General features: G+C 37.7%; 2 protein-coding genes and 1 long non-coding RNA gene across 4 annotated transcripts; 1 reads left to right on the top strand and 2 right to left on the bottom strand.

Moving 5' to 3' along the window:
* The first annotated feature begins 2,555 nt into the window (after positions 1-2,555).
* Positions 2,556-6,871, top strand: LOC110708273 (NAC domain-containing protein 86-like). Its single transcript, XM_021886364.1, has 6 exons — positions 2,556-3,044; positions 4,105-4,382; positions 4,814-5,170; positions 5,547-5,963; positions 6,060-6,135; positions 6,220-6,871. Exons 1-6 carry the CDS (start codon positions 2,888-2,890, stop codon positions 6,663-6,665), a joined length of 1,731 nt encoding a protein of 576 aa, XP_021742056.1. The 5' UTR covers positions 2,556-2,887; the 3' UTR covers positions 6,666-6,871.
* A 10,917-nt stretch (positions 6,872-17,788) lies between these two features.
* LOC110708809 (uncharacterized mitochondrial protein AtMg00810-like) lies at positions 17,789-18,423 on the bottom strand. Its single transcript, XM_021887036.1, has 3 exons — positions 18,294-18,423; positions 18,023-18,181; positions 17,789-17,949 (listed from the first exon to the last, which is right to left on the bottom strand). Exons 1-3 carry the CDS (start codon positions 18,421-18,423, stop codon positions 17,789-17,791), a joined length of 450 nt encoding a protein of 149 aa, XP_021742728.1.
* Positions 18,424-50,428: 32,005 nt separating this feature from the next.
* On the bottom strand, positions 50,429-55,015 carry LOC110708272. 2 transcript variants are annotated; one of them, XR_002508679.1, is made up of 6 exons: positions 54,640-55,015; positions 54,445-54,497; positions 52,424-52,530; positions 51,853-52,014; positions 51,261-51,374; positions 50,429-50,799 (listed from the first exon to the last, which is right to left on the bottom strand). It is a non-coding gene; the product is annotated as an uncharacterized LOC110708272 (long non-coding RNA). The 2 variants fall into 2 exon arrangements; XR_002508680.1 differs by having other exon boundaries at positions 50,430-50,706.
* Positions 55,016-57,117: the final 2,102 nt, after the last annotated feature.

Genomic DNA, 57,117 nt, shown 5'->3' with positions numbered 1-57,117 from the left:
TCCTCTCTCGTAAATAATTCATTTCAGCTCTATTCAGTTTAGTTCTATTCAGCTCACTTCAGCCTCAATCAATTTAGTTCAGTTCAGTTGCTTTCAGTAAATCAGAATATACCCTTACTACTAAGGAAATCTAGATCTAACTACATAGTGGACCCTCCATTTTTAAATATTTGATTCATTTTCCTTTTTCGGTCGTTTTTAAATACTTGCTCCATTTCCTTATTTGGAAACCTTTTACAATATTAAATTAATTTCTCTTACATAGTGGACCCACCATGATCATATTTTATTATTTTCATATTCTCTCTCCTCCAATTCTCTCCACTACTTTTACTTTTTATAATTTTTTATTCTTCCACCTACCGCATTACCTCCATATTTTATTAGTTTTTTCAATTTCTCCTAAAACTTCGCGCATGGAGAAATGGAGCAAGTATTTAAAAACGGAGGGAGTATATATGTTGCGGCGGTCCGGCAGTCTCTATAATAGTTTATCAACTAATTGAATTTATATTAGGAAAAATTGAGTTTATAAATCCCAACTTTGGGCGGTTTACAATGAAAAATCTCAACTATGCATTATCCCGTAAATATCCCAACTTTGATACCAATCTTCTTGTAAAGAACCCAGATGACCGTTTACATGAAAACAAGGTTAACTCTTTTTTTTTTTTTTTTTTTAAATAAAATAAAAAAATTTGCCACTTGTCAGAATTTTAGTGGTCCAAAAAATAAAACTAATTGTTTTTTTTAAATCTGATATGATAAAAAAAAAAAATCCAACCCAACCCCCACCCCATCTCGCCGGAAAATCGGCCCCCACTTCCGAAAACTCCTCACCCACTGCTGGAAAACGGCGCCCCTCCCCCACCCTCGAAACCCACCCTTTTCCCTCCCCCACAACCTTGCAAAAACCCTCCCACCCTAAACCCTAAACCGGAAAACACCCCCTCCCAAGACCCCCACCCTGGAAATCGCCCCCTCCCTTCCCCCACCCCTGAAATCGATCCACCGGGAGTGTTCCACGTGGGTGGTGAAGGGGGGTCGATTTCAGGGGTGCGGGAATTGAAGGGAGGGGGGGCGATTTCGAGGGTGGAGGTTTTAAGACGGGGTGTTTTCCGATTTAGGGTGGGAGGGTTCCGCGAGGTTGGGGGAGGGTGGGCGCCGTTTTTCGGCGTCGGGGAGGGGTTTTTCGGGGGTGGGGGGCCAATTTTCCGGCGGGGGTGGGGTAGGGGTAGGGTGTTTTCCGGGAGGGGTAGATTTTTTTTAATTATTTTTTTTTTTTAACCAATTCCGTGTTGACACATGGATTGTAACTTGAAGTAATAAAAGGTTTGGTGACCTGTTGGGATCTTTAAAAGAATATGGGTATCAAAGTTGGGATTTTTAAGGGATTAACGAATAGTTAGGATTTTTCATAGTAAACAGCCCAAAGTTGGGATTTATAAACTCAATTTTTCCTTTATATTATCGTGATCCACCAAGGTAAAATGAACTACTACTCATATATAAAGACAAACAAATTGAAGACTTCGACAAAGGTTTCCACATATATAGGATGAATGAATGATGAATTTCTCTCACAATGTGCAAATTTAAGACTTTAAAGATGAATAAAAACTGAATTTGTACGATGAAGTTTTCTCTATTACGGAGTATATAATTGATTAAATTGAATGGTGGAGGGACTGGTGTCCACCTAAAATTATGTTTCTATTATTTCACATATAAATATCTATATTGACAACTATAGAGATCGAAAGGGAACAAAGTTGTACAATACTTAATCACAATAATTATACTACCTTCAGTTCAAATTACTCGCAAATTTGGGATATTATTTATGAGATATAAAATATTCCAAAGTTGCGAGTAATTTGGAGCGGAGGTAGTACAAATTTAACCTTATCTAATGTGTGTAACCAAAAAAAAAAAAAGGATGGAAAAAAAATGATTTCTAATAAATTTCAACCTAAATAACCAATAACTACTTAAAAACGTAGTAAGGGAATAAATAGATTTTTGCAAATCATGGATCAAATCATATTTGTTTTCATCACTTAGTTTTCAGTTGTCCTAACAATAATCTAAACAAGCTTAAACAATTAAAAGTAACTAATTATATCCCAAAAGAATTAGTGTTAATTAACTACATAATTATGTTACATTTGTGATCGATCATGTGAATGCCTGAATGTTAGATGTCGAAGAAACCCGCCGAAATTCGTTAACCACCAAGGTCTAATATCTCAATGACAGTTAGCGGCAGGTAATGCATGGAATCGAACAATACCACGTGGATTTCCTTTGTCAGATTCCCAAGATAGGACAAAATGAAAGTATAGGATCTTATATTATTTTATTATAATATTAATTACCTCATGTTGTTCATATTTCATAACACACTTACATTATATTAAACCTAATTATATATAAATTCCATACAAAATACTACGTAGGAAAGAAGAAAAATATAATTAGATTAAAGAGCTTCAATTAAACGATAACAGGAATCATAATTAGATGGGAAAAGAGGCAAAGCTAAAATATCAAAATAATAATTTATATATTATTAAAAAATAATTAAAAGAAATAAATATCAAAAAAATTAAAATAAAAAATTTAAAAGAAATAAAAGTAGGGTGGGGGAGACATAGGGGGACCCTTTATCTTTTTGTAATTTCTTTTTGTTTTATTGGTGCTTATATAATTGCCTTGTTAAGTTTCCTTTTTTTATACCAAACCCTACCTTAACATTTTTGGTCTCCTCAAACTTGTTCTTTTTTCTCTTTTGAGTCTTCATCTTCTCTTAGCTTACCACGAGAGAAAAGCAAGCTCAAGAGAAAAAGAAGACGAAGAACAACAACAACAACTCAGTTGATAATATATGGCGCCTGTTGCATTGCCACCCGGTTTTCGGTTTCATCCAACCGATGAAGAATTGGTGGCTTACTATCTTAAGAGGAAGATCAATGGTCGTAAGATTGATCTAGAGGTCATTGCTGAAGTTGATCTCTATAAATGTGAACCTTGGGACTTGCCAAGTACGTCTTTCGTTCTTGCATAACTTAATTAGCTAGATTTTTTTTTAATGTGCATTTTTTAAGTTCAAAATTTTTCATTAACTAATATATTTAAATTATTAAAGGAATAGAAATAATTAGTTTTTGTTTCATTTTTTTCAAGTTTTAGTTGCATGGATGATTAAGTTGTATAAAACTCAATTTATTTCAATTTTTTTTTTCATTCGATAATAGTAGTTTTCTTATTTTAACAACAAATGGATAATCATATTTTTTTTTTATTTAAATCATTTAGAGATAATCATAGTTATGTAACTACTATCAATAAAAAGGTATATATGTGGTAGATATATATACGATGCATGATATATACATGCTAAATTCGTATAATCTTGTATATAAATCGATTTCAAGTTATAATATATATGTTTCTGTTATTCAGTATTTAGGATCCTATTAAATAAATAAAAAAAAAATCTTGGAAACTAAGTCTTGCATGGAAAAATGTGTTTTTAGATAAAGAAAAACTAGTACTTCGCATAATCTATGTCCAATTTATGTCTAAACAAACTTTCTTTTTAATTGTTTTTATACATAAATTAAATTCTAGAATTACATTTATTTACATAAAAATGGATAATAGAGGTAAGATATAACAGAAGAAACTTGAAACTTGTTGGAGGATTAATCGTTTACTAGTCAAAAAGAAATCCTTTGCTTTATAAGGTTTCCTTTCTTTTTAGGGCTTTGCAATAATTGTTCTTTTAATTTCTAGGTTCTACTTACATTATATGCTTTTCCTTTGAAGCACTTCCCTTCAGCTTATTTAATTTTTATTTTTTTTCCATTTCTTTTTGCACAATCAACGTCGGAATGTATCATGAAATTAATCGAATCACGAAAATAGTATTAATGGCTTTTCCAATTTCCAAGAGATTCATTTTCTTTAGCTTGTTTAACGCGTATCAAAGTTTATAATAAGAAAAATCTTGTACTTATAGTTCAAGTATTATTAGTTATTATTTCATGACAATATTAGAGAAAAATAAGATTTAATTTTTATGGAATTTTCATATTGAAGGTAAATCGCTACTACCAAGCAAGGATTTGGAGTGGTATTTCTTTAGCCCTAGGGATCGCAAGTACCCTAATGGCTCGAGGACTAACCGGGCAACAAAGGCGGGTTATTGGAAGGCCACAGGAAAGGATCGAAAGGTGAACTCACAATTACGAGCTGTGGGGATGAAGAAAACATTGGTTTACTATCGAGGAAGAGCACCTCATGGACATCGAACTGGTTGGGTTATGCACGAGTATCGCCTTGATGAGAGGGAGTGTGAAGTTGTTTCTGGTTTACAGGTATGTACCTATATATTCTCAAGATGAACATGATCATATAGTAGTAAATATTCAATGCATTTCATATAATTAAGAGTAGTATGTAATGTCCTAAGATCATAAGGTCATGTAACTTATTTCTATATGTAACATTAATTTGTCATTTTTATGAACAAACTATGGAAAATATATAAGTAAATAGATGATTAATTAAATTAGAAATTAAATGAAGAACATAATAATCTAATCTTGTAACAATTTCATTTATAAATAATGTTTGTTATTCTAAGATTTAATTAATCATTATAAGTTAAACCAACCTAAATGATTTAAAAATTTTAGTCATCTTATATTGAACTTACATTTTTATTTTTCTATAATTAATTATTTTGCCTTATAATATTTTAATCAAATTCTAACTCCCATAATTCTTGTTTTGTTATAAATTCTAGGATGCATATGCACTATGTCGAATATTCAAGAAAACAACACCACCAACACCACCCAAGATTGCACCACAATATGGTTACACCACAAATATGGCTCAAATGTCAAGTGATCAACAATCTTCAAGCATAGATATCTACTCCGAGGGTAGATGCGATGACTTCGAAAGCTCTGCCTACTCGGTTCCTATTGAAAGATCATGTACAACTAATATCTTTGCTCAAGGCCATGCATCATCTTCTACTTCTCATCGCAATATGGGTGATGGACAATGGTTGCAATATCTCAATGATCATGATGATTTTAGCTTCCCTACCCCGGCGTTTCATAATAGCGGATCCCTTTCTTATCCCCCCTCTAAGGTAAATAAGACTTTATTCTCTTCACTTTATTTTTGCTGAATTAATCTTATATTTATATTTAACGAGAAAAAATAAAAACTTATTTTTATATATTACAAGAAAATTTATTGTTGTTGATTCTTTAATTTTTTTTTAAATAAGTATAGCTAGGAGAACATATCATATATTTTAAAATAAAAATCATTTTCCCTTTTTTTTTGTTTTCTCACTTGATATAATATGCATGCAGTCGTCAGAAAACATGAAAATTTTATAGTGGTGAACCATTAAAATATGACTACCATAATGTTTAAAATGATTATGCAGTTTATGATTGACTTATTTTTTCTTATCATGACTTATTGTTCTAATTTGTTGTTCATTTTCAATTTTGAAGGTTGACATTGCAATCAAATGCGCGAGATTGCAACATCGTTTCACCTTGCCTCCTTTAGAAGTAGAGGGATCATCAAATTATGGGGCAACAACCTTCTCTAATATGGGAATGTGTTACAACAATGGCGGTACAAGTACCGGAGGTGATATCCTAGACGAAATACTATCAGTAGCTCAAGCTCAACAAGACCTTATAAGTCACCCCAACACCATGATAGGAGGACAAAGCTACAACAATAACAACTATGGTGATGCAATGAATAATCAGGCGAATTCGATGAGGCCGATAATGGAGAATTCATGGGAGGATAATATGAATACGAGCTTGGTTGGAATGGGAAATGCAGATGAGTTGAAATCAGAAAGGATGGTGGATTTTTCTGATTTGGTTGTTTTTGATGAAAGAAATTCAGAAAAGGTATTTATTATAGAGATTTTTTACACTAATTTGTTGCAAATATTTATTTTTAAAATAATTTTTTCTAATTTTCTCTTGTAATTTGATGTCATGCAGGACACTAGGGGAGAATATGGCATGGTTCCTATAGAAAACACTTCAACATTGTTCCATGGGGAAGATGATATTGAAGGTATTTTATCTCTTCGAATCTTCAATAAATTATTACTTTGACAAATTTTTATTTCTTACAAAATCGTACCATACATGTATGCAGATGAACTTAACAAGAACTTCATAAACGGCAATGATATTGACAACTTCTCAAACACTCCGAATTTTGAAGTGTTTGAGGAGGTTGAGGTGAACCAAAGCCTATATATTTCATCTCAATGGTTAGCTGAAACGCGATTCCACCATGTACAACCTACTAAAACCGTTCAAGTGTACTTGCAACGTGCCATAGGATTGCGCAACAACATGAAAAAAGACGATTTGTTTGAAGAAGTTGACATGAGTAACAAGATTAAATCTTCATTTTTCGACAAATTGGCAGGATTTGCAAGGAATAGTATTGGGAAATCTACACCAAAAATGTTCGCCAAAAATAGGCCTTGTTGCTACGCTAACAAGGTAGAGAGGTTCGCGTCAAGTTGGTTAGCGAATAGGGTTTGGCCTTCACTAACTGTTGTTTTGGCTCTTTGTATGTACCATATGGGCTAACCAAGTTACACCCTCGATCAACAACCTAGACCACTACTAATTTAATTTATTAAGTTTTCAACGTATACATTTTAGATTATTTATTAATGATTCAAGTAAGGTAATAGTCTACCTTTGCTAGGATCTAATTGTAATTTTTCTAAGAGCATTGAGATCAAATGCAGGATAATCTATTTGATTCTTATACAAGTAACATTAAATTAATTATAATCACAATGTCATTGTGTCACTCAAATGTATGTATTAACTATTATGCGAACTATTCATCATTTTGTGTTTTCTATATGGTTTATATTGTTTCATAATCACATATTGTCAACCAAGTAAAATTGGATTTTTTTTTTTCTTTGATCTTTAACACAATGCAGTCATTGGTTGGGTTACATAATCCGTATAAATGTATAAACATCAATAATTTTGTTTGTCTGTGTCAATAATTGTGTTCTTGATGTCTTCAAAAAAATAAACGAATAAATAAATAAAAAATAAAAATAATTGTGTTATTGATGATAATAGTTCATCTTATTCATGTTACAGCTAAGACATTATGTAAAAACTAGAGTGTACCCGTGCAAAATGCACGGGATATATAAGAAAAAATATATTTAAAATATGAAAAGTTGATTTTGATATTGTAATTTAGACTTGAACTGTAATGGTCGATTTTGGACTGGGCGGTTTTGTTGAACCCTAATTAGCTATGTTGTACTGAGTATTAATAATCGTATTAATAATGTGCTGACACCTGTTGTGCTATGCTGAAATATGATATTCTATGTTTTGCTTAGAAGCTCAAAAAACAGGATCTTACTCTTTTATGTCGGTGGCCTGGTAGGCCGTCGTCGAGCCTACCAAAGATAAAGTCCTATCTTGGTCTCACTAGCTAATAGCAAGGGTAAGAAAGGGTCGAACCAAGAGAGGCGTTGAATCAACCACCGATATACTACCGCATAAATAAGCTAAATGAAGTCGAAATTGGTTTGATTTTATGTAACAAGTGCTAGTTCAAGTCAACTAAAGCTAGGGGGAGATTAACAATATTTAGAGAGTTCTAGGGCTTGGGATATACCACTCAATTTCATCACAAATCACAATTAGCAAGTAGCACCCAACTACTCTCTCAAGCTAGAGGGATTACTCGAATTATGAATACAACCTACTCTCGTGGTTACAAAGCATAAAACAAGTATTAAAGCATAATCACGATGACAAAAACATTCCCTTGACTGGAAATTCCTATTCTCATGGTATTTCAAGTCAATTAAGCATAAGGGAGCTAACTCAAGTTCATCTCTTGATCCTTCGTTGAGAAAGCTTAGATAATAGTTCTAGAAATGGCCATATACAAGAACTAAGCAATTAAACCACTTAAGCTCAACTAATTAATACCCAACAATTACCAAATTAACACATGCATCAAGTAATTAGTGACTACATTGAGGGTTTTACCCAAACCCTAGAAAATTAGAATACTCACAATCCATGGAGATCAAAGCAATTAAGGATTTCAAGTAACTCATGAACAAGAATTAACTAAAGATTAAGCTAAATAACAATCTAAGCATACAAGAATTAAGCAAGTTAATTAACAATCAAAGCAATTAAAATGGAAGAGAAGAGTGAGAAAATGTTACTAGAAGCTTCAACTTGAATATCAATGGTGGAACTTGTCTTCTACAATGATTGAGAATGAAATTTCCAAGCTAATAATTATAATCTAACTAATGATTTGAGAATATTTGTGTTTCTACAATTGCAAACTAAGAGGAAGCACTAAAAACTTGGATCCCTGTACAAAATGAGCTTCCAAGGTTATTTATAAAGACCCCCAAATAAAAGGACGGAGAAAACAAGAGTCGGGCACGGCTACAGGTCAGCACGGACGTGCTGAGGTTGGCACGGACGTGCAGCTATACCTGCACGGACGTGCTGAGATTGGCACGGGCGTGCACCTGGGAGGCAGAAGGTACTATTTTAGTCAGGGCATCCTGCACGGACGTGCTGATATTGGCACGGGCGTGCACCTGAGAGGCAGAAGGATCAGTTTTGGCTGAGCAACCTGCACGGACGTGCAGGATCAGGCACGGACATGCTGAATATCCTGCACGGACGTGCTGAGTTCTGCACGGACGTGCCATACATTGCACGTCCGTGCAGACTCTCTAAGGCCTCTATCTTCACTTTTCTTCGGTTTTGCTCCATTGTTTCGGCTTCTAACCACGGTTTATCATCCAAATGCCTCAAATGGTCGTCTTTGAACCTAAAAACCCGACAAAAACACTAACAACCCGTGAAGCAAGGGATACACAAAAGTTGAACAAAAATAGAGTAAAAGTGAACCAAAATGCCAATATACCAAGTAAACAAGGTTCGAAATCACTCTAAAATCGTATCAAATAACAAGTTATCATGGCCATGCAATGCTATTATGGGGTTTACTTTTTTAAAGTTATAGAGGTTACCCGTTCAGTGTTATAGGGGTTACTCGTGTTACTCGGTTAGTGTCATATGGGTTAGTGTCTTGCTCTGGGAGTTACATTCTTTGTTCTGTTGTAAGTAGTTTTTCGCTGAGACTAGTTGCACAAAAACGTGTTGTACATTTTTTTTTGTTTTAGATGATTAAAGAAGTGAAAAAGTTTGGAGGGTAGTCCGTACAAAAATGCATATAATTGAAATGTTGGGGATTTAGAGTACTATAGTGAATTGTTGATAAAGGAATTGTATACTCGTGCTAATGTATGACATATATATATATATACTATTGTACCAAAGTGAAATGTTAGTAGTAGTCCCTTGAAAAAAAACAAAAGAAAAACCAAAAGGAAATAGTGAATGGGTAGTTATTGATTTTTTTTTAAAAAAAAATGATAAAAAAAATAAAAATAAAAATAAAGTAGTGGGATGGATAGTTATTTTTTTTCTTAAAAAAAAATGCATGAGAGTTGAGCATTTGGATTTTGGAGCACTCTCATCAAACGACTCTGTAATTATAATATGTATTGAATAGACTTGTGATTTCATTTTGATGGGAAATGTCCATATAAATTGAGTAACAATTTCAACAAATTTTTATAACTTACCTGGCTGAATTGCGGTCTCTTGCACAATCTGGAAAAAAATGGAGGTCAATTGTTGCCTTCATTCAATTAAAAGTAATTTGAAAAGGGGAAGAATAGAGATGAGAGAAAATCTAATTGGTTGGTATTGAGAGAACACCAGAGAGGCACGTTGGGTAGTCAATGCCGGAATACAAGGTCAAACCTCCATCCTTATTGTTAGATTTCGGGAAAACTCCTCAAACTGGAGTGTGTACCATTGATCAAATATATAGAGTTTACAACGCTAGGCCTAAACACGATAGGAATCCTAGATACGATAAACATACAAAATATACAATAAATATATCCTAATCTGCGACAAATATTATCCTAAATATAATATCTATCACACCCCCGCAGTCGTAGCGGGAGGAGGTCATACGTTAAGACTGGATCGAAACTCCAGAAATAATTCTCACGGGAGGCCTTTAGTGAAAATGTCTGCGAACTGATATCTAGTAGGAACATGGAGAACCCGAACCTGCCCCAATGCAACCTTTTCTCGAACAAAATGAATATCCATCTCCACATGTTTGGTGCGTTGGTGCTGTAATGGGTTGCCAGAAAGGTAGATAGCACTGACATTATCACAATAAACGATGGTAGCCTGCCGTAGAGGACAATGTAGCTCTAGAAAAAGATTACGGAGCCAGCACGCCTCAGAGACAACATTTGCGACGCCTCGACTTAGATAATGTATGTTGACGTTTAGATGACCAAGATACGAGGTTGTCCCCAAGAAAACAAAAGTACCCCGATGTGGAGCGTCTGGTATCGGGACAACCTCCCCAGTCAGCGTTAGTGTAAGTAATCAGTCGATGTGAAACAGTAGGATATAAATGTATACCGTGATCAATGGTACCCCGAACATAACGCAGAATGCGTTTCAATGCCTCATAATGAGGTTCCCGGGGATCATGCATAAATAGACACACCTGTTGTACCGCATAAGAAATATCTGGCCTGGTGAAAGTGAGGTACTGAAGAGCACCCGCTAAACTGCGATACAAAGTAGGATCCCGAAAAGGTGGCCCTGCATCTGCACTAAGTTTGGACTTAGTGTCAACTGGAGTGGCGGCAGGTTTACAGGAGGCCATTCCTGCACGCTCTAAAATCTCCTGTGCGTACTTCTCCTGAGAAAGAAGCATATAAGAAGGTTTTCGGGTTACTGCAATACCCAAAAAATAGCTAAGAGGCCCCAAGTCAGACATGGGAAACTCAGTTTGCAACTGAGAGATGATTCCTGTGCGCAACCTGTCAGATGAGGTAGCTAAGATAATATCATCAACATATAATAGCAAATATGCCATATCATCTCCCTGCCGGAAAGTAAAGAGAGAGTTGTCACTTTTAGCAATGACAAAACCCAATTTAATAAGAAAATTTGCAAAGCGTTGGTACCAAGCTCTAGGAGCTTGTTTCAAACCATAGAGAGCTTTGCGAAGCCGACAAACATGAGTGGGAGCCCTCCGATCAACAAAACCCGGAGGTTGATGCATGTAAACTGTTTCCTGCAAATCACCATGTAAAAAGGCATTTTTGACATCTAGTTGATGAATCGACCACTTTTTAGCCAGAGCTAAGATGAGAACAGTACGAATAGTGGCCGGCTTTACTACCGGACTGAATGTCTCATCACAATCCACACCAATAACCTGCGACCTGCCATCACATAAAAGACGAGATTTGTGCCTTTCAAGGTCACCATTAGACTTGTATTTATGTTTAAAGAGCCACATACAATTAACAATATTCACCCCCGCAGGCTTAGGCACCAATTCCCATGTCCCTGTTTTAATTAAAGCACTATACTCATCATTCATCGCCGCATTCCAATTTTGGTCATTTAAAGCATGCTTATAAGACTTTGGTAAGGGTGATTTATGAGGATGTGGTCCCGAAAGAGGAACGGTAAGGTTACAATATTTCGGATTAGGCTTAAATATTCCCCGTTGACTACGGGTTATAAGAGGCGATGGGGGAGGTGGTCGTGTAGGCTGTATGGGTGGGATGCCACGCATAGGCGGCGGTGTGTAAGTAGGTGGCGAGGGTGGGGCCGTAGGTGAGGCAATGTGTCCACTATTTGGTTGAGGAGTGCGCTGCAAAGGTGAGTTGGGAGGGGAAATGTTGAACTGCTGGGCCGCATATCTAGGGGGGTTATTTGGGCTTGGAGGGGAGCTAGATGGGCCTGGAGTTCATGGGGTTGGGCTGACTGCATTGTGGGTTGGTGTGGCAGTAGGTGTCAGATGGCGAAAAATGGCATGAGTGAGTAGAGGAGACGACTCACTTTCACCCAAAAAATCATATGATTTTAGACTAAATTTTTCCAAGTTTTGATATGGAAAGGTTGACTCATCAAAAGTGACATGTCTAGAAAAAATGATTTTATGAGTGTGAAGGTCTAAACACCTATAGCCACGGTGATTTGGTGGATAACCCAAGAAAATGCAAGGAGCGGACCTAGGAGCTAATTTATTAGGAATGGTGGAGGAGAGATTCGGAAAACAAAGACAACCAAAAACACGAATGTGAGTGTAGGAAGCTATGACTCCAAATAAGGCTTGAGCTGGAGTTATGTTTTTGAGAACCTTAGTGGGTAATATATTAAGAATATAAGTAGCTGTCTCAAGAGCATAATTCCAGTATGAAGGTGGTAAGGAGGCATGAAATAGCATAGTGCGCTTGATATTATTTAGAGTGCGGATCATTCTCTCGGCTTTCCCGTTTTGGGATGAAGTGTGAGGACAAGAGAAGCGAAAGACAATACCGTGATCAATACAAAATTTTTTAAAGGGGTCATTGTCAAATTCGCGACCATGGTCACTTTGAAATGATTTTACGGGTCTTTCAAACTGTGTGTGTACATATTGTTTAAAGTCTAAGAATTTTTTAAAATCTTGAGATTTATAAACAAGAGGAATAGTCCACACATAATGAGTGAAATCATCTAGAAGAACTAAATAATATTTGTGACCACAAGTGCTACGAATTGGAGATGTCCATAAATCAGCATGAATAATATCAAAAGCACAAGTAGTTTTGCTATTAGAGGAATAAAAGGAAGTCTAGTATGTTTTCCAAGTTGACAAGAATTGCAAAAGGTGGAGACTTGCTCCTTATTACAATCAATAAAATTACTATTCCTAAGAAAATTTAAAGAAGGTGCTCCAAGGTGTCCTACGATCATGCCATGTGGATGGTGAAACGGCTGTGAGGGAGGTGGCAAGGCAAGATGTTGGTGTAGTGGTAGTGACTGGATAGAGGTCCCCGTGGCTATTGCATCTCGTGATTATTTTCCCCGTGCGAAGGTCCTTCACAGAAAAACCATAAGGGTCAAATTCTATAGAAACCGAATTTTCAGAGGTAAATTTTTTAACTGAAATAAGGTTCTTAATAATTTGTGGGGCAAAAAGGACGTCACGAAGGGCTAATTTGTTATCGGGAAAGGTTGTGTGACCATAACCAGAAATTGGAATACGATGACCATTACCAACTAAAATATGATTATTAGAGCTTAAATTAAACAAGGGTAAGAGAATACCAGACTTGTTTGTCATGTGAGACGAAGCACCTGAGTCCATATACCATCCGTCATCTGGATTTGCCAAAGTCGAATTTGAAAAGGCATTCCCGAGCTCTGTGGGAGTCATGAGTTGTCCGTGGGACTGTTGGGCTGCCATGAAACTTTGTTGTTGGGCCGGAGCCTGTGAATATTGTTGTCCTCTAATCTGGGATTGAGGATATGGGTAAGGAGGCCTGACCCAGTTAGGTTGTGGAGACCACATAGGAGCCCAAGTATAACCATAAGGTAATTAGGCAGGTGGGCCAACCCACTGATTATGTGAAGGGGGCCTTGGGATTGTGGTTGCTGTTGTTGAGCAGCGTTGGATTTGCTTGGAGCTTGGCCACGCCCCCTACCACGACCCTTGCCGCCCTTACCTCCTCTGTCGGAGCTCGTACCGCGGCCAAACTTCCGTCCATCCCCGCCGCCGCCACCACGTGGTTGGCCTGACTGGGTGGCTTGGCTTGGAGCCGAAGAAGACTCACCTTGATGTGCAAGGAAAGATTGTGCGGCTGGAGTGAAGTTATTGGATCGTCGGGATTCTTCGAGAAGCAATCGAGAGCTAGCTGTCTCGAACGAAGGAAGGGGTTCTGTTTGCTGAATCATAGCAGCCACGGTGTCATAGTCCGTGTTAACAAGGCCCGAGACAAGCCAAATAACCAATTTTTGTTCCGACACGGGTTGATCGACGTTAGCTAATTGATCTTTGAGAGTCTTTAACTGACGGCAATAAGATGAGATGTTAGAAAAATTGGAAAGGTGCAAAGCGTTAAATTGATTTTCAAGATATACGGCTCTAGTGTTCTTGTTATCCTGAAAAATCGCTTTGAGTTTATCCCAAATTTGTTGAGCCGATGCTCCCTTGGTTAGGATTGTATCAAGTAAATCTGCAGAAATTGTGCCATATATCCAATTCTTCACTACCGAATCGAGTTGGTTCCACATAGCGTCAGAGATGTCCGTTGGTTTGGGAGTTTTGGGATCAATGTAGTCTACCCAATTAGAGTATTGGAACTTCTCTCGATCAAGAATTAGCGGGATCGCATTCTTGATGTTGTTTACACCTAGTGCAGGATGAAACTCGGAGGTAGGAGGTTGTGGGGGCTGGTCACCATCACCATCCTTACCCATGGCGTGAGTAAATTAAGTAAACAGGGGAAGAATGGGATTCGTGAGAAAGTGGTAGGCAGAGAGCAATGAAAACAAAAAAATTAAGAAGAATAAAAAATTGCGGAAGCTAGTTCGATAACCTAGGCTGTGATACCATGTTAGATTTCGGGAAAACTCCTCAAACTGGAGTGTGTACCATTGATCAAATATATAGAGTTTACAACGCTAGGCCTAAACACGATAGGAATCCTAGATACGATAAACATACAAAATATACAATAAATATATCCTAATCTGCGACAAATATTATCCTAAATATAATATCTATCACTTATCCAGCACAAGATGTGTTGTGGCAAAAAATAAATTAATTTTAAGGTGTGGTTTTACCCAAAAAAAAAAAAACAAATTATAAGGTGGTTTTTGAGAAACAAAAAAAAAAGTTTTATAATGTTGTTTTGGCAAAAATTTTCTTATTAAGGCTTGTAGACTCTGCTTGTTATGAATAATAAAAAAAATTTCCATGAAAATTATTTTTCCAATTTCTATTGTTTGTTAGTAATTGTCATAAACAACTTTCCCAAAGATGAAAAATAGTTTTCTTGTGAAATTTCAAAATACTCTGAGATTTCAGAGAGAAAGAGAATGAGAGAAAAGAGAGAAAAATCTGTAAAGAGAAATTAAAATTCTGTAAAATGATAACTCATTTGATTATTGATTATAACAGCCTTTAAATACCTATTATTACAACAACTAACTTTTAACAACTTTCCTAGAAATGCGAAAAAGCCTAACAAACTTTGTCCTAGTCATCACTATAAATATCTTGTGCAGAAGATATTTACAACTATACTCAACACCCCCCCTTCAAGATGGAGTTGCAATCTAATGTTGAGCAAGAGGTTGACTGGCTTTGCCAATCTTTGAACTGAGAAACCTGAGCTGATGAGATCCCAATGCCTTATTGTAGGCGTCGCTCGAAGTGCGCCTACGTTAAAAGCATGTGTGAATATGCTTGACACTCATAGGAAGTGGGAATTGACATTACGATTAGGGACAAATAAAGTAGGGAGCCGCCATCAAGTTTTTAAGGAACTTGTAAGCCGTTCACGGATCATAAAAGGCAACCACGATTAAGGGACAACGATAGGCAACAACGATTGACCCGTGAAGGTTACACCCCATTCATAATCCATGAGATTACTAACTCCATATGGTTCGTAACCACGAAAGGAGGATCGGGATGATAGTACGAAGTGAGTCATGGAGTCACATTCGCCCGTATTGGCCTCTACTCTATTCTTATAGTGAAAAGTGATTCCTGCGATCTCAAAGGCATACAAATAAAGATTCAATTTGCTCCAATCTATTATTAAACTAAATTGGTTTAATATTAATGCAACACATAATTCTAAAATATTGTGATCACTTGATTTAATAACAAGATTAAAAAAGGAACCTAAACCGGTTGTCCAAATTATCTTATTAGGCGTGATTTTCAATTACATATTCCCTTCAAACATGCAATATAGTGATCAATAAATAATAATAGAATAAAAATTAATATTAGAAGCAATTCAACAATAATAACGTTAGTCAAATAAAATATAAAATAACCCTAATCATGATACTAGCAACACGAATAAAAATAAGAGTAATTAAGTGAATAATTTCTCACTTTTCGCGTTTCCTTGAATTGCTACATCATAAATAAACCGTTAGTAACTTCAATAAAAATAAATCAAATTGAAACAGTTAAATTAAATAAAAAGTAGAGTTTATTTAGTCCAAACCCTCAGTTAATTATACCTTTCACGCCTTGGTTTAAGTATAGAACTTTGGGTATTGTATGAACTCCTTGGAGTGCTTAATTAGGGGAAGTATTTTGAGAAAATAAGGTGGCTAGTATTTAGGCTAAAGAGGGAGAAAAGAATTATTTGATGATCAAGCTTGTTGATGATTGGAAAAGGGGAGAAATGACCTCTATTTATAGAGAAAAAAGAAGGTCGAAGAATCAAGAAAAGATAAGAATTCGAATCGGATAAAACTCTTGCGATAGACAGCAGTTTTTGCGGTTTTTGTTTTTATCATATCTTTTGATCCAGAAATCGGAATAAGATGAATAAGATATCGTTGGAAATCTATTGAATGAATAAGATATCGTTGGAAATCTATTGAAGTCTAATTTCTAACCCAATTAGAATCAGATTGAAATATTTTGTAGAACAATAGATATAGCCGAAATAGTGAGACGGTGTCAGTTTTGGATAGAGTTTGACATTTTATTCATATCTTTTCCGTTATAACTCGGAATTGATATTATAATATATCATTGGAAAGATAATTTCAAGGGCTATCCAACTATATAAAATTTGGATAAAAAACATGAGGCAAGAAAATAATATATTTCTATCTTTGAATGTCTTTTAATTCGGATAAAATTAGGACTTTAAAAAAAAAAGGAGTTTTATTCAATTTCAAACTCTTTAATCTTATCTTTTTAAACCGGATAATTAGGATCTTTTAGAAACTTATAGAAGCTTCTAATTAATCCTAATTGGTTTAGGAATGGGATTAAATAATTTGGACCCTCCACATGATCATGTGGCCGCAGGTAAGGTGGGCTTAGGTTCGGTTTGGGCTCAATTTAATATTTTGGTCATAACTTATTCGTTATAACTCGGATTTGGGCTTATAATATATCGTTGGAAATCTATTTTCAAGCCCCATCCAATTATTAAATCATTAGACCCATATTATGGACCAAAATAAACTAAAATAAACGTTTTTATAAAAAGGACATGAAATGAATGATTTTAAAGGACACGAAATGAATTATTTTGGGTTTTAAGGCACGAAAAGAGGAAAATAAGTTATATTTTGGGGAAATGGGCTAGGAATTGGGTTGTTTTATGAAATGGAAATATGGATTTAAGCACTCCAAGATTAAATAATAAACCCGACCAATAATGGCGGTGAAAGGTTGTTCATCATCGAGTTTGGTTTTGGGGAGACATTTTTAGGTGTCTACACTTATTAGTCATCAAATCAGCAAGCTGCAAAGAAGAGTGCACATGAACAAGCATAACAAAGCCAGACTGAACTTGTTTCCTGATGAAATGAACATCCAAATTTTGTGATTTGGACCTCAAATGTTTGTTTTCTCATGAAAACCAAGGATTTTCTGCAATTTAATTTGCTGTGTAGAAATGTTGTCATGGTATAAAGAAATGGGTGTCTTAATTGAAAAATCCAGATCATGAAGTACGTAATCTTTTTAACCAAATTACTTAATTTGCAGTATAGCTCATACTTTTATAATCTAATTATGTTAAGCTTTTAGAAATAGTTTTCTACTTCTTTGTCTTCCATGAAACCAATGCATTCCCAAGAAACACACAAAAGCTTGATAAAGATCTTCTTGAATCAGCACATGTGCCCCATTCAGCATCACTATAGGCTTTAATCTTCATATCAGTCTTTGCAGGATAGATAAATCCATAATGCAGGGTACCTTTAAGATAACTTAAGACATGAACAACAGTAGAAAGGTGTTGATCCCTAGAATTATGTATGTAGAAACTGACTCAATTGTTGTACTGCATAACTAATATCAGGCATAGTAAGACTCAAGTACAACAACTTCCCTATAATGTTCTTGTATTTCTCAGGATAATCCAATACAACACCTTCATTCACACTTAACTTCAAACCCTTTGGTAAAGGGAAATTGGTTGGGTTGCACCCTTCCATATATATGAGCATCTCTCAACATATCAAGAATATAATTTCTTTGATTCAAAAGTATCCCACACTTGGATCTAGAAACTTCAATACTTAGAATGTAATTAAGACTACCTAGATCCTTGATTTTAAAAGCTTTGTCCAAAGCAACTTTGAGATGCTGAATCACATCAGCATCAGTTCCAGTGATCAACAAATCGTCTACGTAAGCCACCACAACTGTATAGGAAGTAGAATTCTTCATGATTGAAAGAGAATAGTCTTGTTGTGATTGAGAAAACCCATATTCAAGTAGAATTTTGCTCAATTCTCTATTCTAGCACCTATATGCCTGTTTTAGTCCATGAATGGACTTTTTCAGCTTACAGACCTGACCAAGAGCAGCCTTAGTATACCCTTGAGGAACTTTCATATAAACTTATTAATCAAGAAAACCATTTAGAAAGGCATTATTGACATTAACCTGTTGAATGTCCCAACCAAAAGAAGCTGCCTATGTAATAACTACTCTAACAGTGGTAAACTTAGCAATTCGATTAAAAGTGTGTTTATAGTCCTTGCCTTCAATTTGCTTATCACTTCTAGCAACAATTCTTGCCTTGTACCTCTACCATTAGAATTAAACTTATTTTTATAGAGCCATTTAGAGCTTATAGCCTTCTTTCTACACTACTAGAAAACAACTAATTTCTAACGGATCGGTTGTGACGGACGCGTAATTCCGTCAAAATCCGTCGGATATTTCTGACGAATTCAAACAATTTGTCGGAAATCCGTCAAAAATTTTCGACGGAATATAAATCCGTTGGAAAATATATTAAAAAAAGAAAAAAAAACGTTTACAAAAAAGGGTTGGGAACTAGTAAAAAAAAAAAGGCGAAAACCCTAAGTACCTAAACCGCCCTTCATTTCTCTTTCTCTCTCATCTCTCTCCTCACTTCTCCTTTTTTTCTTTCCTCTCATCTTCTTTGAATCTCGCTTCCCCTCACTTCTCCTCTGTTCTTCTTACTTCCCTTCTTTCTCCTCAATTCTACTTTCAATTAGACCGACATCGCACACAACTCTCATTTCCTTTTCTCCTCACTTCCCATGATATTCAAGCATAATATAAAATAAAATGAAGTATGATTTTTTTAATTTGGTCAAATTCGTCCATAAAATTACTAGATCTAGTGTTTTCATGGACGACCTTGACCTTGTAAACCCAAAGCACATGATGAAAGGAAAGGTATGTTGTATTTTTTTTTTTCATTTTTCTGGGTTCGTATTGATAAATTTATGTGATTTTCTCTCTCTTTTTTTTAAGGCTTTATTTTCAATTTTTTAGGGTTGTATTCTCGATTTTTGGGGGGTTATGTGTTCGATTTTTTTGTTTTATTGTTTTCAATTTTCTGGGTTTTTATTTTCGATTTTTAAGGGTTTTTATTTTCGATTTTATGTTTTTATTTTTGATTTTCCGGGTTCTATGTTCGATTGTCTAGGTTTTGGGTTAAGTTAAGGGTGGTTAATTTGGGGTTTTATTTTTTGGGTTTAAATTTTGATTTTCTGGGTTTTGGTTTAAGGTAGTGGTGGTAAAAGGTTTTATTTTTGATAATCTGGGTTTTGGTTTAGGTGGTGGTGGTTTTGGGTTAAGGTGGTGGTTTTGGGTGGGGAGGGATTACGAGTTAGGGAGTGGCTGGAGGTGGTGATATAGGTGGCGGATAAGTTTTTTTTTTGTTTTTTTGCAGCTTCTTTTGACGGAATTTCCGTCGGGAATCTTCGGCGAAAATTTTTTTGTTGAAAATTTATGACAGACTATTCCGGGCTGAAAAATCTCCTACGACGGAAAAATTCCATCGGACAAGTGTTTACGAAAAGGTCGATTTTCCTACAATACATTTACGACGACAGTTTTCGACGGAATTCCATCGAAAATCGCAAAAAAACAGGGTCAGAAATCGCCTGTTTTCTAGTAGTGCTAGAAGGTAGCTATGTAAGCTCCCAAGTCTTAGTTTTCTCCATAGCATCAAGTTCCTTTTTCATAGTCTCTACCCATTCTGAATGATCCTTTGCTTGATTATAGTACTAGGCTCAAAAATGGTTAATACATTCTCAAGACTCTGTAATGAATCTTGTGCCATGCATGTAAGCAAGAGCAGGCTCAGAATAAACACTAAATCTAAAACCTGTCTAGAAGGTGGAATAATGAGTTGGAAACCATCAAATTTCTTTGGAATTTGTCTAGGTTTAGAAGACTGTCTGACAATAGGAGGAGAAGGAGTGTTAGGAGGAGAATGATCAGAGGAAGCGAGAAAAAGAATCTGGAGTAGAAGAATTAGAAGAAGAAATATTTTGATCACTAAAATTGTGCTCGGAACAAGAGTTGTAAGGTTGAGACAATGAATCAGAAGAAATAGGTTGAGAGTTATCAAGAGCAGGATTCATAATAGGGAGAAAATAAACAAAATCTATAGGTTTAGGTGACTGGAAAGGGAAAATAGTCTCACAAAATACAACATCCTTGCTCAAAATAATCTTGTTTACAGCTAAATCAAACAACATGTTTCCTTTATGAGTATATGGATACCTAATAAACGCACAATTCCTAGCTCTAGCTAGGCTCAAACTTATCACCAACTTTCGGAGGAGCATAACAAAGACATCCAAGCACCCTTAAATGCCCATAATTAGGAGATTTCCCAAACAGCAACTCATGTGGACTCTTCCAATTCAACACTGAACTTGGAAGAAGATTAATAAGATAGGTTGCAACCAGAAAACACTCACCCCAAAACATCAAAGGCAAAGAAGCATGAATTCTCAAACTTCATGCAGTTTCTAATAAGTGTCTATTTTTGCGCTCAAACCTCCCATTTTGTTGAGAATTATCAAGAATACTCCTTTGATGAACTATACCCTTCAAAGCCAGTAATTGAGTACAAGAATCCTGAATATTCAGTGTCATTATTGTCACTTCTAAGAGTCTAAGCTGTAACCCCAAACAAATTCTCAATATACTCAAGAAAAGCTAATAAAACCCCATATACGTGAGTCTTATCATGCAGTAGATGTGTCCAAGTTAATCTAGTGTGATCATTAAGGACAATATGAAAGTAAGTAGCCCCATACAAGGATGGTCTTCCATATTTAACCCAAAGATCCACATCAATCAACTCAAAAGGGGCAGAAGCAATAAAAACAAAAGCAGGATAAGACAATTTATGATGTTTACCCATTACACATGCTTCACAAGTAAAATCACAATTATGTCCATGATTATTACCAAGAATAGAAACTATTACATGATTTAGCTTGCTAGCAGAAATATGTCCTAGTCTAGCATGAATAAGCCCAACACTAGGCTTTACAACTAAAGTAATAGTGTTATGAACAAAGGAAGTAACACTATTATTATTTTCAGAAGATAACAAAGAAGCTGTAGGGAATAATTTAAAGCGTTAATTGACGAGGGGAAAACTAGGTCGTTATCTAATATTCCCTTGGTCAAACTAAATTTATAAACAATTAACAAACCTAAATATGAGTATAGAGGCAAGTCAAGGGTCGAACCCAAAGGAGCGGTAATGTTCAAGCACTTTCAATTATGCGCCTAAGCTAGGTCGAAGACGAAGGTAAGAGAGAATACTAACAACTAACAAAACAAGTAACTAAGGAAATAAAACACTAGGAATGGGGATCAACTTGTAATCATGTCAATTGCAACAACTTGGGAAGAGCATGCCAATCAAAGGTTGTGAGGACTAAATGATAAGAGCAATCAATAGGAATCAAAGAGCTATCTCCTAATTGTTAAGCTAGGGTTCACTATGAATAACAAACTAAGAGAATCACAATCAAAACCAATTGATAATTGTAATTCCTAAATCAATTGTTCATGTCATTAGCAATTACAATGCAATCTAGCATAATTCTCAAGGCCAAATTGAATTACACACATGCAAACCTTCACTAATCACTTTAATCTCAACAGTCAATCAACACAATTCCCAAATTAATCACAATTAATCAATCATACAAGTTTCACCCAATTCCTAGCCAAACAACTATTCAAGAATCATCATCTATCAACTAACAACTATGGAAAACAAGAATCAACCAAATATCAAGAACAATTACTCTAATCAAACATCAAATATCAAAATCAAACCAAACAAACATCAAATTAAACAAAGCAATTGAATGAGATAGAGTTTAGAAATGCTCATTGATAATTAAGAAGATCTCCAACACAATTGTCACACTTGCATCTTCAATCTCTCAATCACCATTGAAATTCCTCACTTTCTCTCTCTAAAACTACTCCTAATCTAGCCTAATCTAGAGAGAGAAGCTCTCAACCTAACAGAGATAAAACTATTCTAAAACTAAAGAATTACATGAATGAATAATAAAGGAAAACCAAAAACTATATAAACAAAAGGAGAAAAGAAGCTTAAAATCGTAAAAGACCCAGAAACCCGCGCCCGCGGAGGGGAACGGACACCCCGATAGCCGCGCCCGCGACCCAAGCCCGCGGCCGCGGGGCCAAGGCCCGCGCCCTCGGGGAGCCCTCGGGACAACCGCAGGTGCTTACTGCCCAAATACGGCAGTTTTGGAGCTGCAGCAACCCCACGCCCTCGGGGAGCCCTCGGGACAACCGCGGGTGCTTACTGCCCAAATACGACAGTTTTGGAGCTGCAGCAACCCCACGCCCGCGGCAGTTTTCCAGGGCCAACTTCAGAAGGCTGTAACTTACGATATAAGAATTGTATGAAGGCGTGCGACCTATCATTGGAAAGCTCTTCAGTCTAGTTTCCAACCCAACTTGATATACCCTAATCAGATTTGTAGAACTTGAGATATGACTAAAACAATGTATAAAGGTCCTATTTCATACTTTGCAATCCTTCGTTTTCCTTTGTTTCAAACTCAAATTCAATTCCGAAAAGTGCATATTGTTCCTAGTGGTTGCTATTTTTCAATTCCCATGCATATATTCCGCGACATACCTACAAAACAAGATAAAGAAACGGAGAAGCAAGAGAAATAGTCGAGAAATGAATAAAATGATAAGAAAGCCTTTAAAAGCATGCATTTCTCTAAACTAACACAAAAACACGCGAATCGAGCATTATTCTCTAAAAACACGACATAAAAAACAACAAAGGAGCATAGAAATATAAAGAAAACATAGCCTAAAGGTGCCATAAATGGCACGAATCATTAATCCCTTTGCTTGAACCCCACTGTGATCATACACTAAAGTACGGTGGCGTCCAAAAGGGAAGAAGATAGAGTAAAAGAGTCGCCAACAAGTTTTAGGAACTCGTAAACCATTCACAGGGTGAAGGTTACACCCCTTAACGATCCAAGAGATCGTCAAATCCATAAGGTCTAGAACCAAATAAGGGTTCAGGGATGAAGGTACAAATCCAACCTAAAAGAGATTGAACCTGCCCTAATAATAGGTCTCTACTTTATTCTGATCGTATTCATGTGTGCTTTCTAATTAACATACAATCAATAGTTTAACTCTAAACCTGTTTATCTATGTTGGTTGAATATAATGCACAAATAAAACTATTATTGGCGATCACTTGAATTATAATCAAGATCAAAATTAACCCTAAACAAGATTATTAATCATCTTATTAAGCGTGATTACAAGTACCAATTCCCTTTAAACATGCATAAAAGGTGTGATCAAGCAATAAAAATCAAGCAACATAATAATAAAATAATAATAAATATATTCATGATCATAAAATTATAACAATGAAATAATCATCAGGCGCCAAGCCTGTTTTTGACGCGTTTTCAAAAATCAGATAAGTTTGCCGTACTTTTGATAATTTTGTGGCTTAATTTTCATTAATTTTTGGGTTTGAAAGTGAAATTGTTTGATTATTGTTATTTTTAGATTTTATTTTCGTTAATTTTAATTGGATTAATTTTGTTTGATTTTCATGTTTGAATTTTTGTTAATTTTGTTTACGGGTGTGTAGACACCCATTTGTGTCTCCCCAAAACTAAACCCAGTGATGAGTACCTTTCACGTCGAATCATAATCGAATGAAGTGAAAGTGTGGAAAGTCTAGTGTTGCGGATAGTTTTAATTTCTTTTCTCTTCTCTCTGTTTTTGAAAAACTTATTTTAAGAAAACAGCCAATCCAGTTTGGTTGGTCCATGTTATGGGTCCAATAGTAGTGTAGTTGGATGAGGTTGCAAAGACCTTTCCAACGATATATTATAAGCCCAATTCCGATGAATATTGAGGAAGTTATGGCCAATTTACTAAACTGGGCCCGGTTTGAGCCTTATGTGCAGCCCAATGATCTAGAGGAGGGCCTAATGTGATTTATCATTCCTAATGAAATTAGGAATGGTTTTAGTCTTCTAGAATCTTCTAGAAGGTTCTTTTCATTCCTAATTCAATTAGCGTTGATAAATTGACTTTTGTTGACTTTTCAGAGTTTTAATTAAAATCAAAGAGCATTTTTGAGGGAAATACGATTTTATCCTCATATACGGCAAAATTTATCTGATTTTAGAAAACGCGGCAAAAACAGGATTAGCGCCTAACGCCAGACATTGGCCCTAAGCCTGGCGCCTGGCGCTAGCATTGGTGCCTGGCGCTAATGTTGGCGCCTGGCGCCAATAGCTGGCGTTGGCGCCAGCTCTGTTTTAGGTGCGTTAATGCTCTGTTTTGATATTTTATCCTTTTGGCCGATTTTCTCTATAAATAACGTATTAAAAACTCCGTTTTCATTCACGAGTTTTCATCTTTAATCACCTACAACCAGTTTTCATTCATCAATTCTCTCTCATTCTCTTTAATCATTCACCATCTTTCTTTCTCCCTTTTTCTAAACTAGCTTTTAAATACAAAATTCCGCATTCACAAGATCTAGGAACACCTAGCCATATTCGAAGTTGCCTTCGCCCTAGACGTGAAAGGTTTAATTTCTGAGGGTTTGGTCCCAAATCTCTATTTTAATTATTTAATTTGATTGTTTTGTTTTATTATTTTCCTTGAAGTTACTAACGTGTGTATTTTGTTATTAGAAAGAGGTACGAGGCATCAAAGTAAGTACTTTAATGGTTTTTATTGATGTTATATATGATATAGAGTTCATGCTTAGGTTGTTATTATGATATTCCTAGTATCATGTCTAGGGTAACTTTAATATCAAGTATGATTGTTATGATGCCTTTTACGTTCTTCCTAATATTTATGATTGTTAGTATCATGTTAGGGGTTAAAGATTTGATTTTTAATGCTTAGTGACATGCTAGGGTTTGTTATTAATCTTATTAGTATAATGCTTAGTATCTTGCTATTATTATGTTTTAATATTAACATGAATATGATTATGATTATAATTGTTATAATTTATGATGATTATGAATATTATTATTATTATTATTTTCATGATTATTATTATGATTATTTTTATAATTATTATTATGATGATTATTGTTTTGATTATTTTATTATTATGTTGCTTGATGCTATTTTTATTGTTATTGCTTGATCACGCCTTTTATGCATGTTTAAAGGGAATTGGTACTTGTAATCACGCTTAATAAGATAATTAATAATCTTGTTTAGGGTTAATTTGATTATAATTCAAGTGATCGCCAATAATAGATTTATTTGTGCATTAAATTCAACCAACATAGATAAACAAGTTTAGGGTTAATCCTATTGGTTGCATGTTAATCAAAAAGCGCACATGAATACGATCAGAATAAAGTAGAGGCCTATTATTAGGGCAGGTTCAATCTCTTTTAGGTTGGATTTGTACCTTTATCCCCGAACCCTTATTTGGTTCAATACCTTATGGAGTTGACGATCTCTTGGATCGTTAAGGGGTGTAACCTTCACCATGTGAACGGTTTACAAGTTCCTAAAACTTGTTGGCGACTCTTTTGCTCTATCTTCTTTCCCTTTGGACGCCACCGTACTTTAGTGTATGATCACAGTGGGGTTCAAGTTAGGGGGTTAGCGCTTGAAATTATTCCCCACAGGGTGGCTTTTGTGGTGGCTAATTAGGGTTTTCGTGGGAAAGGGATGTGAATCCAAGGTGGGCTGGAGTTTTCATGGTGGCTAATGGTATTTTCGAGGTCATTTGGGGTGGTGATGAGTGACATTTATGTCACTCTTAGGGGTAGTATTTAGGTCTTTTTCCTCTTATTTTTCTTAGGTTTTTCCACCTCATTATCCTCTTATGGCTTCTTTTTGTGTTGATGAAAAGTAATGCTTATTTTGATAATCTTTATGCATTATTTTATCATCCCCATGCTCTCGTGAACTTTGGTATCTTCTGCAGGTTCCGTGACGGTCCTATGCACGGTGGGAGGCCCCTTGGCCAAGCATGGAAGCCATGGACAAAGGCAAGAGGAGCAAAAGGGAAGGAGAGGAAGCAAGAAAAGGAAGTGCAAGAGGAGGTGTGGCCGAACCTCTGAAAGGTCCGGTCGAACCTTGGTGTGGTCAAACTTTTCAAAAGTTCGACCGAACCTCCAGGGTGCAGTGAAGGCAGTGTCAAACCTGTTTTCAGCAATTTTGCAGGAGAGGTCGAACCTCAAAAGTTCGACCAAACAAGGATCAGGGAGGTTCGGTCGAACCTACACAGGGTTCGACCGAACCTACCCTGAGTCCGACCGAACTTACCCAGAGTTCGGTCGGACCTTTTCCCGATCTCTGCCAATTTTGTACGGACTATTTAAGGTCCTTTTGAGATCGTTTAAAAAGGAGGACGGGAGAAGCAGGACAATAGCCTAGTTTTCAGAAACCTCTCTTAGTTTGAAACATTCCTTAGGATTAATTTAGTTTAGTTTTCATCAAATCAAATCATTGTATTAGTGAAATTCAAGAATTATTCTCAAAGTTGGGCAATTTGTATTCAACATTTGAAGCTTCAATTAGTAATTTCTCCAACCTTCTTCCTTTTAATTTCAGATTTCATTTGGTATTTGCATGTTATTTAAATCTTCTTAGTTCTTGGTAATTTGTTATTGGATGATAGTTATTTCAATTGTTAACCACTTTTCCCCAATTATTGAAGTATTTAGAACCCTAATTCTTGATTGCATGTTGATAAACATGAGTTGTGAGTAGTTTTCCTGCTAGGGGTTGGGTGAAGCTCGACCTTTTTGGGTTAACTATGCAAATGTGGGAGAAGCATTGATGTTTGTATTGCAATTAAATTGATTATATGAGATTGCTTGTTAGTTCCTCATGATAGGTTTAGCTACCCTTAACTAAGGAGCTTGATAGTATGATATGCCTAATTTGACATGGAAGTGTAAATTGAGTACGTCATTACTTATTGTAATTTGATTATGTATCATCTATTGCTAAACTAATGAGGAATCTAAGTTTAGTAGTGTGAGTTGTTTTCTAATTGCATGAGGTTGATTTTACATATAGTCCTTGCTATATCTTGTCTATTTTACTCCCCGTTTGCCTATTTGCCTTGGTTGAGCGGATCTCATTCCCTAGTATCTTTAATTCATTGATTTAGAACCATAGTTTGTTTGTCTTCTTGACGAACCCCTATTCACCAATTGACTTCGAGCTAGCTTAATTGTAAAGATCTTTGGCAATAATATCCTGTTCCTTGTGGACCGAACTCTTACTTGTCATTATGCTTGGTTTGTAAGGTGTTTGTTAATAAATGTGTTTGATTGAGTGTGGAATGTACGACCGTTCGCACGCCCATCAAAATGGCGCCGTTGCCGGGGAACGGTGTTGTTGATAGCTAATTGATTACTTGAGTCTAGTTCACCATAAAAAAATTTCAAAAAGATTGTCTCTTTTTGGCTACACTTGTAGCCTTGGTAATAATTGCGTTTGTTGAGAGTGTATGCGCAGAACTCATAACAGGATCTTGGTACCTTACGATCCCGAGATTGAGCAAACTTATAGAAGGAGAAAAAGAGCCGGTTCTAGGCCATTTACTACTCCCCCAGCTAGAGAGACCAATTTCGAGGAGGATCGAGATCAAATGGGTGACGCGGAACCACCACCTCAAAGACCTTTAAAGGAGTTGGGAACTCCGGGAGCTTATAGAGCTTCAAGCGGCATTGCTCCACCCGTTACTCAAGCCAATGACTTCGAGATTCGGCCCGCAATGATTAATTTGATTGAAAGGAGGCAATATAGTGGAGCAAAACATGAGAGCCCTCTTGCACACTTGAACGAGTTCGAAAAATATTGTAACACGATCAAGGTAAATGGGGTAACTCAAGATTTTGTGAGACTAAAGTTGTTTCCTTTTTCTTTGATAAGAAGAGCTCTTGAATGGCTTGAGAAGGAGGTGAGGCCTAACTCCTTGAGAACTTGGGACGAGGTCACCACGGCTTTCTTAGGAAGATTCTATTCCCAAAAGAAGACGGCCGAGGCAAGAGCTTTGATCCAAGGTTTCCGTCAAAAAGCTAGTGAAACCATTTATGAAGCATGGGAACGATACAAGGAATATCAAAGGGAGTGCCCTCATCATGGCATTCCGTCATATCAAGTGCTTCAAATTTTCTATGGGGGCTTGAGCCCACAAGGAAAGACTAGCTTGGATGCAGGAGCGGGTAGCCCGATTATGAACAAGACGGAGGAGCAAGTCATAGAGATAATTGAGGATGTGGTGAGGCACCACATGGATTGGCAAGAAGGAGAGAGAGATTCTCTAAACAAGGGAGGAAATGCGGTTTACTCCGTTGATCATCTTAATGCCATCAACAATTTGACCTCCCAAATCGCCAACCTTGGAAAGGAGATGACGTCCATTAAGGCAAAACTAGAGACCTCTAGTTCAACACAAGAGCATCCCTCCCAATCTAAGGGGAGAGGTATGAATTCTAACTCTTCTCCCTCTACTTCTAATAACATGCCTCATGGATGTTTGTTTTGTGAAAATTGTGGGTCTTATGACCATGATACCTCTTCTTGTAATTATGATTTCCAACCCCAACCCCAATACGAAGATGGTAATGAAAATGAAAATGAACAAGTCAATGCCTTGTCTTATGATAATAGACATAGGAATGACAATCAAAGATACTTACCACCAAATAGAAGAGAACAAGGGGGGAATTCCTATAACCAAAGAGGAAATGATTACGATTACCATAATCAAAATCAATGGGGAAGTAGGAACCAAAGGGACCAAAATCCCCAAGGTAACTACAACCAACAAGGTGATTACGGTAACCATAATCATAATAATCAAGGAAACTATGGGAATCAAGGGCAATTTCACCAAGGGGGAAACTCTAATAATCGGAACAATTGGAACAACAATAATAATAGAGTTTCTTCTAATCAAAATACGTCCAATTCGAATGCTAGAGGTAATAGGGCTTCCCAAGACAACCACTATGCACAAGCACCACATAGTAGGTCTAGCTTGGAGGAAATGATGGAAAATCAAACTAAAATGTTCAATTCTTTCATGGCCTCAAGTGAAAAGAAATTTAGTGAAGTAATGACCCATAACAAAATGCTTGAAACACAAATTTCTCAATTGGCCAATGCTTTAAAAGAGGGAGCTAGCACTTCTAAACTTCCACCCCAAGGACTTGACCCCAAGAAACCGGTGAATGCTATATCAACTAGGAGTGGGAAAGTGTTGGAAGAGAGAGTCCCTAAGGAAAACAATGAGAAAGTGAACATGAGTGAGCCTCCCTTTAAAAGCGATTTTGAACAAGAGAGAGAGCAAAACCATGAGAATGAAAAGGAGAAAGAATGTGAGAAAGAAAAAGAATTTGAGAAAGAGAGAAGAGAAAAAGAGAGTGAAAAAGAAACCAAACAATTGCAAAGACTTCCATATACCCATAAATTTGTGAGACACAAATTAGATGTGCAATTCGGAAAATTCCTTGAAACACTGAAGCAAATTCACCTTTCAATCCCTTTTACCGATGCTATCAAGCAAATGCCTAACTATGCTAGGTTTTTAAAAGATATTTTGAGTGGAAGGAGAAAGTGTGATGTGGTGGAAACGGTGAATCTCACCGAGAATTGTAGTGCTATTATCATGAATAAGATGCCACCAAAGTTAAAAGATCCCGGTAACTTTTCTATCCCATGTGCAATATACAAGATGCAAATTGATAATGCTTTGTGTGACCTAGGGGCTAGTGTTAGTCTAATGCCATACTCGGTATACCAAAGACTTGGGATAGGGGAACTTCTACCCACCAACATCACCCTTCAATTGGCCGATCGCTCTATTAAATTCCCAAAGGGTAAGGTAGAGGATGTTCCTCTAAGGGTGGGGAAGTTTGTAATCCCGGTGGATTTTGTTGTGTTAGAGATGGATGAAGATGTTAACATTCCAATAATTCTAGGAAGACCTTTTCTTGCTACTTCGGGTGCTTTAATAGATGTTCAAAGTGCTAAAATTTCACTAAAAGTAGGAGATGAGGTGATAGAATTTGATTTGAATGAGAGCATGAAATATCCAAGCTCTAGTCTTGATAATTGCATGATGATTGATACTATTGATTCTATTGTAACTTCTATGCATGAACACTTGCTCACTACTAACGATGCCCTTGAGAATGTCCTTTTGAACAAGGAAAAGATAGGTGACCAAAGCAAAGTGATGGCATTGTATGAAGAGATGCTTGAAGGAAGTACGGAATCAAGCAATGAGCAAGTGTGCATGGGAATCACAACACATGATGCATTAGAAGTAGCTATCTCAACAGAAGGTAAGGGTGTTCCAATGGTAGAGTTGAAACCTCTACCATCACACCTAAGGTATGAGTTTCTGGGCCCCAATTCAACTTTTCCGGTTATTGTGAATTCTTCTTTGAACGAGTGCCAAACTCAAATGTTATGTGGTGTTTTGAGAGATCACCAAGGTGCTTTAGGCTATACCATAGATAACCTCAAAGGTATTAGCCCCGCTTTATGTATGCACCACATAACACTTGAGGAGGGTGCTAAGCCTTCCATTGAGAGGCAAAGGAAACTCAATCCTCAAATGGGGGAGGTGGTGAAGAAGGAAATCACCAAACTCCTTGATGCCGGCATCATCTTCCCCATTTCGAGTTCTAGATGGGTTTCCCCCGTTCATGTGGTCCCTAAAAAGGGAGGAATGACCGTAGTTGAAAATGAGAATGGTAATCTCATTTCAACTAGAACGGTGACTGGTTGGAGGATGTGCATAGACTATAGACGTCTAAATGCATCCACCAACAAGGATCATTTTCCTCTCCCTTTTATCGACCAAATGCTTGAAAGACTAACCAAGCACAAGTATTATTGCTTTCTTGATGGTTATTCGGGTTTCTTTCAAATCCCTATAAACCCGGATGACCAAGAGAAAACAACTTTTACTTGTCCCTATGGAACCTTTGCATACAGGAGGATGCCCTTCGGGCTTTGCAACGCACCGGCAACCTTCCAAAGATGCATGATGAGTATTTTTGGGGACATGCTTGAAGCCGAAATGGAAGTTTTCATGGATGATTTCTCGGTAGGGGGCCTTTCGTTCGAGGATTATTTGTCCAACTTGGGCAGGTGCTTGACAAGATGTGAGAAGGTCAATTTGGTTTTGAATTGGGAGAAATGCCACTTTATGGTGGAAGAGGGAATTGTCCTTGGTCACAAGATTTCAAACAAAGGGATTGAGGTTGACAAGGCCAAAGTTGAAGTGATAGAAAAGCTTCCCCCACCAATCAATGTGAGAGGAGTAAGGTCATTTTTGGGGCATGCCGGGTTCTATTGGAGATTCATCAAGGATTTCTCACAAATTGCTAGACCCCTAAATGCTCTTCTTCAAAAAGATGCCATCTTTATTTTTGATGAAGAGTGTCTCCAAGCTTTCAACAAATTAAAGGAGGCTTTAATCTCAACTCCAATTGTGCAAGGGCCAAGATGGGATTTGCCATTTGAGCTTATGTGCGATGCAAGTGATGTTGCGATTGGAGGTGTATTGGGGCAAAGGGTAGAGAAGAGGATTCACGTGATTTACTACATGTCTAAGACCTTGAATGAAGCTCAACGGAACTACACCACAACAGAGAAAGAATTTCTTGTCGTGGTTCATGCTTTTGAGAAGTTTTGGAACTACCTCATTGGTTCCAAAACTATTGTCTACACTGATCATGCGGCTATTAGGTACCTTGTGGAAAAGAAAGAGTCCAAGCCTCGTCTTCTTCGTTGGGTGCTATCACTTCAACAATTCGATGTAGAGATTCGGGACAAAAAGGGGGCCGAAAATGTGGTTGCGGATCATCTATCCCGGTTAGAGAACGTGCAAGATAATGACGGTGGGGTCCCAATTTGTGATGAGTTAAAAGATGATGTGCTTTACTTGTTGGCCGAGAAAGATCTTCCTTGGTTTGCGGATTTGGTGAACTATTTGGCTTGTGGGGAGTTTCCCCCAAATGCTTTAAGGAACCAGAAGAAGAAGTTGAAAAGGGAAGCAAGGCATTACATATGGGATGATCCGATCCTTTTCAAAAGAGGAGTAGATGGTTTACTCCGTAGATGTGTGCCAAATGATGAAGTGAAGAGCGTTTTGAAGATGTGCCACTCCGATCCTTGTGGAGGGCACATGGGTGCCAACAAAACAACCTTCAAATTATTACAAAGCGGGTTATGGTGGCCTCAAATCTTCAAAGATTCATGGGGATTTTTGAAAACATGTGACTCTTGCCAAAGAACCGGTAATGTTTCGAAGAGAAATGAAATGCCTCAACAACCGATTCTTGAACTTGAGGTGTTTGATGTGTGGGGCATTGATTTCATGGGACCTTTTCCCTCATCTAATGGAAATCAATACATCCTTGTGGCGGTTGATTATGTTTCTAAATGGGTTGAAGCCATTGCCTCCCCAACTAATGACCACAAGGTAGTGATGAAGATGTTCAAAAAGGTGATATTTCCAAGATTTGGGATCCCTAGAGCAGTGGTTAGCGATAATGGTTCTCATTTTATTCATAATGTGTTTCAAAAGATGCTGAGAAAGAATGGGGTCCATCAACGCTTTGGCACGACTTATCACCCACAAACAAGTGGGCAAGCGGAGGTTTCCAATCGCCAAATCAAGGTAATTCTTGAGAAAACAGTGGCTAGGAATAGGAAAGATTGGTCGGACAAGCTAGATGATGCCCTTTGGGCCTATAGAACCGCTTTCAAAACCCCCATCGGCACTACCCCTTACCGGCTTGTATATGGTAAGTCTTGTCACCTTCCGGTTGAACTTGAACACCGTGCTCAATGGGCTATCAAAAAGATCAACTTTGATTTGGCGAGTGCGGGTGAACAAAGGTGGCTAGACTTGCATGAGTTAGAGGAACTACGGATGGATGCTTATGATTGTGCAAGCTTGTACAAAACCCGGTCAAAGGAGTGGCACGACCGGCAAATTGAAAAGAAGACCTTCAATGTTGGAGATAAGGTGTTGCTTTACAATTCAAGGATGAAAATGTTTCCCGGAAAGCTCATGTCAAGGTGGAGTGGTCCATTCACCGTTAAGGAGGTGTTCCCCCATGGAGCAGTTGAGCTAAATGATTTGGATGGATCGAGGTCATTCAAGGTCAATGGGCATCGCCTCAAGCTTTATTATGAGGATGCTCATGTTGGTTTGATTGAGTCAATGCAATGCAGTCTCATCTCTTGAATGTGTGAAGTACGTCAAGCTAGTGACGTTAAAGAAGCGCTTCCGGGAGGCAACCCGAGTTTCTAACCCTCCTCTATTCTATTTGCTTGATGTTTTCTTTTCTTCTTTCACAACTTTGGATTGATGGTTTTGCGTGTATTTGGTTTGTGTTGGTATTCTTGTTTGTCTTGCCTTAAAAAGGAATGCATTTTCCATATACCTTAGGCATGATTGTGTTGTATTTTAGTGTGTCTTGAGGGGAAGTTTTGTGCAAATTTTCAGATAGAGGGATTTAGGGGTGTTCGACCAAACTGCAGCAAGGTTCGGCCGAACTTTGCAAAAGTTTGACCGAACCACCCAAGAGTTCGGCCGCTCCTCCCCTAGAACTCAAAATGGGCTAAAAACTGTCGAATTCTGGAAAATCAAAGAGTTCGACCGAACTTTTCATAAGTTTGGTCGAACCTATGCTGGTCCGACCGAACCTTCAGAAAGTTCGGCCGCTCCTGTTCTGGAAATCAAATTAGGCTGAATTCTGGCAGTTTCTGGAAAATCCAAATGTTCGACCGAACTTTTAAAAAGTTTGGTCGAACTTATTATGGTCCGACCGAACCTCGTAAGGTCCGACCGAACCTTTTTCGATCTTGCCCAGATTTAATAGACTTGAGCCGCTGCTTTCTCACTCTTACTTCTTACATTCGGCTCTCCCTCTCCCTTTTCTTCTCCTTCTCACCCTAATACTCCATAGTCACCCCTCCTTCAACCTCAAATCTCCATAAAAATCACTCCTATCTTTTTCTCCTCACTTCATTTACATCCACTACTCAATTCCTACAACCTCCCATAAAAATCACTCCTTAAATTTTCCCCAATTTCTAGGGTTTTTGAGTGACTTGAAACTTCTTGATTTCTACTTACTTCCAATCAATTGTGGTATGGTTATTCTAGCTTTTGCAAGCTCATTTCTTCAATTTCTCTTTGTTTTACCATGTTTTACATGTTCAAGTATGAAATGTGGTATAATTGATATTGTTAGTCATGGCTTGTCTGATTTAAATGGTTATTGGGATTTCCTTGTTGTAATTGGTTGGTTGTTGTTAATAGAACTTGTTTCATGATGAATATGCATGTATGACTTGGGTTTTCATGATTTCAATTTGTTTGCTTGAATGTGTTAATCTTTCACTAGGTTGTTCATGCTACATTTTGATTGAGAAATTCTTGAGTTGGATGGAATTTTGTGGCTATTACTCATTGTTCTCGGTTTGATTTCGATGAGTTTTGAGTGGATTTCATGAATTTTAGGGGACGTCATGCCCATTTTCGCCTAGGTTTTCTTAGGATTTGCATTCGATTGCCATAGGATTTTTAGCTCATGCCTTGGTTTATAAGTGTCCATTAATGCCTTGAATTGTATTGTTGCTACCGTCTACATCTATTTCACAACTCATGGCTTTTACTCTCATTGCACACACTTTTAATCTCGACGAGCTTCTTGTGCCCCCTTTTGGCTTGAATCTTCCTAATGTTAATTCTTGGCGATTTTTGTAGATTCACAATGCATCTTTTTGGCAAAAGCAAGTCCAAGAGGAAGAGGACGGGTGAATCTTCATCGTCAAGTTTTCCTCCTCCACCCGGCATCTATGATCATGGCATCATCGCTCCAAACAAACACTTTTGGGATGTCTATAAAACCCTCATAGACCGTCCCATTCGTTCTACAAGGTTCTTCTGCGGGAACACCTTAAGAAAGCTTGGCATCATGGATGAAGTAGTCCGGCTCGCACAAAACTTTGGTTGGGGCGAGTTCATTGACCTCCACGCTCACACCTATGAGCGCGTCACATTGGAGTTCCTTGCTTCCCTCCGCAAGGAAGTCATTGAAGAAGATGATGAAGGGAATGAATCTCAAATTATTCTTCACTTTCGTATGTTCAACGAAGACCATTCCCTATCCGAGAGTGAGCTCAATGAGATCTTCCATTGGCAAGCAACCGGGATGCATCGGCCTTCCGATATGACCTCAATGTGTCGCATTCCCTATAATGAACAAGAATGGTGGCAGAGCATCTCCACCAAGCCCATCTTTCGCACTAACACCGCAAAGGTCAACAACATCATCCATATTGCTTTGAGATACTTTTCCCGGCTCCTTCAGTATGCCGTATTCTTCAAGGCAAACCTCGGCTCTATGGTGAAAGATGAGGTAGCTTGCCTTTTCTTGGCCGACAATCCTCAACGTTTAAAGTTCAAATGCTCCACCACTTTTATCTCGAGATTGTTGGACACTCGAGATGGGCGGCTTGGTGATGAGATACACATGGGGGGCATGATCACCCTCATTGCCCTTTCTTTGAATGGTGGAGCTTACAAGGACCAGATTGATTTGCTCCCCCATGTGCTCCAAAACAAAGAAGAAGAGGCCGTCGGCTACCCTCCTTATGCTCTTTCTATTGTTGCTCTCCGCAACCAACGCTTCATCAACTACTCCACCCAGAATCGCAAATTTATCCTCTTGGTAGATAATGGAGAAGAATGGTGTGTCCTCCCGGATCCTCCTCACACTTCGGTAGACCTTTCCAACCCGCTAAGGTGGAAGATTGCGCGAAAATTCATCCCCAATGAATTAAGGAAAAAACAAGCCCGCGGTGCAATCCCTCACCCTCAACCGGTCTACCAAGTGGAGCATAATTTCCCCCCCCCCTAGTGGGGGAGGTGAGACATCTTCTTCTTCTTCCTCTTCTCCTTTTGATATGAGTGCCCTGCGTAGTACCCTCGATGGTATTCGTTTTGATAATCAGGCTTCTATTGAACAATGGGGGTACTACGCAAGGATGAACTATGATAGTCTTGTGCAAGCGGGCGTTCAAACACCCTATGTTAACTATCCCTACCACCCGCCTCAAGAGGGCCCAGTTCTACATTGGGGCACCTATGACCCTAACAACCCCTCCCCCAACACCTATGCTTATTGGGAAGGTCCTATCGACCCATCCCAACGTGTTGGTACCCCACCATACAACCCTTATCGGCCGGGTGGGTGCGACTACGCCTATGATCCGGCAAGTCCATCAACCCCGAATCCTTTTGATGGTGGTTGGGGTACCCAAGGGTGGCCCTATGAGCACTTTAACCAACCTTTCCATCCATCCATGGATCGCCCGGGGTTTGATTTCATGAACCCCCTAAGGAACGGGAGGATAGAAACCCCCAATGAGGGTTCTCTCCCTCCATTTTCCCCCCCGGACTTTCATGCCTATTCCTTTTGCTCGAGACGTGCAAAAGACTAGCGTGGGGGAGGATGTTCCTTTTGGTTGAAGTGTACATAGGAGGGTAGTGTGGTAGGATGGTAGCTTGTGCATATGGAGAACCATCACGGATAATGAATTTATTGTAGTTAGAGATGATTTTTGGTTGGTAATATTCTTATGATGATGATGTTATGAACCATTAAAAAAAAAAAATAAAAAAAAATAAAATTTGAAGTTGTTTTTCCCTCTTCTCTCTTGATCCCAAAATCCAAATCCCAAAATCCAAATTTTGTAGATAGCTTTTTGTCAATTTTTTTTTTCTTTTGTTTATAATTCTAGTCTTTTCCTTTTGTTCACTAACTTTTCTTTGTATAGTTGTAGTGTTTCTTTTCTTTTGGCTCACTTTCCTTGTAGCTTGAAAACGGAAGCACAAAATGATGGGATAAGGAGAAACTCAAGCTCCGGAAACCTTGGTGAGATCGCAATTTTGCCTTGTGTTCTATTTCAAGCAGCACTTGGTGAGATCTTTCCCTACTTTCCTTTATTTTTTTTTCCTTGTGTGCATAGTTAGTTTAGACTAGAATGGAGTTGATTGTTCGAGGTTGTTTGCATTTGATTCCTCGGAATCTGGTGATCGTTGGTATTGATGCCGAACGATCTTTGTTTGTCGATTGAGAATTATATGTTTACTAGCCTCTTATCTCTCTTGTACTCCTTGCATTAAAAAAAAAAAAAAAAGGGGGTGAAAAAGATTTTCCTTTTTATTCATGGCAAACCACGAAAAGCTTAGTTGTTTCATTTTCATTTCGAGCATAATAATGTTGACTCGTGTGTTTGAATGCTTTTCTTCTTGAGTGTTATAAGTTTGCATGCTTCGGGATTGCCATTGGTTGACTCTGGGACATGTTCATGCTAAGGTAGTTGTTCTAGAACTCGTTAGGCCCATCGAACCCAAATTCACTCGTTTGTGGTAAGAAGGTGTTGCTCTCATTAGGGGATTTGAAGCCCTAGAGATGGTTTTTGTAACCCGATGTGAGCTTTATTGTTCAAGCCTCCAACATTACTTGTATGAGCGGCGTAGGATCCTCACCAAGGCATGCTTAGATCTAGAACTTGGCGTCTGGCTCCCGAGATCGAGACCGAACTAACCTACGAATGACAAAGGCATTCTTCATTCGGTGACTATTTTTGTTTTCTAGTATTAGTTTTTTTTTTCTTTTGTATTTTTGGGTTGCATTTGCCCTTACCATGTTGAATCTTCCCCTCCTTGATTATAGCACATTGCAAGCCCATGGCCCTTTTGTTTTACTTTCACCCTTAGAATCGTGAAGCTCAAGCCATGAGGGCTTATTGTAGTTTTGATTTGAAATTTGGAAGGGAATGGTTCTACTTGGAAAGTGAAGCAGTGTTTTTGTGAATATTTGTTCAAGAAAAAGCAAATGTAAATCCTAGAAAAAGCCTTTGAAGCTAAAAAAAAAAAAAAAAAAAAAAGAGAGAATGTGACAAACGAAGGGTTGATGAATGAAGATGTAAGAGGGAAGCGAAAGCTCAAAAGTGTTTGGCATTATAGTTCAAGATTGTGGCAACGTAGTTTGAAAATTGGTTGATGATTGATTTTGAAAAAGAGGCTTGATCACCCTTTGCTTCACGGTTAGGCTAAGCACCAATTTCCAAATTCCTCCACACCCTTACCCCCCTAGCCATCGTTATAACCCTTTCAATGCCCTGTTGACCTAGGTTGGTTGAGTCACTAATCGGTGGAGGGAGCTGGAACTCAAGCATATGGAGAAGGCATGACTTGGTGAGATGTCGGGTTCCCCTATTTTGCAGTGTTTTATCTTTGTTCCGGCTCCTTCGAGGAGTCACTTGATGCTATCTCCAAGGGCGGATTTGAATCTAGATGAGGGAACGCGGTAAGATTGTATGGAATGCGGGGGGAGTGGTGCATGTTTGAGTTCTCTATGCTTAGCATAGCTTATCCTTCAATCAACTTTCGGCATCCCCTTGCATGCTCACTTCTACTACTCAGAAAGTTTGACACTCATTCATGTTTGTTATCTCCAAAAGCTCGATTTGGCTATGATTTGTGTTGGATTTGTTGTTTCTTTTTCCCTTGTTCTTTGGTTTGTCTTGAACGCAATTTTGTAAGAGTTGTGGGGTATGCTCTCTGGAAACCCTCACGAGATCACAACTCGTCCTCATCGGCGACCTTGGGGTTTAAATGGCTTGTTGCTTTTGCTAAAAGAAATTTCGGTTTTTCTTTTGTTCCTTGCATGTTTGAATAACTAATTATTTCTCCCTTGTTCTTCTTCCTTTGCTTTGCTCGAGGGCGAGCAAAGGCTTAGCGTGGGGGAGTTTGATGAGTGACATTTATGTCACTCTTAGGGGTAGTATTTAGGTCTTTTTCCTCTTATTTTTCTTAGGTTTTTCCACCTCATTATCCTCTTATGGCTTCTTTTTGTGTTGATGAAAAGTAATGCTTATTTTGATAATCTTTATGCATTATTTTATCATCCCCATGCTCTCGTAAACTTTGGTATCTTCTGCAGGTTCCGTGACGGTCCTATGCACGGTGGGAGGCCCCTTGGCCAAGCATGGAAGCCATGGACAAAGGCAAGAGGAGCAAAAGGGAAGGAGAGGAAGCAAGAAAAGGAAGTGCAAGAGGAGGTGTGGCCGAACCTCTGAAAGGTCCGGTCAAACCTTGGTGTGGTCAAACTTTTCAAAAGTTCGACCGAACCTCCAGGGTGTAGTGAAGGCAGTGTCAAACCTGTTTTCAGCAATTTTGCAGGAGAGGTCGAACCTCAAAAGTTCGACCAAACAAGGATCAGGGAGGTTCGGTCGAACCTACACAGGGTTCGACCGAACCTACCCTGAGTCCAACCGAACTTACCCAGAGTTCGGTCGGACCTTTTCCCGATCTCAGCCAATTTTGTACGGACTATTTAAGGTCCTTTTGAGATCGTTTAAAAAGGAGGACGGGAGAAGCAGGACAGTAGCCTAGTTTTCAGAAACCTCTCTTAGTTTGAAACATTCCTTAGGATTAATTTAGCTTAGTTTTCATCAAATCAAATCATTGTATTAGTGAAATTCAAGAATTATTCTCAAAGTTGGGCAATTTGTATTCAACATTTGAAGCTTCAATTAGTAATTTCTCCAACCTTCTTCCTTTTAATTTCAGATTTCATTTGGTATTTGCATGTTATTTAAATCTTCTTAGTTCTTGGTAATTTGTTATTGGATGATAGTTATTTCAATTGTTAACCACTTTTCCCCAATTATTGAAGTATTTAGAACCCTAATTCTTGATTGCATGTTGATAAACATGAGTTGTGAGTAGTTTTCTTGCTAGGGGTTGGGTGAAGCTCGACCTTTTTGGGTTAACTATGCAAATGTGGGAGAAGCATTGATGTTTGTATTGCAATTAAATTGATTATATGAGATTGCTTGTTAGTTCCTCATGATAGGTTTAGCTATCCTTGACTAAGGAGCTTGATAGTATGATATGCCTAATTTGACATGGAAGTGTAAATTGAGTACGTCATTACTTATTGTAATTTGATTATGTATCATCTATTGCTAAACTAATGAGGAATCTAAGTTTAGTAGTGTGAGTTGTTTTCTAATTGCATGAGGTTGATTTTACATATAGTCCTTGCTATATCTTGTCTATTTTACTCCCCGTTTGCCTATTTGCCTTGGTTGAGCGGATCTCATTCCCTAGTATCTTTAATTCATTGATTTAGAACCACAGTTTGTTTGTCTTCTTGACGAACCCCTATTCACCAATTGACTTCGAGCTAGCTTAAGTGTAAAGATCTTTGGCAATCATATCCTGTTCCTTGTGGACCGAACTCTTACTTGTCATTATGCTTGGTTTGTAAGGTGTTTGTTAATAAATGTGTTTGATTGAGTGTGGAATGTACGACCGTTCGCATGCCCATCAGGTGGCTGGTGGTATTTCAGGGTGGGCGGTGGTGTTGGGTAAAGGTGGTTAGGGTGGGTAGTGGTGGTGGGTAAAGGTGGTTAGGGTTGGCAGTGGTGGTAGGTAAAGGTGGTTTCGGTGGGTTGGTGTCACGGGATTATTTGTGGACTAGTTGTTTTTCCTAAGTCAGGGACCAAAGAGGTTCCCGTGTTGGCGTCTAGATCGAGTCTAAACCAGCCTACAACACTTAAACACTTAAAGAAGGAATACACACAAGATAAGAGGTAAGCAACGACTTAAACACTTTATTGATTTCGTGGCTTACAAACTATAAGAGTTTCTCTCTCTAGAATCTCTCTAGAACTCCCAAAAATCGATGCCAAACAAATGAATGTCTTGGCCTATTATAGGCACTGACTACATCCCAGTCAGATAGGATAACTGCCCACTATGCCCACTACACCCATAATCTTGTAACTACCCACTACTTCGATGCTTACTTGGATGAATCTGGACCTGTCCTCGTAGTCAAGGGGGTTATCCACGTTCAGCATGATCTTGTAACCGCCTGGTAACCGTCACATCCCATGTGCTTATGTGGCACTTCAACTGCCTGGCCAGTGTAACAGCCCGATCAGCGTAAGCGCCCACTCCCTTAGTGCTCCTATTTTCAAGGGCCACTAAGTGAGTGGGGTAACTTCCACATGACGTGGCTTTATCCCTTTGGAATAACTACCCACATCCATGGATACACCCCACCACTCTTGGCTGCTCCTATTTTATAGGAACCGCCTTCTGGTGTGGCTTAACCGCGTTCCCAATTGACCACGTCAAGGTCATGGTCAAGATAACCGTTGGCCAACCTACTAACGTTATGGTCCTATATTTTAGGAACCCTACTTAGCCCTTTTGCTATCTCAGCCTAACCGTCCCTATAATTTAGGGAGAGTGGTACAACGTGGGTGGTTACCTCGTATAACCGCCCACCATCCCCCACTACTCAGCCAATCCCTGGATTTAAGGCAACTGCATGCCATCATGATGACTAGGCATAACCGTCAAGGAGTCCCTACTATAAGTAATCCACTAAGGAGAGCTTTGGTTAGACCACCTATAAGCCAAGGTCCTTCCTTAGCATCGATCATGTGGCCACGCAAGTCCATGGTTTCGTCGAAGGCACCAAAGACATCGTTGACCCGGGCCGCACTCGTTCCTCCATGCCAGAGTCACTATGGTTACCACCATAGAGACACCCTAACATGATTACAAGAGAATCCCTTAGTCAAACCACGCACCACTAGCAAGAATGCACCGTACTAAGCCCTCAACCTTCGTTAGTCAGCCCATATCTATCCTAGCCGGGACTACCGAGTCGGTTTGTCCTATTGAGTGTCCACCATAGCCATCCAAGTGTGCTATTGTCTCCATAGGCTATCCTAAGCCAAGACCATGCCCAAGGCCCCTAGCCCTAAGGCCACCCTTAGGTCAGCCCCTGACCCTTGAGTGAACACTCGCCCCCTAAAGAGCTTTATTTTGCTCTGGCCTTGAAATACTAGTGAACACCCAACTGGCAGTAACACAATAATGGACTCTCAGGTCCGATCCTTAAACCCAACCTTGGCCCTTAGGCCATGTATGATCTATTAGGGTTCTAATAAGTCCCCTCAATAAGTATCAAAGGTTGTTATGGAGTTTTGCTCGTCCAAACACTCCGAGGATCTTTTAGTGCGCGCGCGCGCGAGCTAGCCATAGGCCCAAGACCTAGCTGACCGATGCTTTGCTAGCACCATGGTCTAAGCACCCGGAGGTCATCCATGATAACCTCACATGCCTTAGATGTGGTAGTGAGCTACTCTAGCCTCACTTGGCTCGTTCTTCCCAAACGGAGCGCATACTTACTTGTATAGGCAAGTAGGATTCCGAAGGCCTTGCGCGCCTATGCGGGGTGGTCGACGACCTCGTCTAGGTCGACCCAAAAGTGACTGTGACAAACCTCCCCCACCCAAAAGAGCTTGACGTACTCGTCAAAGATTGAGAAGGTAGATCACCGCGTGACCTATGCTTTTCAAGCACAACGCCTTCACTCAATCCGGGTCTCACCCTTAGTCTCTTTTGTTAGAGGTGCCTAGTCACATCGCTAACTTCGATGATACTTTATGATACTTCCTAGTATCTTCCTTGGATCATGACCTTCCCCTACTTGGGATTGGCCGTGCCTCGCACGCCTAGCCTTCTTGACACCCAGTTGGGCTACCTCGTAGCACCAACGTCTACTAGGCAACATCATAGATCCATTTACATTACCCTCGTCCAAAATTCCTTTTAAAAGCCGGCACGGAACATTTTGGACTTGCTCTCTTTTCTTCCGAGTGCAATCTCATAGGGTTGCTCCCTCCCACGAAGCTTATTTTGAGATGATTCGCATCTCTCCCAAAGGTCACCCCTCGCTCGGGTAAACACCTTAATGGATGGAGTGACGACATACTCTTGCCATTCACTCGCTTGGAAGTGCTCATGTGCCCAGGGATCCACATGCAAGCTCTATCACCAAGACTTCTGTTAGCCTTTGCTAACCTCGGCTCAGTTGGAAGCAATCGTCATTTCTCCCCAACAGCCTCGCAACCAATCGCATTGATTGCTGGTCCATAGACCGACTCATTCCCTGAGTGATTTCTTTACCATGGTATAATCTCTTTGGTTGAGTTCACTTAACTTTCTCTTCTCTTTATGAGAAGTAAGGGCAGCAAGGTCCCACCTTACTCCACTAAGTTTGTGAACACGTTCTAAATGACCCTTCGTACGAGACTCATTTAGTCACAATGATGCTCATGGTTGTAAGGTCCTTTTAGTTCTTCAAACTTTATGGACTATGACTCGAACATTCCATCTGATCATAGAAACTTTCTTCGGTTTATCATCCAAATATTGGGTGATAGTAGTCAAGGCCACTCTCTTGACATCCCAAATCACACACGCATGGAGCATATTTCCAAGGCGATTTGCATAGTACCAGCAATAGGGTTGTTTTGAGTGACGCTCGAGGCATTCCACCACAGTTCGATTCTACTAGCCCACTAAGTTTGGAAAGAAAATCAAAGGCTCAAACTTACCTAGATCACGATATTCCCCTCATAGCATCATTCGAAGGATTCGAACTTTGTTCACCCCAATGCTCTTACCTCGGCATTGAGCGCACAAGCTGCTCAGCTTGCTTCTTTGGTTAGCCTTAGGTTCAACCTAGGTGCCACTGACCCTTTTAGGTCATCAAAGGGGACCCTCACCTTTGATCTGGGCTTTATGGTGCATCGATGATAATTACTTAGGCACAAGAGTGACACTCTTGGCATAATTTCATTTACGTACACAGCCCTTGAGCCAAGAAATGGTACCACGTACCCCAAACTTTCTTGCCCAATTTATGGTTTCCCCATACACAACCCTTCGCAAGGGTGATCCGAAAGGTCAGGCATGAGAGTCACTCTCACAATGCCTTAGACTCTAATTCTAGCATGAGCGCAACGCCTTAGTTGCGAGGATGCTCACTGGCATCCTTCCTCTTGCACTAAGAGGTTCCCATGGTTTGTCTCGGAACTTTGACCTTCGGATTGACATGGTACTCAACGACCATATGCCCAACCACATGGGACTTTTCGTTGCTTTCCTTAGCTTGCTCACCGTTCCAAGCTAAGTTTGCAAAGTTTAACAAGTCTGCCAATGGATTCCATTGGGAATGGTCTTGCCTCATCATTAGCATCATTCCTTCGACATCCCCACTTATACTTTAAGAATCGGGCGTAACCCCCAGTTTAACTGCCAACCTTTGTAGGATGTCCCTATTCCGGTTGGAATTCTCAAAAGTTTAAGTGTGATTCACAAGGAACCTTATTGCTACTAAGGACTTACCACCCACCTTCCACAATATTTACACTCGCATTGTTTCAAGTCAGTTTTTTTGAGTGGAGTGGCACCTTGTGCGCACTTCCGGATTAAAATCAATACATCGATTAAGCTAGTGTGTTATCGCATAACACACCGTGACTTTTGAAACAAGCAATGTAATGAACTGTAGGCGTCGTTCGAAGTGCGCCTACGTTAAAAGCATGTTGTGAATATGCTTGGCACTCATAGGAAGTGGGAATTGACATAATACGATAAGGGACACAATTAGGGACAAGGAAAGTAGGGAGCCGCCAACAAGTTTTTTAAGGAACTTGTAAACCATTCACGGATCATAAAAGGCAACCACAATAAAGGGACAACGATAGACAACAACGATTGACCCGTGAAGGTTACACCCCATTCATAATCCATGAGATTACTAACTCCATATGGTTCGGAACCACGAAAGGAGGATTGGGGATGATGGTACGAAGTGAGTCATGGAGTCACATTCGCCCGTATTGGCCTCTACTCGATTCTTATAGTGAAAAGTGATTCCTGCGATCTCAAAGGCATACAAACAAAATATTCAATTTGCTCCAAACTATTATTAAGCTAAATTGGTTTAATATTAATGCAACATATAATTCTAAAATATTTGTGATCAATTGAATTAAATAACAAGATTAAAAAGGAACCTAAACCGGTTGTCCAAATTATCTTATTAGGCGTGATTTTCAATTACATATTCCCTTTAAACATGCAATGTGGTGATCATTATAACAATAGAATAAACATTAGTATTGGAAGCAATTTAATAATAATAGCGTTAGTCAAATCAAATATAAAATAACCCTAATCATGATACTAGCAACAAGAATAAAAATAAGAGTAATTAAGTGAATCAATTACTCACTTTCCGCGTTTCCTTGAATTGCTACATCATGAATAAACCTTTAATAACTTCAATATATAAATCAAATTAAAATAAATTAAGTAAAGGTAGATTTGATTTGGTCCAAACCCTCAATTAATTATACCCTTCAGGCCTTGGTTTAAGTATAGAACTTCAGGTAAAGTATGGACTCCTTGAGTGCTTAGGGGAAGTATTTTGAGAGAATAGGGTGGTTAGTGTTTAGGCTAAAGAGAGAGAAGAGAATTATTTGATGCTCAAGATTATTTTTTATTGGAAAAGGGTGATATGACCTCTATTTATAGAGAAAAAAAAGAAGGGTCGAAGAATTAAGATAAGATCCGAATTAAATCGAAATAAAACTCGATAGACAGCAATTTTTGAGGTTTTTGTTTTTATCATATATTTTGATCAAGAAATCATAATAAAATGAATAAAATATAGTTGGAAAGCTCTTGAAGTCTACTTTCTAACCCAATTAGAATCAGATTAAAATATTTTATAGAATAAAAGATATGGCCGAAATAGTGAGATGGTGTCAGTTTTGGATAGAGTTTGACATTTTATTCATATCTTTTCCGTTATAGCTCAGAATTGATATTATAATATATCATTGGAAATATAATTTCAAGGGATATCCAACCATATAAAATTTATATAAAAAATATGAGGCACGAAAATAATATCTGTCTATCTTTGAATGTCTTTCAATTCGGATAGAATTAGGACTTAAAAAAAAAGGAGTTTTATTCAATTTCAAACTCTTTAATCTTATCTTTTTAAACCGGATAATTAGGATCTTTTAGAAACTTATAGAAGCTTCTAATTAATCCTAATTGGTTTAGGAATGGGATTAAATAATTTTGACCCTCCACATGATCATGTGGTCGTAGGTAAGGTGGGCTTAGGTTCGGTTTGGGCTTAGTTTAATATTTTGGTCATAACTTATTCGTTATAACTCGGATTTGAGCTTATAATATATCGTTGGAAAGCTATTTTCAAGCCCCATCCAATTATTAAATAATTGGACCCATATTATGGACCAAAATAAACTGAATTAAACGTTTTTATAAAGAGAACATGAAATGAATGATTTTAAAGGACACGAAATGAATTATTTTGGGTTTAAAGGCACGAAAAGAGGAAATAAGTTGTGGTTTGGGGAAATGGGCTAGAAGTTGGGTTGGTTTATGAAATGGAAATATGGATTTAAGCACTCCAATATTAAATACTCAACCCGACCAATAATGGCGGTGAAATGTTGTTCATCATCGGGTTTGGTTTTGGGGAGACATTTTTAGGTGTCTACCTGAACCAAAAGCAACATTTCTTTTCATCAATACTTTAATTTACACTTTGCATATATACATAAAGCAAACGAAATTCAAAAATGAAATGAAAAGACAACATGATAAGCAACGATAAACATAGATAGATAAAATCCTCACATAGGGGATACTTTTAGCTTCACGGACCAAAGGGACCGAAATCAGTCTTGAACTTGGCATACTCAGGGGTGGTCGGGTTATACTCCGGTGATGCACAAGTAGGGTTGTATTCCGGTGATGGAATCACCATATTCCCCTCATCATCACTGAAGTGATACCCATTCCAACTGGGAGAGCCCTCAGACCTAGCAGGAGCGTCGTCCTCGCTCTCATCCTTAGAGTCTTCAAGGTTGACCACCTCCATGGCCTTGGTCGCCACTTTGATGAGGTTGGCCGCTTGCGCCAACTTCTTAGTCCTTCCCTTGGGCAAAGCATCCCACTCGCTTCCTTGCACCGGAGGGTCCTCAATCCAACCACCAGCATGAGTAACAAGAGCATTGTAAGGAACAATGTTAGTCACCGAGGCCACCTCCAACTTCGGAGAGGGGATTTGTGAGATGAAGTTATTGCTAAAATCCCACACGCGGTGGCACCACTGCTCCATGACTTCCGCTTGGCGGTCGTCCATAGAGAACATTTCCCCAGCCTTCACTTGATTCCACCAAGTGGACCACAGATCCTCAAGGTTAAACCCAAGCTTCTCGCGATTTTCCTTCATGAGGGCTTTTAACTGGCTAAGAGATAGCCATGGGTCACTCGAATGCAGCACCTCGCCTGCAAGATCCCCCAAGTAGGTCATGACCTTGGCATATAGGGGATCCTCATCCAAGATGTCTTCTAGCTCTTTCGAGGGTTGAGGGGTGTTTATCCTCGGGGGAGGCACACAACCACTCGACTCTCCAGAAGCAGCATGTAGAGGTCGGGGAGCAATTGGACTAACTGACACGCCCTTAGGGATGTCTCTTGTGAAGGTCAGTTTCCTAGCCGTCGGATTCGATACTGACCATGATTTCTTCTCTGATCGAGAGAGAGGAGGTCTCATCTTGTTTCTTTGCTTAAGTTAAACTCGCCTTTCCGGCAGGTTGGACCAAATTGTCACGGGATTATTTGTGGACTAGTTTTTTTTTTCCTAAGTTAGGGACCAAAGAGGTTCCCGTGATGGCGTCTAGACCAAGTCTAAACAAGCCTACAACACTTAAGCACTTAAAGAAGGAACACACACAAGATAAGAGGCAAGCAACGACTTAAACACTTTATTGATTTCGTGGCTTACAAACTATAAGAGTTTCTCTCTCTAGAATCTCTCTCTAGAACTCCTAAAAATCGATGCCAAGAAAATGAATTCCTTGGCCTATTTATAGGCACTCACTACAGCCCAGTCAGATAGGATAGCTGTCCACTATGCCCACTACACCCATAATCTTGTAGCTACCCACTACTTCGATGCTTACTTTGATGAATCTGGACATGTCCACGTAGTAAAGGTGGTTATCCACGTTCAGCATGATGTTGTAACTGCCTGGGTAACCGTCACATCCCACTGCGCCATGCTCCTACATTTTAGAAACATGCATCAATGTGCTTATGTGGCACTTCAACTGCCTGGCCAGTGTAACCGCCCGATCAACGTAACCGCCCACTCCCTTAGTGCTCCTATTTTCAAGGGCCACTAAGTGAGTGGGGTAACTTCCACATGACGTGGCTTAATCCCTTTGGAATAACTACCCACGTCCATGGTTACACCCCACCACTCCTGGCTGCTCCTATTTTATAGGAACCGCCTTCTGGTGTGGCTTAACCGCGTTCCCGATTGACCACGTCAAGGTCATTGTAACACCCCAATAATTCTCTCTTAAAAACATGTGAGAAACCTGTATATAACCTGAACAATTTCAAGAGAATTACTGGTGTGCTACCGCCACGTGTTCAAACATTAAGGCTATCTCAAAAATTTGCAGCGGAAAACCAAAACAGTTTTAAATAAACCTCAAAACAAAGGAATTAAATCAAAATAAGTATTACAAGTTGGAACCATTAAGGCCCTTATTCAAAACCCAATAAAAGTAGTAAGTGATTAAATTCAGTGTTCAAATAAATTCAAATCCAAAAGAATTAGTGTCAACTAAAATCGAATTAAAATAAATTCAAACTTGCAAAAGAAATAATATGCAAACAACCAACTCTCTACTCAAGATCCCACAACCCTGATGAATGCAGCATGTGTAAGAACCTGTGGTTATTCTGCTCCCCAATATTACAAGTGTAAAAATTGGATCGTCACAGGGTCATTGAAAGGCAAAGGCCATGACCAAAGAAAGACACACACAAAAGCACGCAGTCAGCAAAGCTGAGTACATACAAGCTGCGAAAACAAATCAAGAAAATACCTAACATGCTACTAATATTCAAGCACAAGCATCATTAAATATAGACTCAATTCATGACTCGATTATTAAATTTGTTAAGACCTCACTAATTAATATTAACTGACTCATTTATTTATTTCATTGGATTTAGCAATAGACAAGGTTGTCCACCCATGTCCCATTTGGAACATCAGTAAAGAAAAACCCCATGCCTCCTTTCGGAAACATCAATAAACATCCAACGACCTCGGGAGCGACTCCGTGACCGTAGTTAGTATGAGATCTCACCTAACTCCTAGTTTTAGAAAAATAATATTTGAAATAGGAGACTCGTAGATCAGATGGCCTCGATAAAAGTACACGGCTAATACCCCATGTACCCCAACCCCTGATTGTCATTACTCCAGATGTGCACCATTCCAGAGTTTTATTGCTCATCCATCTTGCACTTTACGTGATTTACAGGTTTAGACTTGGTGATGACTCATACACATATCAATACAAACATCCCAAAAGCAATTCAATCAAACATGCACTACTACAAAAGGCATGCTTTTTAGACGCTTTTTAGCCTTCTTTTCGACACTAAAAAGCGTCGCAAAATTTTTTTCTCGACGCTTATAAAAAGCGTCGAGAATAAGTGAATCGAGAATTTTGTTGGACATCAAAAAGCGTCGCGAATGTCAACGCTTTATCGTGTCTAAATTTTTATACGAAGCGTCGCAACTCGCAACAGTTGGCGCACTTTCTTAACTTTGGCGATGCTTTTTGTAGTCAAGAATTTTAGGATTGGTGACGTTTTTCTATGTCCAGATTTTCATACATTTGTTATCTAACATTTTGGCGACGCTTTTTCCTGTCCATATTTTCTAATTTAGGGAAGCTTTATCTTGTCCATATTCTTTGTAAAAAATATCAAAAATAATAAAATAAAATATTTCATTCACTGACAATGATTTCTAGTATACTAATATATATTACCCAAAAAAATTAAGAAGTACAACAAAATTATACCAAAATTTTTATATTGCATACATAAATATAGTATAGCATATATACAAATCTCATAGTACTGAGTTTCTATTACAACAATTATAATTGAAATTTAGAATTCGTTCGTGACTAGTTGTAGTGGAACAAATTCCGAATCACTAATTGAAATCTTTAAAGAGCTTAAATATATATTTCTTCCGTCCTTGAAATATTGCTTATTAGTTGTCAGCCTTTTTTTACCGTTTCTCAGTATTCATACATGGATGTCTACATAATCTTTTGACCCTGCAACACATTAAAGCATATGATCGATCAATACTAGGGAGCCATCTCTCTTCCTCCCTAAGTTCACATTCTGTAGCCAAAGCCTCCAAATCCCTACATAGCGTTAAAAACTAATAAGCTAAGAAGCCAGTAAATTTATGATGGCCTTCAAATTTACACCATTTATTCCATTTGTCTTCACAACATAAAACACAAGAGTGACAAGTAAGAAGCTCAGAAAAGAAACATAATAAGCTCAAGACATAAAAGACCAAGAAAATTTAAAACTTAAAATAATCAAGGAAGCATAAGCATAATTGCAGAAATCGACACAGTGAAAGAGGACAGAGCAACAAAAGGCCAATATTTGTATAATAAACATGAAGATAGTTTATAATTTATAATCATTCAAGGATCAAAGCAACAGCAAATAAAAGCTGCTAGTGGACCAAGACTATAATCATATTGTACTAAAAATACAAAATCTAAAATACAACAAAAAACCATTAATAACTAAAAAAAATGAAGGAATAAAAAGCATTGCAAGGCTAAAGAAACCAAGTTTTCATGTGTACCTTGATGTTAGGAACTAACTTAAAAATTTGATCTCCAACCCTGCATCCATTTAAACTTCAAACAGTAGCTTCGTCAACATTGTATAGAACCGAAACATCGAAAATATCCAAGTCCTGCAACAATGCTCATTTTAATTATCATGTTGGAGTCACACTATTAATAATTATAACTTACAGGAAAAGAAAACAATCACAATACTACCAATGTACAATTATCCAGCCATATATATAATAGATCCTCTAAGTACACAATAGGAGATCAAATGTTACTAGAAGAAAGAAGATGCAACTAGTATTGGAATAGGATACTATAACTAACTACCCCAAAAGAGACATTGCTACTGCCCTTTGCCAAAAAAAAAAAAAATGCAGTCCCGCAAGATATTATGCAATTACATGATACAAACTTCAACAGTGCTGACTACAAAATAAGGGGGATGGCATCAAAACAAGCACTACCTCATCATTTTTAACTCCTTAAGCAAAAGCATGAGGACAACTAAAAAGGATAGAAAAAATATACTTCACAATAAGAGCCATGTAAAAGAAAATTAAACCAATTAAAGTGAGAAAAAATCAAAGTACTACTTACTTCAGGAACAACCAAGACGGAAACACTAGCATAAAGAAGATCAATAGAGATCCCATCAAACTTAAATTTCATCACTGGTACATGCGCATCAGGAATTGGTTGAAGCTCGCTCACTTCCACCAATTGTGCCAGAATATCATGGAAAATGCAAAAGAAATCCTCCTATTGAGCACAAGGTAGAAAAACAATAAGAAGCTAAAACCCGGAGCAAATTCAATGAAATTGAACAAATCGCACAAATTGAATAAGTAATACAAAAATAACCCCTTTCTGAAAGCATACTTTAATAAATCACAACAAGAAACTGATACCATAAATCATCATAGCAAACCAAAACAAGACACGTTAAAAAAACTATGAAACCATCAGTTATCGCAATAAACGACATCAAAAATCTCTGAAAAGAAGTATCAGAAAAAACAGACAAAGATTACTTCAAGAATCTATAACTTGAGTTTTAATCAACAATTCATAATCAATCTCCTCAAATGCAGATTCACCACACAGATATTAATCAATAGCAGCAATCTAAAAATGGTTTCACCAAAGCATAAAATCTTTGATTTCTTACCCCCGACGGCAAGATCCAAAAGTGAGCATCAATTCATTAGCATCCTCAATCATTTGATCTGTATACCCTCTTAGTCGAGTAAGTTGTTTCATCCAATCTTTAACAAGCTGAGAAGTAGAAGTATGAATTAATACTCGGAATTCATAAATTAACATGATATCAGAGAGTTATGAAATAGGAGACGACACAATATCGTGTAAAGAAAAGGCAAATAAAACAAGTGTAGATAAATTCACATATAGTAATGAATGCCATCCAAAAAAAAATTTCTTTGAGTCTCTTACAATCCTCACCACACAGGTCATGCAAGAAAGTGAAGGCATAAAAGAAAGAAAACCATCATACCCTTGTTGTCGTCAATAGTAAAATAATACTATAAAAAAACAATCTTAATCCTAAATCGCAATCATTATTGAGTTGAATGCTTGGTGATATGATAGTCCAATAGAGTTCAAGAAGAACTCTACCAATACAGACACAATCTTAATCTTGATTGAGATAAATGATTGGTAATATATATCTAATCCAACAGAGTTCAAGAAGATCTCTACAGCTTCTGGTGGCAACAAACTTTAGTACCTTGACATTAACATGGAAATAATCTGTCTCTGGCCATTCACCAGAGCAAATCCAACGACCGATAAAAGGAATCACATTGGAAAGATAATTAAAGAGCTAACGACCACATTAAAGGTAAGCTCTTCTAAATTATTACATATTAAACAAATTATAGATGTTTCACCACAAAACATCCTAGTAGAAAAGGGGTAGAAGAAAATGGAACCCAACTTCCCAAATGCTTTGATATTTCACCAGAATACAAATTTCTTGGTGTTTCACTATCCCAAAGAGTAGTTCTGCCCATACTTTCAACTACTCGGAATGAAAGAAATAATTTTTTTTTTTGCTTTCCATATATAGGAGCAGTTTCACTGTCAATAAATTAGGCACCTGGATGAAGTGCAATGCTTATAAAACATATCCAAATCATTTATAATAGCACTAGAAGTAGCATACACTGGACTAGAAAAGTAGAATTTCATACACCTATTGGAGATTATTCTACCAAAATTCAAACTAGCAGTTTAGACGAAGAGATAGATGTATTAATAGATCAAAGTGATTGATTCAATACAAGATAATTCCCACTCTATGAGAGATGAGATCTCCCAATACTCTTAGTTGCCTTCTAGCATAAGTGAGCTTAACATAGCATAAGTGAGCACAACATAGCATAAGTGAGCACAACAGAACACCTGACTAAATTCCTAACAGACATGTATCTAACAGCAAGAAACGATGTTATAAGATCAAAGTTAAACTTTCCAAGACAATAATGTTTGCAATATAACAAAGTATATTGTTGGTCTGGAATGGCAGGCAGATCTATACCATCCCACCAACAGATCCATATAGTCACCTATTATTTCACCAACAAAAGTTTCCAAAATTCTAATTCTACATTGTGAGTAACCAAGTGAAAATTATCTTATTACAGCTGGAATTTTTTGTTCAGCATAACTTCATATTAAATTTCAATCATTACAGACAAATGTGATGTGCACCAGAAATCTCATGGAAAATCCTGTAAAATTAATAGTTAACATGCAAACTACACCGTCTTATTTTTTATCATTAATCAAGAATCAACATAATGCATTCAGCCACGAAATTCAACAAAATTAAGCTATACATATTCAAAATTGGTAGAATAAGCATATAATAATGAGAAATTGGAAAAACCCAAAACATTCGTTAAATAGGTTGCCTAGGTTATAGCGAAGCAGATTAAAATTAGGCAAAATTAAAAGGGAAAATTAAGCTAAACTAAACAATTAATGAAAAAACCTTTACCTTAGGCTGAGAAAATTCAGAAAATCCAAACAAACAAGCCATATAAATCGCCATAAAACAAACAAACGACCCATTTTTTTTTAAGAAAAAGGAAAATTTGTGGAACTTAAAAGCACGAATTATGATCTGAAAAACATTTATGTATCTAATTAAGTGTAGAAAATTACCTGATGCGCCGTCAATGAATTCTTTTAAGTATCGGTATGGCGATGCTTGTTTTCTTTAAATTCAAAACCGTAAAAGGCCAAAGATTTTCCGATCGATTTCAACCAGAGATTAAAGAAAATTCATGAGAAATTCGAACATTATACTATACCCTAGATGAATCGAACCAGAGATTAAGGAAAAGCAAGAAACTTTACCTATATTAATCGATGAAATTGACAAGTTGGTGAAGAAAATTTCCACAATTTCCAGAACGAATTTAAACTGAGTGATGAATTAATCGGGGATTATTTTAGATTTTGGAATGAATTTGAGTGGAGAACAAATAGATAGATGAGGCGTAGCAAGTTAGAAACTCAGATGATCTGACCTAGGCGGTTTAACTCGAGGGAAACGTGCGGGTCATGTGAATTTGTCGACGCTTTTTAGTGTCCATAGATTACTTCGACTTGGAAAAGCGTCGACAATAAGCGGAATATAAATTCGTACGTTAACGCTAGTACCACGGCGTCGAGGTAAAAGCGTCCATAAAATACGGAAATTGTAGTAGTGATGGCAAATTCTCAATTTAGATTCTTTATTTATTAGTGACAAACAACATTTATTAATTATTTCATTACTACCTCGGTGTATAAACACCTTGAGTGTATAAGGCACCCCAAAACCTTAACCTCGTCTTATAAGACTTGAATTTCTCCTTTACTCATCCTGTTTACATAATCATGAACGAGTAATAATTTGATCTTTACACCAATCACATACCTTTGCCTTTAAGCGCACCTTGCATAATTAAAGCACAAATAATACTTGCATTATAAACTAGTGCACATCATTTGAAATTCACAATGTATAACCAGACAATTTAACCCAGTCAATCCTATACATGATACTAAGTTCTCGATCCGTCCTTAAACATGCACCTACAAGCAAGGTTTCGTATCTTGTACGTACATTGTGTAAACAATCCAGTTGACCACTTTAAAACTAGAAGTCGCCTTCTACAAAGTTCTCTCCTAAACCAAACAATTAGAAATAAATCAATACCAAAGCAATTAAAATTACAGCAATATTAAACTACTTTAAAACCTCTTAAATCACCAAAATAAAGCCTTTAAATTGTCCCCAAAAATCAAAGTTAGTAATATAACATCCCAACTTTAAGTTTATATGTTAGAATTATGAAAATATAGTGTTTTATATCAAATTACAGCAACTTTAAAGTGGGTAAATAAATCTGAAAATTTGTTTTAAATATATAAAATAACCCCATAAGCATAATTACTTGAATTAGTCATTATATAGCAAGTTAGTGTGTTAAAAACCCAAGAATATATCAATTCAATGCAATTAGAGGCTTCAAAATAAAAGGTATGAAATCTGAAAATTATTTTTAAAGTTAGAATATAAAGTTCAAAGCTTTTTCAATCACAAAATACTCACAATAATTATTTTATAGGTTTAGAAGCATAAAAACATGAAATTAACACTACTTGTTCATAAAAATTGAAACTTTAATAAATCTGAAAATTTATTTATGATTAAGATAATTGTATTTTAATGTAATTTAAACATAGTATGATTAGATGACTTGATTAACACATTATCAAGCCCTAAAACATGAAAAATCAATACTTTAAACCCTAAATTCATACATATACCAAATCTGAAATTTTATTTAATACTTTAGACATACAAAACCCATAAATTATTATCTTTTGTAATTTATACATACTATTAGAGCCTAATAACAATGATTTTATAATTGAAATCAAATAAAAATTGAATCTTTAATCAAAATAACAAGAAATAAAGAAAAGAGAAATAAGAGGAAGGAGAAGAGAGGAGAGCGAACTGCAATGGTCGCCGGCTGTGCTGGGCGGCGCGGCGATCAGGCGGGCGCGGCGGCAGGGCAGCTTCGAGTTTTTTTTTCCTTGTGGTGTCATACGTGAGAGCAGGGGAAAGGAGGAGAAGAATGAAAGCTCTTTTTTTTTTTTTTTTTTTTTTTTTTTTTTACGTGAGAAGGGGGAGAAGGGTAAGGGTTTTTGAGGGTTTTATTTGGGCTTTGGGTTTCCTAAGTAGATTAGGAGTAATATTTGGGTTTTGGGCTATAATGTTAAAATTGTTTGTTAGTAAAAACATGTTAGTTTACTTAAATCATTTCATAAAAAATAACTTATTTAATGAAACTGACATAAAAATATTTGTAGGACTAATATATAAATAAATTATAATTAAGTTAAAAATATGGGGGATTACAATCTACCCCTCTTAAAAGAAATTTCGCCCTCGAAACTTTACCTAAAATCCATAGTTCCTCAAAAGTATTCAAACTTATGCATTTTGTATTGTTGTAAATTGCTTGCTTCTTAACAAACATACTTAACAAATCGAACTTTGTACTCAATGAACTCATATTTGGCCAAAGTTTACATACTTTTATTGTATGTAAACGCAATAATAATGCATAATGATAACCAAAATCATGCAAAAACGTGCAAAATCAAGCAATAAATGGTATCATTGAGGTTAAAGCGCGAAATTACATCGCATTCTTCCCCTCTCAAAAGAAAAGAGTTACGCCCTCGTAACTCACCTCGTCAAACAACTCGGGATATTTGTTTTTCATCTCTTCCTCGGCCTCCCAAGTAGCCTCTTCGTACTCTTGGTTTGACCAA

The sequence above is a fragment of the Chenopodium quinoa genome, unplaced genomic scaffold, assembly GCF_001683475.1.
Source record: "Chenopodium quinoa cultivar QQ74 unplaced genomic scaffold, ASM168347v1, whole genome shotgun sequence".
Lineage (NCBI taxonomy): Eukaryota > Viridiplantae > Streptophyta > Magnoliopsida > Caryophyllales > Amaranthaceae > Chenopodium > Chenopodium quinoa.
Note: the sequence above shows the minus strand (reverse complement) of the source record. Positions and strands in the feature narration are given on the sequence as shown.

Excerpts from the sequence above, each read along its gene's own strand:
- LOC110708809 (XM_021887036.1), bottom strand. The coding sequence starts at position 18,423 with ATGAAGAATTCTACTTCCTATACAGTTGTGGTGGCTTACGTAGACGAT. Across the intron at positions 18,182-18,293 it reads TTTTAAAATCAAGGATCTAG|GGTGCAACCCAACCAATTTC; the intron begins GTAGTCTTAATT and ends TATATATGGAAG. Across the intron at positions 17,950-18,022 it reads TTATGCAGTACAACAATTGA|GTACCCTGCATTATGGATTT; the intron begins GTCAGTTTCTAC and ends GTTATCTTAAAG.
- LOC110708273 (XM_021886364.1), top strand. The coding sequence starts at position 2,888 with ATGGCGCCTGTTGCATTGCCACCCGGTTTTCGGTTTCATCCAACCGAT. Across the intron at positions 5,171-5,546 it reads TTTCTTATCCCCCCTCTAAG|GTTGACATTGCAATCAAATG; the intron begins GTAAATAAGACT and ends TCAATTTTGAAG. Across the intron at positions 6,136-6,219 it reads TGGGGAAGATGATATTGAAG|ATGAACTTAACAAGAACTTC; the intron begins GTATTTTATCTC and ends ACATGTATGCAG.